This window comes from Micropterus salmoides, unplaced genomic scaffold (assembly GCF_014851395.1).
Source record: "Micropterus salmoides isolate LMB-PRFRI ecotype aquatic unplaced genomic scaffold, ASM1485139v1 Ms_hic_scaffold_1, whole genome shotgun sequence".
NCBI classification, from domain to species: domain Eukaryota; kingdom Metazoa; phylum Chordata; class Actinopteri; order Centrarchiformes; family Centrarchidae; genus Micropterus; species Micropterus salmoides.
Window position 1 is genome coordinate 35,754,648 of NW_024040040.1, and position 72,089 is coordinate 35,826,736.

At 39.0% G+C, this 72,089-nt stretch overlaps 2 protein-coding genes across 3 annotated transcripts; both read right to left on the reverse strand.

Moving 5' to 3' along the window:
• Positions 1–4,046: 4,046 nt before the first annotated feature.
• On the reverse strand, positions 4,047–32,472 carry LOC119907855 (vascular cell adhesion protein 1-like). The gene is made up of 8 exons (XM_038725539.1): positions 32,325–32,472; positions 31,920–31,978; positions 31,341–31,751; positions 20,060–20,365; positions 19,693–19,962; positions 19,347–19,440; positions 19,166–19,224; positions 4,047–4,564 (listed from the first exon to the last, which is right to left on the reverse strand). The coding sequence occupies exons 2-8, from the start codon at positions 31,960–31,962 to the stop codon at positions 4,527–4,529; spliced, it is 1,221 nt and encodes a 406-aa protein (XP_038581467.1). The 5' UTR covers positions 31,963–31,978; positions 32,325–32,472; the 3' UTR covers positions 4,047–4,526.
• Positions 32,473–65,708: 33,236 nt separating this feature from the next.
• LOC119907801 (sialic acid-binding Ig-like lectin 7) lies at positions 65,709–69,651 on the reverse strand. 2 transcript variants are annotated; one of them, XM_038725496.1, is made up of 8 exons: positions 69,538–69,651; positions 68,603–68,678; positions 68,002–68,370; positions 67,570–67,875; positions 67,206–67,472; positions 66,849–66,924; positions 66,592–66,649; positions 65,709–66,308 (listed from the first exon to the last, which is right to left on the reverse strand). In XM_038725496.1, exons 2-8 carry the CDS (start codon positions 68,673–68,675, stop codon positions 66,060–66,062), a joined length of 1,398 nt encoding a protein of 465 aa, XP_038581424.1. In that variant the 5' UTR covers positions 68,676–68,678; positions 69,538–69,651; the 3' UTR covers positions 65,709–66,059. The 2 variants fall into 2 exon arrangements, with proteins under 2 accessions (XP_038581424.1, XP_038581414.1); XM_038725486.1 differs by lacking the exon at positions 69,538–69,651 and adding an exon at positions 69,007–69,383.
• Between the last annotated feature and the right edge of the window lie 2,438 nt (positions 69,652–72,089).

The window sequence follows — 72,089 nt, forward strand, 5'->3', positions numbered from 1 at the left end:
TTTATCTTATTGCAACCTATGGTCAATTCAGAAGTCAGTCACCCTCTATTTTTCTGAATGTGCTAATCCAATTAACATCTATATCTCCATAAGTCTTTCTTTAAACACTACCAAAATCAACACAGACTGTCTGTAGATGGCCAATATCAAGTGTATGAAAGGGTTTTTCAATTGGTCAAACCGTTAGACAACATTTTCTTTTTTGCTCAGTGTTGGATCAAATGATGCAGCAGAATGATGTGTGATTTTTTTCCTGAATTTTCTCACCAGCATTTTGACTGTTATAAGCATTTTAAGTTTAAACTATTCAGGTTTGGCACATGTGTCACTACCTCAAGTTGTGAGAAGGTGTGTAGAAACAGCCTTACACCAGTAGCTCTGTCAGTAAATCACTTGGTCTGTAGCGAGGGTTCAAATCCCCAGCTGAACAAATCCGACCTGCTGACAATGGGACTGTTTAGATCATAGTGAGTCAAAGTTTTCCCGAGACACTTTCTTCTTATTAATCTCTGTCATAAAGAGTTTGTGCATCTTATACTTGGAAACACAAAATGTTGCAGGTGGGTTGAACATTTCATCCAGTAGGTAAGAAGTAAAATCAGTAAATAAATTCCAACCAGAGAAGACCACATCAAAGAGAGATCCTTTTGCTGGTGATTTTAAAGTGAAACTGGCTCAATTTATTAAATTGTGGTCAGGCGCGTTGTTGGCTCATCGCTATAACGCACGGGGGCACTTAAATAATGAATTGAAAAAGTTGATCTCTCCATAATGGATATCTTCTTCTTTTTCTTCGGTTTTACTTGCTGGGTTTTCAACAGCCAGCTCTTCACCTGTTTGACTCTGTAAAAACATGAAATGGCATGATGAACTGGAGGTAGACCTTCCTCTGGACTTGAAGTCATGATCCAGCTTTTACTGGACAAACGGCAGTTGTGTCACAAAAGGATATTTGTCTCTTTTGTCCATTTAGTGTTCAGTCCAAGTGCTTTCATGTTTGTTACAGTACACTCACTGTGAACAGATGCAAAACATTCACAGTGCTGTACAGAAAAGTTTAGTATTTTCCCACCTGACTCAGTTGTTGAGTTGTGTCGACTTTAACTGCCTCCCACACACAACAGCGCAGTAAAATAAATAATCAATGAAACATTGACATCTGCAGTTGAATGCAGGAAATGTGCTCTTTGAGCAGGGGCGTTTCCAGGCTCTTGAAACATTGGGGGCTTTGCCAGAATCATGTTTTCACCTGGTTTCAGATATGTTTCTCCTGTAGATCAACTTTTCTCATTTATTTTCATCCCTGCTGAGTCAACACACATGCAGGCATGACTGAAGTAACCTCTTTAAATGTCCACATGGCACTTTTTCACCTCAATGATAAATTAATTAATTTCAATTCAGTTATAAACTGCTGGACGTTAATAACTCTGTGTTTCAGCAGGTTTTCTGCTCAGGTTCAAAACTTTCTGCACATTGACAATCTTTCCCACATATCTGTGTTCTCTGATTGCAGAATAATATTTTGAGCCCCTCTGCTGTGCATTACCACGCGTTATTGCTCTTATGTGGCTTATGTGGTAGTAGGCTACCCCCTTTAGACCGTCTGACAGACACAGAGCCCGTCTGGGACTGTATGAGGCGAGGGCACTAATCTTCATCAGAGATGGAAAATCATATCATCATCATATTAATACAGAAAACATTTTTGTTGTTGTTGTTGTTGAGTTACATTCAGGGCTACAGTCAAAACATCCAGGGCTTTAGCCAACGCACAACACATTGAACCTTGAAGTAGATGGGCTAAAGCAGCAGAAGACCACACTCCTGTCAGCTAAGAACAGGAAACTGAGGCTACAATTTGTACAGGCTTTGTAAAGTCTCTGAGGAATGTTTCCAACACCTTGATGAAAGTATGCCAGGAAGAACTCAGGAAGTTTCGAAGGCAAAAAGAGGAGCCAACCCGGTATTAGGAAGGTGTTCCCTTACAAAGTGGCCAGTTAGTATAAATAGCTACTTATGTAAATACTTAAAGTACAGTAACAGAACAAATGCCCCCCTCGTCTATTTCACACACAGGTTAGCCATGTATAGAATTTTAGCTATTAAACAAACGCTACATGTGTAAAACACTTTACACACCTCAGTCATTAAATAAGAAAACATGGCACTGAACAGTTTCAATATAAAATAATAATATAAAATAACAATAAAAAAATAACAATTAACATTAGCTGCTGTGGGATCTATTACCTCTCAACTAACAGCTTTCAGTTTCTGACCACAAATCCACATCGTCAGCTTGTTTGAGGAAGACGGTAGCTTGCCAGCTTCGTGCTTCTGACTGGCTTCTTCTACTCCAGATGATACTGTGTTATAAGGAGTGATTAATATCTGCAGGGCTGCACAGTTTCAATATAAAATCAAAATGATCCAGCGAGAGTTTATCATATTAAAGTTCAAATAAAATGTTGCTGAAGCAACTTCTCATTTCTGCTGAACCAAAACTCAACTAATGAAATATATCATGTCTTTTTCAGCTGAGTTCATAAAAATTAGCTAAATAAGTATAAACATAAAAAGCAATAACATTTTACCTTATACCAAACGAGCCTGCAGCTGAAACAGAGAAACAATTAGTTTTAAAATCAGGGAAATTCAGCAGAACTGCGACAGACCAGTAACTGACTTCCCTGCTAATATAAAAACAAGCTGCGTGGTTGTTTCTAACACGATATCACACAATGGACGATATGCGTCGCTGTCACTTCCCCTTCCAGAACACGCTGAACTGAGTGGCAAAACAACTGTCACCATGGCTACGTTTAGAAAAACGGGAGTAAAAGAAGTGAATATTTGGTCATATTAAAGGCAATCGGACTCAACAGTGATCCTAACTGCTTACCAAAGAACCAGTGGTCCAGCTCTTTCCCATTTTAGATGTGTTGTTTGTGTTTTAGCTTATTCAGGCTAACACTGCTGCTCGTCTTTCTGCCACTCAGTGACCGTAACTGCGTTCTGTGACATCATGCGCATACCCTCTATACCGCAGAAATACAAGTTATCATTTTTACTTACTTACATTTTTACTCGCACCGTCAGTGAAGAAGTCGGCTGTTGTTGCATCTTAAACTCATCACGGTGCAAATGATTTAATTATTTAGTTTAATAATTTTCTAGCTTTAGTATAAACTAGTTAAGTTTACACACTAATATAGTATTGTATTGACTGCAATCATATATTCCCTATGTTTTCTGTAGCTGATATTACATATTAATAGTGACAATTAAAAACAAAATGAACTTAATGTATTGTATGTAGGACAGTTCCAGGGGATAAAGGTTCAGATGATCCTCTCCTGCTGAGTTTCTGTTTAGTACATTCAGGCCAGTTTACAGACCCAAAAGAAAACGGCTGATTGTGGCAACAAATAGAGTTGGTAAGGCTCCTTCTGCTGGATCAGGTGAGGACTCTGTTGTGGTTTTATCAACATGCACCAAACAAACAAGTGCACATCATAAAGGAGATTTGAAAAAAAGGAAGATTTGTGCATTTTTTGCAGAACACAGCTGTAAAAGTGTTCATGTCCAATCATAAAGAAGGTAAGTAGAAACATTATATGTCTTAATAGTCTTTTTTACTTACTTTAATCAATGTCCTTATTGACATATTTAAAAAAAATATTTGGGAACTTGACCATCTTCCTCTGTAAGCTCTTAAGCACTCTTAACCGACATCCTCAGTTTACCCTCAACCACTTCTCTTTTACACAGAGATATACATTCGATGTGTCTTGTAATGAATGTTTTGTTCTCTTGGAGGACTTGCTATAATGTTTATAATGTCTGCCACTGTCAGTACATGTATGGATCATTCAGCAGCTGAGTTATGAAATGCTTTCAAGGGAAAGTAGGAAACATGTTGCAGGCTACTTTCTTTGCCCTGCATACTCACAAGCTTTTCACATGATTGAAATAACTATTTACTTATAACAGATAAGTTATCAATTAACCCCACAAAAGGAAACAGTCAAAAGGCAAATAAACTGCTTCACAAAAACACTATTTTTTTATTACATAATGGAAAACAGACTTTGAAGCCTTAAACACATTGAAATACTTTATTTCTCTTTATATTTCTAAAGACAAAGAAAACACAGTTCAGTCAAATTACAATAATTACCAGAAGAATCTTATACAAACTAATGATCAATCAATCAAAATTTATTTATAGAGCACTTTACAATCCAAGTGGACACAACGTGCTGTACAGTAAAACAATAAATGAATACATAAAAGATACTAAAGATAAAGCTCACATGAAGCACTAAATACAAATAAAAACAATACAATAAAAATGATAAATGATGACTATACAGTATATTGTTTTTTTATTATAAATTTAAAAACTCAGTCATGTTTACACTCATCCATCCATTATTTAAGAATTAGACGATTAAGAAAGAGACATTTTGCATTTATGGAGAACATGACATCTCCCTCTTCTCCTTCATGATGCTTGAATCTCAATCACTCTGTTTACATAGTCTGGTTCTACTGCGTCCTGTAGAAATTAAACAGCACAAAGAGAGAGGTGTTAGTGCTCTGCAGTGAGTTTAATGCAGCTGAAAGACAAATGTCAGCAGCACCTTGAGCTTGTCTTGGTGATATAAAATGAGGTTAGCTACTGTTTATGCTGTGGTGGCCATTTGCACTCTTGTATGTCTAAACAACCAATAAACAATAAATAAGTTTTGATTCCATAATTTAAATGATTAAAGTTATGTGAGAAAATATCTTTTGATATCTGGAAAGTTAACTGTATTGGAAAGTGACATTGATTTAACCTTAGAGTAAACATTTCAGCTGTTTGTAACTGTAAAACTAAAAGCACAATTGTTCAGTTGACTGAGAAAACTGGCAGAATGCAGCTGTTTGGCAAAAGAACAGACCACAGTAAAAAACACATAGGGGAAAAGCCTGGGTCAATGTGACTGAATGAACGTTCCAGATTCTATGAGTATAAAAGTCTAAGGCTATCGCTAGTGGGTTTATGCCTCACGCACATGTGCAGCACTGAAGAGCTTTGTCATCATCCACCATTGGGATGGGCCACAACCACAGCCTCACCCTGTGTATAAGGGCGCTTTGACAACTGAAAATCTGCACCAAGGTCCGAACTTAAATTTATGTTTTGATACATTTTAATACATTTGGTTAAATGCACTGTAACCGCTGTAGACAGTGTAGGGTTAACACAAGCACCCCCGCGCTATCCAACAAGGGGGATGCGCACTACACGAACACTCACTACAGAGTAAGTCGTGACCCGGGAGACAGATAAAAGTGGACAAAAGAGCACAGGGACTATGGAGGGATTATTGGGTCAGAATTAAAACTAAAAGTCAAAAAACAGTGGGTGCACCGGACAGAGGAGATGAAACGCAGCTTCCTCCTCTGACCTGTAAGGAGGCCATGCGCACGCCCTCCAGGAAACGCTTCAACAACAGTTGAGCTAACACTGTCCTGTCACTGAAACCTTAGTGGCAGGAGGAAATGGCAGCAGCATAGGTTTTAACATATTGAAAAACAACTCTCTGTGCATTAGAAGATGGAGGAACAAAAGCACACAGGGCAGGAGGCAGGCCACAGTGTCCAGACCTGGAACGCAGTCCAATTTGGGGTATACGAAAGCCGAGTGGACGCAGCGCTCGCTCACTTGATGGTGCATACCACATCCTGCTAGAGACCTGTCTTCTAAGTACTGCCCCTCTTCAGATAGCACCTGATCACCCCTCCGGCTTGGGAGACCCAGATCGTCAACAGACCTGCTACACACGGTCTAGCAATGGGGAATCAACCCCCTTGACATGATGGCCACCCCTCTGTTTTGTATGCCAGGAATGTGCTCCGCTCTGATGGAAAATAGTGTGTGCGCCCATCTGGCCAAAACCAGCAGCTGTGTAATTTATGCAGTCCATAAACCAGCATGTCGGGTGCATGGACTGCAAAGTGACCTGCATGTACTTGTTTTATTATTAGCCTATTTGTTTAGATTGTAGGCTGCAAAAATATGGCAAATATAAGAGCAGCCTGCCTCCGCCTGTCAAAAATGCCTTCTTACTAGCTATAATAAACACTTAAACTGACAATGTAATATGTTTGAAGTGTTTTATATCTATGGATTATATTGTAGGCAAGTCCTTTACCTTTTGTTCTCTGCTGTTTCTTCCACCCTATTGTGCCTCTCTGTCTGTTTTTGCCTGTGAGTCTGCTTGGTTTGCAGGTGGGCATGGCTTTCTTCCCTGGCTCCTGCACTCTGGGTCTCTACACACCTGCATCTCATTTCTAATCAACCGCCTCAAATCAATCCAGTTCAGCATGCTAGTATTTGCCAGATCATCTGTGTATCTCCAGTAGTACACACCTTGGCTTGTTAACTTGTGTTTTGTGACTTTTCCTTGTGTCAACTAACCTTTGTGTATTCTCCCTCGTCTCAGAGACTACCTGGACCAGCCTGCCTCCTTGCCCACCTGCTCCCCAATCACTGCTTCAGCCAAACCACATCGCTCTGTTTTCCCTGTCTGGACCTGGATCATCTCCCTCGCCCCTTGTGAACTGAATTTGTTTATTTTCTACAATAAACGGTTATCTGGCTGTGTTGTGCTTTTGGGTCCAGTTTAAATGTACACTTTAATTTAAAACATTTAATTCCATTAAAAACATAACAGAACAGTTTTATTGGCTGCAACAGTAAGCTGTGTAATGGTTAGGAGGGCTAGGGCCTAGATTTGAGGCCCACGCAGGGCTCTATGACAGCAGTTTTTTGTGTCAACAGAGACCGTCTGGTGGACCGCCATCTTGGTGAGGTCGGCTGAGCTAATAAGTTTCCTTTCGTCATCAGATTGAAGTAGAGAAGAGTTTGCTTTGGCGGAGGCAGTCTTTATCTACCTCTGCTGGCGACCCATAGGAGCTACAGACATGCAGGATATCAATCTACAGCCCTGTAGGATCTTTTGTTCTCAAGCTGTGGCCTGTAAACCATGGGAGTGCTTTTGGTCATAGGAACATTGACTGTTGGTAGTAAATAAAGGCCAGCAAACAACAGTTGTGCACGTGAATAAATTTGGATTAATCAAAAAATTTATTAAAAATTATTTTTAAAAATTTATTTAAAAAATGTAATTTAATTAAAAAATAAATGTATTAATAAAAAAAAAGAAAAAAAAAGATTGGGGTCATAGCAAGGTTGAACAATAAAGACATGGGGTGTGTGAAAATGGGTGTGTGTATTAGGGCATGTCTGGCCATTCTCTATTAGCGGTGGTGGGGGTCGATCACCAAAAGGGGAAGACGGGTGTGAAAAGGGGGGTTTGTGTATATGGGATGTCCAGTGATATCCTCTAAAAGCGAATGTTTGGGAGTGACTTTAGCAATCGGTTGTATATATATAGCGGGCTAGTTTTTTGACTTACATCTGACCAAGAGCGTGGAGCAGTGTGACTGAACGATTTTTTGGGTAAATCTGTATCGGAAAGAGCTATGTTCGTGCAGAACAACAGCGCCATCTTTGCAGCATCACAATCATGGACGTCGCAGGTAATCAATTAAGAGTAATGACTCCAAAATGACGTATAATTATAGATCCTGTTGTGTATGGCTCCCAGAAAGAAGACTCCCCCAACAACATTGGCTGATTTTCTGGACCGAAAGGCTTGGGCGTCTCGTTTGAATGGGCGGTGGAAGATTTTACAATGTCAGTATTCTTGTTTGAGCATGGAACAGTTCATCTTTATACAAGAGAGCTTGATGAAATTTTTCTTTATGAAAGAACACCGCACATTAGTTTTTCAGCCAAAGACTGGAATTACTTCAGAAACAAAGTCTGTAAAGATATGAGTGCTTCAAAAGGAGTCAATACCACACAATGGTGCGGGTCTGTGCCTGGAGAGACCTTGAAGTCTACGACCCAGAATCCTTTTTTAGATCGTGAATGAAATAGAACCCTTGAAATCTTCTCACACATTGATAAATTATTCAGATGGTATAAACTTTATGTTAGGGATCAAAAGAAAACTTTTTGGTCCTCAGGACAAGCAAGATGAACAACAAACAACACCACAGACAACCTCAAAGACCTCCACGACGGGGCTGACGGTGACATTGTTCTAAAATGTTTTGTGCAGGTACGAGGACATGTGCAGCGGGTGAGGATCTATCGAGCAGCCCTAAATATTTTCCATTACTCCAGGATGATGATAACTCATGGGTGGGTGACTATGGCAAAGAACTGGGGAAAAGAAATTTAACATTTCTCGTTCCTGAAGAAAAAGCAGAAGAGGACAAGAGCAGGGCCAAGCATTTTAAGGGTGCCTGTTTGGACACTCTGGATTGTTGCGACAAGGACACATCTCCTAACACTACTGCTAGCGGTATTATACAGGTAACCGTAGCTTACTACGTATACTGCAGCAAAAAGCTTTACAAACATGTGTGTATTGTGCATATACAGATGAATGGTGCAGAAAACAACCTCTCACATGCATTGACACGCTACCCTTCTTTTATATTAAAGGACATAAGAGAGAAATTACGTAGAAACTTTTTAACAAAAATTTCGCTGATGCTCAAAAGTACATCCTACGTGGTCTTGGGTTGGTGCCAATATGTGAATGCAGTATTCGAGACATTGCAGCAGCTGCTCTACAGATTTGGCTGATGAACCCTTTTCTCATTGCTTCGCTTAAACGGGTAGTTAGAGTGGAGGACAGTGTGAACACAGTAGTTAAGGAATCTCTGGACATCTGGAAGGGGGAACAACACTAAAAAACAATGGGGAATGTGTCTAGTCTACTAAACCATGTCAAAAAGAGATACATCGTGTATAAGATGAGAACACTGTTGTGTGAAGCTGCTAACAATGCGATATGTGACACAGATAGGACACTATGTTGTTCTAGATTTGACAAACAGACAGAATGTGTTAGACGAATGACCTCTGGATGGCGTACCACGGTGCAAATGACAGCGGATAAATATGCAGATGTGAAATCTACTCTACTCGATATAGCAAATGTTTTTCCTATGAACAATAATGATTTTCATACAGGTCATGTGTTTTGTTTTTGTACTTTTAGCATTGATTTGTGTGTTTTAATGCTAACCAGAAAACAACTTGTCGATGTTGCTGATGTGATGTATTGCTTAACTGAATCTTTGGTTTGTAAAAACATAGGTGCTTGTACTGATTTTTGAAAAGTGTATACTTGTATTCATTGCTGACGGATATGTTGCATATGTTGTTGGAAATAAAACACAGACGTTGAAGCGTCAATCTTGGTAACAAAGATCATGGAGGAGGTGATGAGGAATATACTGTATACTATGCGACAGAAAATGCAGGGGGTTACGGAGGCAAGCAAAACTTAAAAAGGCCCTATTTGACACTACTGGAGTTTGGTACGCAGATTCAGACGTAGAAAACTGGCTCATGAAGCAAGATGCCTATACTCTACACAAGACGGCTCCGGTGCATTTTAAGAGAAACAAGGTTTTAGTGAATTCAATAAATTGGCAATTCCAGCTAGATCTAGTTGACATGTCCGCTTATTCTACTGAAAACAATGGGGTACGCTATTTATTAACGTGTATAGATTTGTTTTCAAAATACGTATGGGTGCGTTGTTTAAAAAATAAGAGTAAGGTAAATGCGTCACAATGTCCTTTAAAGATATCTTAGCTGAAGATAGAATACTGCTTAAAATTCAAACAGACGAGGGAAAAGAGTTCCTAAACAAAGATTTTGAGGCGTTAATGAAAATTAATTGTATCGTACACTTTACTACATCAAATGAGACTAAGGCATCTGTAGTAGAGCGCTTTAACAGGACTCTGAAATCTAAAATGTGGCGTTATTTAACAGCCAATAATTCTAAACGATACGTAGATATATTGCAGGATTTAGTCACCTCCTACAATCATAGTTATCGTCGTAGTATTAAAATGAAACCGATTGATGTAACAAAAAATATGAAGATATTGTATTTAACAACTTGTATAAAACAAAAGATAAAAGAGTAATTCATTTTAAATATGAGGTGGGCGATATTGTAAGAATTTCAAAACTACGTGGCCCTTTTAAAAAAGGATATGAGCAAAATTATACTGAATATTTCACTGTAAAGGAATACGTGTCAAGGGACCCTCCTGTTTACAGGTTAAAAGACTATGACGGCGAAATATTACAGGGGACATTTTATGAGCAAGAGATGTAAAAAAAGTTATTATAGATAAAAACAAAACATTTAAAATAGAAAAGATTTTATCTAGAAAGAAAAGACAAGGCCGGGACATGGTGTTAGTCAAATGGGTCGGATGGCCAGATAAATTTAACTCGTGGATTTTGGAAAAACAGGTCATTCAGCTACCTTAGCAGATTACAAACACACGTATAAATGGATACAGAGGATTTTGTTGTCACCCTGCCCAGCAACTCGTCTGCATTATTTTACCCGAGCAATACAATAGCAAACTTTAGAACGAAACTATCCAAGCCTTTACACTTTAAATCAGCATACGAGGTGGGTTTGAAAGAAATACAATATCCAAAAACATGGAAATTGTTTTCATCAGAAGACTCAAAATTTGTTGTGTTTGATAAAAAATCCAACAAAGGGATAGTTCTATCAGCGACACAGGGGTTCTATACAACAATGTCACAGATGATAGCTGAACTAGACAGTTGTTTATCTGAAAACGACATGGGTCACATTGAGCTTGATTACAACAACATTACCAACAGAGTAAGCATTAACGTTTCAAGGAAAACTTGCACAAATGTTGTTATTAATCCCCGAAGCGGCTTTTAAAACTCACGAGGGAATTGCAATGTTTAGATCTCAGCCACGAACTAACACAGTGTTGACACAGATGCCATTTTTTGCGCCACATCCTGCTGATGTTAACGTAGGGATGTATAATATATTTGTTTATACCGATATTGTTGATCATCAAACAGTAGAGGATAGTTACATCCCTCTTTTAAGAATAGTACATATATTAGCCGAACAACCGTATGATCACAAATACTTATGACAGACCCCACTACCTGAGGCTCTGCAAAACACATATTGATAGTATTGAGATTTCTCTCAAGACAGATCAGAATCAACATATCCTTTTTACGTACGGCAAAGTGATATTAAAGCTACACTTTCGACCCGTAAAATATCAGTATTAGAGAAGGAGCAAACATGTACCATCCATATGCTCACAATATGGACAAGTACATTGCATATTATACAGCCCAAGTGGGAGGTGATTTACCAGGATACATCGGGCTCGGTGCTCAGTATGGTGCAGGGTTAGGGGGTATCTTTAGGGGTTTGTTTAGATTAGCATTCCCCTTATTCAAGAAAGGATCAACATTTGTTGCCCCTCATTTAAAGACAGCTGCTAAAAACATAGCTACGGATGTTATTAATAACGTCATGAACAGACGTCAAGAGGGGTCAGGTATAGAAGCCGTGGCCCCCCGACCAATAAAACGACCTCCTGGGAAACGAGGGAGTTCCCCACCCAAGAGGCGTAGCCGAACAACAAATAAGAAGGCCCATACTAAGACTAGAAAAAATAAGCAAGCAAGGAGAAGCAAGTCGACAAAACGTCAGAAGTCAAGAGATATTTTCTAACAAGAATGTCGTTGGTACATAGCCTGTCACAAGAGTGCGTCAAGTCGGAGCTAGACCTGTTTATGGTGCCGTTAACACAAACAAGTATTGAGAAATGCATCTATGTCGAATTCCCTCCTCTAGCAGCAATATCAGACTCTGCACCCCTTGAATTTTTCATTCCAGCTAGTACAGAGGACTACCTGGATCTAAACAATATGTTTCTGTACATGTGCGTAAAAATCACCAAAGCTAATGGCGGAAACCTGGATCAAGCAGACGAAGTGGGCTTTATCAACTACCCTGGATGTACAATATTTTCACAGGTCGACGATATCGTTGGGGGAGCGACTCATAACGCACGTAGACCTCAAGATAAAATTCATAAGATGTAAAAATGAATTTTGTTTAATGCGCAACACTGTAGATGACTTTCGGGTTAACATTATGTCAGCAAGCCTGTTTGTAAAGAAAGTCACCGTATCTCCAGCTGTTAAGCTAGCACACACTAAGGCATTAATGCTTGGCAACGTTAAATATCCCATAGACAGAGTCTGTCTTAAAAATTTTAGCGTACCAATGGGCACTACTGTTTGTAATCAAGAAAATGTATTCTTGGGACAAATACCTAAATTTATTGTAGTAGGATTTGTAGATCATGAGGCATTTACAGGTAGTTATGTGCGTAATCCATTTACATTTAACCATTATGATATAGAGTTTTTATGTTTATATGTTGACGGCCAACAATATCCTTCAAAACCCTGGAACTGGAACGTATCTTAAAAACAATGCTATGGCCATAACCCGCGACGAGTTTTGTAATGGATATAGTCTGTTCTGTTTTAACCTGAGCCCTGATGAAGGATGCGGAGACCATATGTCACTCATTAAAAACTGTAGCGTTAGATTAGAGGCTCGTTTTAGAAATCCGCTTCAACGCACAATAAATGCAGTTATTTACGCCACATATGATTCTATAAGTGAGATATCATCAAGAAGACATCTATGAAGATTCTCAGTCATCCAGGTCATAGTTATCCAACGAAGGTTAAAATGAAGGGCAACTGGACTTGGTTGAAGCTACTGGAAGATGTTTCGTCCCTTATCGAAGAAGTCCTTTGGATAAGGGACGAAACGTCTTCCAGTAGCTTCAACCAAGTCCAGTTGCCCTTCATTTTAACCTTCGTTGGACATCAAGAAGACAGGTTCTCATTGACTTTTTCTAACTTTGACAAACGTGTGTGAATACGATAGAACTGTCAAAAGTACTTGATAAGGTAGTGAAGCAAGGCGTCTTTCTTGGAGTATTTGCTAGTGACCAGCTTCCTAAAACAGTTATTAAGATACAGATACAACACTGGGTCGCTATCTATATTGACAAGCAGGGTGTGGGATCATTCTTTGACAGTTTTGGGAACTCTCCGGTATACTCACATTTTCCTGAATCCTTTTCTGTCTTTCTCAACAGTAATTGTAAGTCCATGCAACATTCTGTTAGACAAGTGCAAGATGTTGGTTCTGTAGTGTGCGGTCAGCATTGTGAGTGACTAAATATAGTAATACGGTCATGCAATGATTTTAGGGTGTGCAAATTTGTGAAAAAAATACGACCCTCGGTTGTATGTGGTCAAAATAATTATGCAGAATGTAACCAGTGTGTCCAAGTATCAGATTCTTTTAAATGTGTATAATAATATTAAAGTTGTGTGCCATTCATCATCAAAATGATTTGAAATGTGTACAACAATGTTTTTTGTTATTATTATTATGGTGATATAAATAAAAACACTTTGAAATGATAAAGTTATGTCTCTATGTATTTATTTAAAACCGATAACGATATACAATTAAAATGTTATCCAATCACTCAATCGCATTTTAGGAGATATAAATGGACTTGTTTCATTGTTTACTAATCGATGTCCTCTGGTAATAAGAGGTGTAGATGATGATCCAGTAATAAGAGGAGAAGATTTTCCAAAAGTCTTTCTCTTAATCTCGTCAATTTTTCTTTTGACCTGTTGACGGCATTGACAAAGTTAATGTGTGTTCTGGTCTTTTTCTCCTTGTTTTACCATAGTGAGAAATCTCTGCAATGGGATGGAATATGTTTTTGCTTTTTCATGAAGATCTTCAGTCTTTTGATCCAGAATGTCTTTTATAGTACGATCCAGGTCATGTTCAACAGTTTCTCAAATAGACTTGTGTGCCGGAGGTCTTCTTAAAACATCAAGCTGTTTTTTAGGTACGAGAAACATTTTTTGTGCATGCTCCATAGTCATCTAAGTTTGTCTTGAACCAATAAGACTCGTTATAAAAGGCACAGCGTTACTCAGGAGGGGAGAAGAAAACCGCCAGACTGTTTAAGCAACGTCTTCTTTTTCTTTGAAGCGCAAACCTTTTTATTGGCGAGCAGTCTAATCCCCGCCTTCTTCTTTTTTAATTTTTGATACTGTGTCTTATTTAAAGGAATTTTACCATTTAAAATATTGTAAGCTATTTCGCATAACGCTACCAAGAGGTCTGGTGATGCAGATTTAATAATATTCACTCTCTGAGATGGAGATGCTCCATGCATAGTATGCAGTAAAGACAGGTTTCTTTTAATGCGATCAGACATGTTTATTTACTTTCTCTTAGGCACATACACAACAGGCAGGTCTGAAAGAATGTCAGTTCTGAGTCTGAACACGAAAAAATATTTACAACATTTTCAATCTGTTCTGAAATGAGCTTATTGGGATTTTCAATAAACATTTTCACAAAATATGTTTTACCATTGTTATAAGGACCTGACACAATTAGACTAAAAGGATATTGTAGCCTAAAATCAAAACCATCAGTCTCCCTAACAGCCATGGTATGGTAAAGTTCTCAGATCAGGAAAAACTCTGCCTATCGTGTACACAACCTGAAGTCTTGCGGCTAATGTTTTATTTTTTAGTTCGAAAGCCTTTTTATTTCTCAGATACTTAAATTGTCTCCTATTGTTAGGATAGTAGATAGGGTGATATCTATCTCAGCTTAAATCCCATAATATCCCACATTCTGTGATGCAGTATAAAACCGGAAAATGGTATGTATGTGATGCGCTGTTTGTCATGGAAAATAACACTATTTCAATGTTGTTTACAACAAGTCACAAGCTATTTCTTTTAACTCATCGCCATCGTTGTGAGTGGACTGTTTTGCTCAACCTAAATACATGCTTAAACACAGGTGGAATGCATTTGGTTTACTCTCTTTTCAACCGGGTCATCCCATCTTGCGTATGTTTGTCCCCATTCGGTCAGTGAAGTCACTACGCAGGAGGAATGCGAACAATAAACACTTGCACACGCACTTGTAAACATCTTGTGAGCCATCTGTTTTGCGTTCTCACGCATAAATCCATCACATCACTAAATACTAACTATTTCAATGTCGTTTACAATAAGTCACAGGCTATTTCTTTTAACTCATCGCCATCGTTGTTAAGTGAGTGGATTGTTTGTGTAACCTAAATACATGTTTAAACACAGATGTAATGCATTTGGTTTACTCTCTTTTTGTGTGTGTGTGAGTGTGTATGAGTGTCCCCCTTCGGTCAGTGACGTCACTACGCAGGAGGAATGCCCCGTTCTTGGAGATCGGTTATAAAGGGAGGGGAGCCACAGAGCCTCTTTTCCTGTGGTGCAAGAGTGCATGCATTTGAAATATTTGTTACTGAGAGTTTTAAAACAAGAACGATAAATAAACACTTGCGCACGCATTTGTAAACATCTTGTGAGAGACATCTGTTTTGTGTTCTCATGCTGAGTTAAATCTGGTTTTGTAGCTCCTCTGTCAGAGTTTGACTCCTTTTCTCCCCGCACTCAGTACGTATTAATATTAATTCTACTAACCATTTATAGAAAAAAAACATGCATGCATTTGAAACTATTGTTACTGAGAGTTTAAATCAAGAAGGAAAAATAACCACGCATGCATTTGAAACATTTGTTACTGAGAGTTTAAATCAAGAACGAAAGATAACCACACATGCATTTGAAACTTTTGTTACTCATTTTGTTGCTGAGAAAGTTTAATTGTCCGCTATAAGACAGTTTAGTCACAGTTAAGAGAAAGCGTACATAAATCCACACTGAATCTCAGTAGACCCTCCCTCCTCTACATCACAATCTTGCAACTAGAAGTTACTGCATGTAATGTAGTAACGCAATGTAGTACAGCCTATCAGCTTTAAAGGCCGTCCCTCAGACATCCCGTGATGCATTTCGACTACAGGAGCTTTGTTAAAAATTACTGAAAAAAACTCCTATTTGTATGAAATACAGAAGATGCTTTGTAATTTATGTTTTCTTAAATGTTTCTGGTTATAATATAATGTTTTTTGTTGGTAATTATCATTCCTATGACAGTTTACTATTGAAACCATGAATGAAGGGACTGTTTCATTTGATGGGGATGGTGACCGGACAAAGCACTGACAAGTTACTGTATACAACTCTTTAACGGCTGATTGTTAAGCTGGTCTGTTAAAGCATAATCGTTACATTGCAAGCAAGAAAGTGCTGTGGACAAGGTCTCACATTTGATGAGAGATGTTATGTTGGCTCAGACCAATTGGGGCAGTAGTATAACCTGCTATGACAGGCGATGTTAAATGAAAAACCCCAGAAAATAACAGTAGTCAAACTCTGAAACTTATAATGGGTTGCATAAGGTGTTTTGTTGAGCTAGACATGTGATTGTGCCACTGTGGCCGAAGGTGGGCGATGTCGAAAGATAAACCCCAGAAAACACTTCAATTCTCACACAAATAACAACTCACCAGCAAGAAAGCAATACTCTCTGCACTATCTGCTTTCAAGTCTATAAGGCGTAAGGATTATGATACGCTAAACTTTAATTAATTTATTTGTATATAGATAATATCATGAATTTCTCGGGAGCGCGCAAAGCTGCCCTTTATTTACTACTACTGTTTTTAATCAATATTTCAATGTTTTAGAAGCTTTTATTTTGTTATTTGGAACGTGGTTGTATGGAGAGAAAACATGTTTTGAAGATAACTCCCAATAAAAGTGAACATAGAAACAGTAAATATGCCCAAAACATGGACATTCGACTGGTATATTTTTGAAAGATTGTGTAATAACTGTTGTATATCAGTTTCTTCAATTTCATCAAATTTACAGTTACAGTTGTATTCCAGGTGTATTAGAAGATATTAAAAATTATAATCTACCTTATGATGGTTTATTGCATTAAAATATAGTTTTTTTACCAGGCAAGGTTGAAAATCTCCTATTTTTTCTGTATTGCATCTCCATGTAGTCTGTAATGGTAAAATAAATATGTTAATGTACAAAGGATTTATATTCCTTAGCTTCTGACCTGAATTATGTATCTAGGCCTAATGGTTGAGGAGATTTTACTGATTTATTTTGGGTATGTTATTTTAGGTTTTTCCTGGAAATAGGTAGCTGGTACCATGTGGTTAACATTGAAATGTGTATGTGTATGACTGTGAATGTTTTTCTTTATTCCTTTCTCTGTGGAGATAACACAGCTTATTTTCCTGTGGCATTGTACGTAGCTGCTACAGGAAAATAAAAGCCCCCAAAACACTTCAGGGAACTGAGAAATAAAATCTCACAAAGAGAATGATTTGTTTTTTGTCCTTATAAGGAATTAGAAGAAAGGACCTAACTTTCAATAAGTGATGTAGTTACCAAATGTGTTTGTGTCTATGTGGAACTTTCTGTTTTCACCAGGCCATATTAGCTAAAGAGTGTTGACTTTTCATACATTATTCCTGACGGCGGAGCGAAAAAGTCGTCAGTTATCTCTCCAAGATTTGGAATATTAACTACATACTTTATATATACACTCCTAAAATTCACAACTGTTATGGCAGAAAATTGTGTCCTCTTGCATTTAATCTATTATGTCTGTTATTTTACTATTATTATTATTATTACTTTTATTATTACTATTATTGTTATGTCTTATAGATATGTATTTCCCTCTTCTATACTCCTTATGTTAGTCTGTCCACATTTACTAGGGTTTAGCTCAGAGCTGTGAGATTGTTTTGGTGTTTTCTCCCTCTCGTTGTTCCTCTCTCAACCTTGAATGTTCATTCACCTCTGTTCCCCAAAACATAGAAACCTAGACTGTGTAAATGATTATGCATCCCTTTGTTCGGAGCCAGATGGCCAAAGCAGCCCTAGGCAGCAGGTCTCTGGACCAGCTGTATATGTGTTTTAATACTTCTGTTTTTACTCTTTTATTAATAAATTATTCAAAGACAACGATGGGTTGTTACTCAATTATTTGCTTAATCCCTCACTAGCAAAATACAATTTCCACGACATTGACCAAGGCTAATTATCTTTGATCAGTCCTGGGGAGATCCAGGGGTCAGACCAAAGGAGGAAAAATCACTCCTTTAATCATTTTAACATATTAACTTATCTCCACTTCTCATTTTCACTCTATTATTTTCCTTAATATATGTAATCACTATATTGATTTTGTCACATTTTTGATATATTGCACTTATTGTTTCTTTAAAGAGGTAGTATTATTCTTATTTTCAGGTTCAAAATCCTATTTAGGGGTTGAACCAGAACAGGTTTACATTGTTTAATTTTCAAAAAGCACCATATTTTTTCTCATAGTGCACATTGCTGCAGCTCCTCTTTTCACCCTGTGTTGAAGGCTTCGTTTTTGCTATGGAGTGATACATCTTGTCTCTAAACTATATTTGTAGGGAGTTACACATGCGCAGTTCCTAGTTAAGGGCTACTAGCCAATCAGAAACAGAAGGGTGAGTCAGTGAGAAGCAAACAAGGCTTTGTTTCAGCTGTACATGTTGCCGACCAGCATGGCTGGAGCAAGAGTTTCAGAGTGGTGAGTTATTAATCGGCAACAAATGTATCTTTCATCCATAAAGTTTTAACTGAGCTCTGTCTCTAAATCACAGTAACAACTTTATGTCCATTGACTGCTTGGAGGGTAGCTAATATTTGGAAAGGAGAGGAGGTGTGTGCTGCAGCTCAGTGTTTTTGAGGGCATGTCGGAGTAGCCGCTTGGCGAGTGTTATATGAGGCGCATTTAGCTTTCTTCCCTGTGTCATCACAAGGATGAAAGGGAAGCGTCTGGACTACAAACGAGCTGTTTTCAGGCAGTTCAGAGCAGTGTTTTCTGTGGGAGATGTGACCTCCTTTTGGGCTGGACTTTGGGCTTTTTCACTTTGCAAACCTATTATGTGCACAAAAAAGATATATAACTCAATAAAGGAGAGGGAAAAAGCCAAAAAGCATAATACCACCTCTTTAATAAAATCTTTGAAATTTAGAAAGTAGACTATTGAGTCTTTGCCGCTTATTGTTGCAAGAGTGTATGATTATTGAAAGATGCCTACAAAGAAACATTTGATCTTTCTTAACAAGAGTGCTTCTTTTTTTTCGTCTGAGACGATTCTTGTTGAAAGAATAATGTACCTGTCCTTGTCCAGCAGCTTACCTTCACTGGTTTGTTGCAGCATCTTGATCTAAACCACCTGAAAGAAAATGAGATGGAATGAATTAACATGAATAAAACTTCAACATGAACTTTAAACATGACACAACACACAAGTATTTAGCAGCAAATGAACAGATCATAACAGAAAGTTTGTCTCACCACTCAAAGATGATGATTGTACTGTAGAGCATTACAATTCCCAGGATCTTCACTGTAATGTAGACATCAATCCCAAACTCTGGATAATCTGTAACTAGACAGCTTCAACTTAATGGGAAATGTCATGGCTCTAAAACACCTTCAAATTAATTTCCGTCTGTTGATTTCAAATGTAAACCGATGTATTAATATTATTTGTATGGCATCATTTCACACAAATGGAACTGAAAGTAATTTTCAGGTTAATGAAACAAAACAACAGCAGAAAATAAAATAAATAAAAAAACAACAGGAAAGAAAGCAGATTAGATTAAAATAAGCAGGTCCAGCACAGTTCAGTATTTACCTGCATTATTCAAACGAATCTGTAATGAAGTTTGTTCACCAAGAATATTTGTGGCCACACAGTAATAAACTCCTTCATCAGTGACATTGGTCACCTTGAAGCTGTAAACCTCTCCTTCAGATACAGTCATGGGTCCATCTGTGCTGCTCTTGAACCAGGTGAAGCGGCTGACGGGAGGCTTGGCTCTGCTGGAGCAGGTCAGGGTCACCCAGCTACCTGCTGACACCAAACCTGATGGACTGATGGACACTGAGGTGTCTTTAGGAGCATCTGAGGAAAATGTGAGATTCACTTTATTCAAATCAGCTGACATCCCATCAATCATCATGTGCTGACAGGATCCAATAACAAACTCTGCTTGTCTTACATGAAACACTGAGAGTCTTTCTCTCCTCTGCTGTCTTGACATCTTTTCCCTTATTCACAGGATATCTGGCAGAACAGGTGATGTTGTATCCATCATGTTGGTCTGACAGAGTGATGGTCTCCTGGATTTTAGTTGTAAGGGTTCGATCTGTGTTTTCCTCTGTGTTGCTGTGAGAGTCTTGTTGGAGGTTCCAGGTGAGTTTAGGAGGGGAGTGTGGACAGGGAGTGGAAGCTGAGCAGGTTATAGTGACAGACTGCTTCTCCTTCAGATCAGCTGGGATCTCAATTCTGGGGCTCGGAGGAGAATCTGTGGTTTCAGATCAAACACAGATTAAACCCCCAAAATAATACAAAATGACTAAACACTTTGGTGTTAAGATGGTACAGTTTGTACCAGTTATCAACATAATTTTATTGTAAAACTGAAAATTAAGTCAGCTTCATCAGTGTGTGTGGAAAAACTCATCATGATACACTGGGACCTTTTTAAAATTGAGGCGTATATTTATTAGTGTTGTCAAGACCACCTGAACTCAGACCAAGTCAAGACCAGAGTTTATTGATACCGAGACAAGACCAAGACTTTTAGGGGCTAAAACCAAGTCAAGACCAAGACCAGTTCCTCACATTAAATGACACACAATAAAATGTGGAGCGAGATCATAGGTGCGCTCTCAGAAAATAAAGTACATAATTGTAGGGGTACAATGGCTTGTCAATGACTTGTTGTACCCTTGGCACAAACTTATATGTTCCTTTTTGACCCTCAAAAACGTTAGTGTAGATTGTACCTTGGGGGACAGAAATGGACTCCTACTGTAGCCCTATTTCTAACAGTGTACTTCTCAAATTTATCTGAAAGATCAACATTCCCATTCCCACTTAAGCATCTTTATTCAACAGTCCTTTTCCATGTTTACCATCCACTTAACACTAGATTTGGGCGATATGGCCAAAATGTTATTTAAACGCAGATGATATTTGTGGTTTTAAACGATTCTTTACGGTCAGAACAAATACGTGACGCAAAACAGTGGATCACTTCTCAAACCTGAGGTAGAACATTCAAAACTATTATGAGAAAATAACTAAATTAGGTAGCTTGTGCACCTGGCTAGTTGGCAAATAACTGGCAAGCAACCATGGAAAGCAACTGAAATTAGTTGTTGTTAATAAATAAATCACACAATGTGAAAGCAATTTATTGATATTCCCAAAGTTATGGTCTTGACTTGTCCTGAAATAAAATCCAGAGTCCTCTATGTTCGAGACTGAGACAAGACTGAGAACAAATGTGGTCAAGTCCAAGATGAGATTGAGACCATCAGAAAGTGGTCTTAAGACCGGTCTTGAGTACTAAAACACTAATGTTTATAAATGTATGTCGATTTAATCTTCCACTGATGATATTTGAAGTAGTAACAGAAGACACACAACAGTAAAGCAAAAAATATAATATGTAATACAATACGTACTTTCCAATACGTAATAAGGAAACATTTCTTAAAGGGGTTATATGTTGTTTATTAATAAGTGATTTCATGGAAAAATTACTTTTTTACTTAATTTTTGCCAAAGGGCTGTAACCTCACTTAGAAATGAAGCATACACCTGTTTTCTCTGTTGCTTGTAATCATAGCAAAGGTTCCGACGAATTTTTGGGGTTGCTTTAACATAAATTATTTGTTTATTTAACTGTTTTTAAAAAGGGGCCATAAAGCACAGTGGCCCATTGGGTAATTTTCTATACTGACACTGGGCCGGCCTTATCACATCTCTTACTAGCCCCCACCCTTCCCCCTCTACCCTGTCTGTTTCTATGGTTGTGTTGCAAAAAAACATCTTCAGATGGAGGCCACCAAATAAGATAATCAATATGTTTGCTTTCGGGGCTTCAGTAGCTTCAACATCAGCTGCAGTACCCGACGTAGAGCAAGCACATGAACTAGAATGAGTAAAGGAAAGCCGTGGCCGCTGCCAGGCAGAGGAGACTGCGTGTGTTAGCGAAGCAGAGGTACAGAGTCACGGTTACAGGGCCGAGGGACACAGAGAGCAAGAGTGGAGGGGAAGCAGAAACCATGGAGTAGCTCAACCTGTAGGGAGGGAGCAGGGAGGTAGGGTCAAAGGTGTTATGTACACTGGGAACGCCGGAGACATGTCCCCACCACTTTTTTACATCGCAGATGTTGTCCCCATGAAGTATTTGTTAAAAATGTTCTAAAAACAAAAATTGCAACAAGAAATGTTAATTTCATGAATGCTATAGGAAATGTTTACTGTCACAATAAGAAAAGCTGCAATGCAATGTAAATATAGAAGAAACATCTGCGTTGTCCAAAAAAAGTAACTTAACCTAAAAAAAAAAACAGGCTATTGATTACTGCATTATCTACTATATTTTTATATTCTATATTGTCACCTGTCACCTGAATTTCTTCCCTTTATATAAAAAGACATTTCCACTATAAATTGGTGCAGGAAATTAAGTGTTTGATGCTCAAAATCAATTTCATCAATAAATATTTTTTTAAAATAGTATTCCAATATAATCTTGTCTTGTACTCATGATCCCAATCTTGCTCACTCGCTGTCATACAGCGCTACATAAGCTGTGTGACATTGTTTTTGTAGCTAGTATATCCATGGCACATACCACTCAGCTGGTTTCGACATTACAGTATGTACAGTAGGTACACATGTGGAAGGATGGTGTCAGGTGAAAACAGTCAACATCTGAAAGGCTTATTGTTATCTCACCAGCTAACTCTGACCAGATGCTAATGTTATCTTGATGATTTAACCTAAAATTAAGCCTAATTGAACATTTTGCCTAGATCACGATTAATGAACAATTATTTTGATTTTTGTTGTTGTTTTTTTGCCCTCATAGTTCACTGACAAGGTTTTTACTGTAAATATGTTCCACTATTAAAGCTGGGTTTATTTATAAAGGTAAGTACATGAACACACATAACCGAAATAACCAACATGATAACATTTCATCAGTTAGAAGCTCTGAATTTCGGATTCGATTACTTTTCAAATTATCATCAAGCCCTTCCCATAGGAAAGCAAAATCCAAGATGAGATCTCATAGTTGTCCTTGTTTTCTCCTAGTCACAAATGAGCGGCTTTCAATACCAAGGTGAGACCAAAGGCCTTTTCTCCCATTTCTGAAATTCATCTCAGGAGAAACAACCGCATAAAATATCATTTATGTCTGACTCTGATCAAAACAAGAGATCTCTAACTGATCTTAAATAAGTCTAATTTAAGTCTCCTGAACATTGGACCATGAGCTCAGAGAAAGAGCTCAAAGAAAACTCAGCTATGACTCCTTGGAGTTTGGAAGTCACAGATGAGATCTCATCATTGTATCTTTTTGAGATCACTCCAATCTGAATTGTTGCTCCTAAAACCCCTTAGGAGAAAAGGATGAGATGAAGAGAGATAGAGGTTTTGAGACTTTGGTAAGACAAGTGGATACTGAATTGAGATTACAATAGGATAAATGGAAGTAACAGATGAGATCTCATCATTGTATCTTTCTGAGTTCATTAATGCTTATTGCTCTGAAAAAACAGTTGGGAGCTCTGGGGAGATGCGTTGGCGTCTGTAGCTACCTGTCGGAAGCTCTGTCTTAAACTCTTATCCAGTTTTAATCCACACTTTTTCGTTACATTTTTTATATCCTTTTTATTTAACTGAAGTTTTACGTGGGTTAAGGATTTGTTGTCATCCAACATGGATTTTAAGCTAGATGACCATAAAAACGCTATCAACGCTACTGACCACAACAACGCTCCGGCGACTAACGTTATGCTAGCCGAGATAACTCTGCCCCCTGAGGACTGCACGCTCCTTAAGAAAGCAAACAAAAACATTACTGACCTTATGGAAGACATCCGATGACTTTCAGAGGAACTCAAAGAGAAAGATTCCCTGCTGACTGGCTTTATGGATGTGGCTTCAATAACAGAAAAACAGATTGTTTCTCTTAGCGCAACCGCTAACACCCAGGACACCGTGCTATGGGACCCCTCTACCCTTCCAAGGCTTTCCTCCTGCTCGACTCCGAAGCATCAGTCAACCTGGGCTGAAGTGGTGGTCCGTGGCTGCAAGAGAGGCTCAGACGGGGCTGCCTCTCCTCCGCACATCTGCCTCTCCAACCGCTATGCAGCCCTGTCTAACGACACTCCGGTCCATCCATCGGATGCACCTGCGGCTTCGAGTCTCCCTGATACGGATCCCTTTCGGCGGACAGTGCCGGCCGACACTGTTGCATCTCCTCCACCGGCTACATCTCCTGCACTGGCGGCAAACGGTGATCGGCTGCCGGTCTGCCGCTGGGCCTGATCGGCGGCAGTCATCCCAGTCAAAAATCTCCGCTTCCCGACGTAGGATCCTGAAGGAGGCTGTGCTCAGACGCTCCGGAGTCCATCTCTACCCTGCACCGTCGGGTAGCCCTTCTCTCAGGTCCGTTACTGCTACTCCAACACAACACTCGGCAGTTCACACACTCCATCCTCAGTCCGCACGCAGTGTTGAAGCAGATTCTGCTCAGTCCTGCTCTGTAACCCCACAACCGGCATCTCCTCGTCCCCTTTTCTCCCCAACCACACTAATATTTGGTGACTCTATAACCAGAAACATCCGTTTCTTTAACGCTACCACTCACTGCTTCCCCGGTGCCACCACGGCTGATATTTTAAAAAAACTCCAAGACCTGATGCCATCGCTCCCGTCCTCATCACAAGAGTGATGTGGGAACAAATGACACAGCTCTTCAGCAGTCTGAGCTGACAAAATCAGATTTTAACTGTCTTTTTAACTTTTTAAAGCAGTGTGGAAAGTCTGTTTTTATCTCTGGTCTCATTCCCACAGTTGTGTGTATTATGTCAAAAACTTTAATATTTTCTGGCAAAAAATGTCTCTTATTAAGACAGACGGACTTCACCCAAACAAACGGGGCTCAGAAATGTTAGCTGCTCACATACAGCACGTGGTGTGGTCCACATATGACTTACGTGAATGACTAATCATTCATGCAGCACACCTGGACATCATCACCATAGACCAGTAAACCGAAATGTGCACATCCCACACAGCAATCATAGTAATCTTATAAGAATTAGGACAACTGCACCAACTCCAGCACCCAAAACAAACTCATTTAAAATGGCTTTCTTCAATGTGAGATCACTTTCAAGTAAGATTTTTATCTTCAATGTTTTTATCTTGTCTGCAAATCTAGATTTTATGTTTTTAACTTAATCATGGTTGCAAATGAATGACTATAGCCAGCTAGCTGAACTGTGTCCACCTCAATATGTTTGTTTTAGTCAACCGAGGGTCAGTGGTCGTGGTGGCAGAAAAAATTTTAAAGCATCAAGTACACTGTGATCAATTTAACTCCTTTTGAAGCTCTCTTTTAAAGTTGGTGGCCTGCAACCTATCATATTTGTCATAATTTATCGCCCCCAACTCTGGTTTTAAATCATGACAGAATTGTTCTTTGTGGCGATTTTAATATTCATGTTGATGACCCCACCAATGTTAATGCAACTGACTTTTTAAATATGACTACTTCTTTTAACTTCAAACAACATGTCAAAGGGCAAACACATAACCGTGGTCATACACTGGACTTGGTTTTTACCCTGGGTGTCAGCATTTCCTCTGTGGAATTAGTGGACATGACCATATCTGAGCACAGATGTATTGTTTTTAGCTGCAGTTCGCCTGTTACTCATGCCGCCTCACCAAGCTCCGTGTGTTCTCTTTAATGAACAAAGTGTTTCAAAGTTTTGCACATTGTTTCAGAGCCAAAGCCAACACCTGACTGATTCCAGCACCAACAATCTGGTCGATCACTTCAATCATATCTGCTTGTCGTCACTAAATATTACTGCTCCTCTAAAGGTTAGGCCTACGTCTAAAGCTGGATAAATGACAGCATTCGCAGCCTAAAAAGGGAATGCAGGAAAGCAGAGCGCAGATGAAAAAAAAACAGTCTCCAAGTCCATTACCTCAGTCTGAAGGATTTATTAATTAACTACAATAACATGGTTAAGGATGCGAGAACACACTATTTTCCTGAACTCATTACTACACATCAACACAATCCCAGGTTTCTGTTTAAGACTGTGGATCAGCTGGTAAACCCAACCCCTCCTTGTGCCTCAGCTGGAAGTAATGATGACTGTGAATTGTTTTTATCTTATTTTACCAATAAGGTGGTGTCAATCAGAGCCTCTATTACCCCCGTGGCCTCTTACTCAGAGGTCCCTCACCAGCAACAAGAGAGTTTTAACCAGTTTTATCCCATCGACTTGTCTGAGCTTTTAAAAACAGTATCACAAATGAGAGTGTCCTCCAGCCCACTTGATGTAATACCTACAAAGTTTTTACTGAAATTAATAGATTCTGTTGGGCCCCATTTAATCTCTGTTTTCAACAGCTCCCTATCTACTGGTTGTGTCCCTGATTATTTTAAAACGGCTTGCGTGAACCCATTTTTAAAGAAACCTGGTTTAGATCCCTCCCTCCCACATAATTTTAGACCAATTTCAAAACTGCCTTTTATTGCAAAGATTCTAGAAAGAATTGTGTCCAAACAGCTGCTCACTGTACTGGAAAATAACAAATTATTTGAAAAGTTTCAATCTGGTTTCAGGAAGTACCACAGCACCGAGACTGCCCTGCTTAAAGTCACCAATGACCTTTTAATGTCTGCTGATGAAGGTATGTGCTCAGTCCCGGTACTCCTGGACCTTAGCGCTGCTTTTGACACCATTGATCACAACATCATGTTAGACAGACTGAGGCACTGGGTGGGGATCTCTGGTACTGCCCTAGAATAGTTTTCATCCTACCTGTCAAATAGGAAGTTTTGCGTGTCTGTTGTTGAGTAAGAATGTATCATTTATCCAACTTAATACATTTCATTTATCCAGAATGTATCATTTATCCAACTTAATACATTTCATTTATCCAGAATGTATCATTTATCCAACTTAATACATTTCATTTATCCAGAATGTATCATTTATCAGTATGTTATGCCTTGTGTTTTTCAGACAGAGTGTTAAACTGAACTTTGAGGTGCCGCTCTACTCTCTGCATAAGACCAAAGTTGACAGGCCAAGAGATATGACCCTCTCATAAGTGTTCAGTGGAATGTGTGTAATAGGGATGTGTCAAAAAAGGGCATGCAACTAAAAGCATATGCATCTGAGATTTACTGTAGGACTTAGATGCTACTCGGTGGGAGAGGAGAATAGATCGTGTACCCAGATATTATATCATTTCGGGGCCTCATATCTATGACAGAAGGTATGCGGATGGAGACATAGATCTCCATACCTGTGAATATACAGTTACGGAGATATAGATCGTTTATTAAAAAACAGGGCCTATAAATTTGGAAGCTACTGGTATATGACCAGAGACGCTCTTAAGGGGGCCCAAACTCTGGGAAGTGCCTGACCCGAGAGTTTACTGGTGTCTTATAACACATATGTCTTAAAATTTTTATAACTACGAAATAGTACCCTCAGATAATGTGTTTTTACAGTTAACTGACAATAAAGATGAATTAATGTTTTTAAGAAGAACAGAAGAATTAGGATTTTAAGGGAGTATAATATTACAGGAATGGGGTTTTTAAGATGGTAGTAAAAGAAAACATCAAAGAAGAGATTTACACCAGTAGAACTAATTAATGGCCACATTAAATTGAAAAATAGGCAGGTATCTCGCAGGGGCCCCACTTCCCTGGGGAGAGCCCAGGGCTATATAATGAGAAGCTCCACACCATGTTTTCAGTGTGCCTTACCGGTCTGCTAAGGCATGCTCGGGTTTTGTCTTCCTTTGACAATAAACTCTATTGTATTGATCTCTGACCGTCTCCAGTAACTTCTTTCGAACTCCAAGTGTTCTCTACCAGCAATACTTGTTAAGTATTGAGGACAGATCTGGACTTCCAGCGGGCCTGAGTCTAGCATTTTGTCCCTCTACACTGTAAACCCTATGTCTCTTTGTTCTGTCCAGTTAAAAATGTTGTGCCTCAGGGGTCGGTCCCATTTTGTTTTCCTTGTATCTGCTTCCCCTTGGACATATTATCCATAAACATGGTATTTCTTTTCATATTTATGCTGATGTACTTGCCCGTCAGATCCACAGACCCTGGAATGCTGAGTCACTTAACAACTGCCTTTGTGAAGTTAAAAAACGGATGTCAAATAATTTCCTCCAGCTGAACTCAGACAAAACAGAAATCCTGGTCATCGGGTCCCAGCAGATGGCAAATCAAATACTGCCATCTGCTGGTTCCCTAGTAAATCACATTAAGCCTGTTGCAAAGAACCTTGGTGTTTGGTTTGATAGTAATTTAAATTTCGAGCAGCACACCACAAAGCTTGTTCAATCATATTTTTATCAACTTAGAAATATAGCAAAAAATCGATCTATGTTAACTTTTAAGGACACCGAGACCATTTTACACGCCTTCATCTCATCACGCCTGGATTATTGCAACAGCCTTTTCACCTTTTTAACCCAAAAATCTATTGATCGACTCCAGACTGTCCAGAACTCAGCTGCCAGGCTTTTAACCAGAACAAAGAACCACATCACCCCTATCTTAGCTTCATTACACTGGCTCCCAGTATGTTTTAGAATTGACTTGAACTGAAATTTTATTGATCACTTTTAAAGCTCTTCATGGTCTCTCGCCTTGTTATATTCTTGACCTTTTAGTCCCATATGCACCAGCACGTACCTTGAGATCCTCGGGCAGAGGTCTGTTGTCTGTTCCAGAGTCTCGACTGAAAACTAAAGGGGACAGAGCGTTTGCTGTCAGGCCCCCGAGGCTCTGGAACAGCCTGCCCGAGGAAATCAGGTCAGCTGAGTCAGTGAACTCTTTTAAGTCCCTTCTTAAAACATACTTTTATAGGAGAGCCTTTCCCGATCTTATTTGACTTTATTTTATCCCTTTTATTCTATTTTACTTATTTTATATTTATCTTAAACATGTATTTTAGTCTTTTAAATGTTTTCTTGTATTGCTTTTGTATTATTGTATTTTGGGTATTATTGTCTTTACACTTGTTAAAGCACTTTGTAACTTGTTTTTGAAAAGTGCTCTACAAATAAAGATTATTATTATTATTATTTGTGAGCTTGATTGTATTACATTGCTGTCTATGCTTGGAGAACCATGCTGGAGGCTTGCCTGAGCTGGATTTGGACCCCACTACAGCTGGTCAATGGGCAACAACACTGCTGCTGCGCCATCCAGCTAAAATTAACAGTGCCGGACTGATTGTCTTTAAATAGAGTACAATTTTCCTTTATTTAAAAGAGGAGAAATACCATATCCACAATTAAAGTCCTCAAAAGTCTTTTCAAGTAAAAGGTATAAAAGTATTCCAAAGTGAATGTACTTATTAGTGCTTATTCTGTATAACAGATACATGTCAGTTCTTGCGTGCATTCGGTCCTTAATAAATTCATCTCTATACATCATGTCAAAGTATTGGGTGTTCCAGTTATGCTGGCTGTGACTACATTAACAAATTGGAAAACATGACATTTGAAAGTGCATTATTTTCAATGTCAAAATGTATTGTATTTTTCTCAGTAACTTGTAACTGATAATTAACAATAAATACAATAAGGATTTGAAATTAAGGGGAGTAAAAGTACAAACACCCATAAAAAGAAAATACTCAACCTCAACATTTGACGTAAGTAAAGTACTTGAGTAAAATAACCCCTAAGTGGGGTCACTAAAACAAAACTGAGAAATATCTTGGAGCTTTTTTTCTGATCCACATTCTGGACTGAAATTACACTAATTTAAGATTCTGTAGAGATCTCATCTTTTGATCAGAGTAAGACAGAGATGAGTTTTTTGCTCCTGAGGCCAATATGAGAAAACCAAGACATATTTGAGAAGAATCATGAGATCCTAGGAGACATAGCTGAGTTTTCTTTGAGCTCTTTCTCTGATCTCATGGTCCAATGTTCAGGAGACTTAAACAAGACTTATTTAAGATCAGTTAGAGATCTCTTGTTTTGATCAGAGTCAGACAGAGATGAGTTTTTATATGGTTGTTTCTCCTGAGATGAATTTGAGAAGTGGGAGAAAAGGCCTTTGGTCTCTTGGTACTAAACCTTGGTATTAAAAGCAGCTCATCTGTGTATAGGAGAAAAGAAGGAAACAACTATGAGATCTCATCTTGGATTTTGCTTTCCTATGGGATATTACTGTGGGTGTTGTGGTAAGTGTTGATTTTAGCCTGCAAGAAATGTTGTAATGGTACAAAGCAAATGTGGAGCGATTTGTTTATACTAGCCTTGATGCAAGGCAGGAGAAGCCAGCTAGGTTAGCACGATCTGCCACTGATACTCAAGTATACAGCTTTTCCACTGTCTCAGTCACTGTAACTTATGTGATCCACATTATATACAATAATGCAACATAACAGCGCAGGAAAACAAGAGTGGAAGACCCATTCACTACAGCAGTGTTACTTACTGCGGTCTAACTGTTATGAAGTATGGCAACAATCTCATTATACATATACTCTATGCTAGCTCACTAACGGTTTCGTTATCATCCTATACATTTAGCTGTGCTCACATTGCTGAGCCTCTAGTGAAAGATACACAAATAGTTATGTTAGTTAGCCTTCTGAAAATCAGCAGGCGAGCTAACGTCGATGTATCATGTTGGCTAAATGCAGCAAATGTAACATTATCATGTAACGAGCATGAATTATTTCAACTCAAGCTGATAAAATTATTACTATAACGTTGCAGTGGGAGTTTACCTGAGTTTACAGCATGTTGTGTGAGGCTGTCTCTCTATATGTCTGTATATCGCTGCTTTCACAATGCCTTATTTTCCGGCTGTCTGAAAGGGAACATTATGGAGCCGAAAATGGGTTTGATTTGATCTGCCTCTGAGCCAGGAATGTTGGTAGTAACAGAGCAGAGAGGAACATGCCTGTGTGAAAAGCCAAAGCCCAGCATGTCGGTGTTTCCGTGTTTATTGTGGGAATTGGACCACTAGTGGCCGCTGAAAACTACATATTAAAGTATAAACATCCCAGCAGTTTTTTTCAATTGATCACAGACTGGTTTCTGAAACCTTTGCCACAACTGATACTGTTGATCATCCTACAGTAGATGTTTAGATTCACAATGAAGGTGAAGGTCATGTTGGCTGCTGCAATACATCATTATAAACTAACTAATTAAAACAAAACTCTTACCTTTAACTGTTATTTGAAGAGGATCACAAGATGCTGTTGCCACAAATGGTTTGTTCTCTATTCTGAAGAAGTATGTGTTTGTATAACTTGTGTTTAAACTGGAAAACAGAGTGGTGCAGTTTTTCTCACTCAGGTTTCCAGTAATGCTCATTGGATAGGTGTTAACTTTCCCACGACTGTTGAAAATCACATTGTTTGAATTGATGCCAAACCTGTAGTCACTTTTAATCCACACTCCGAAGGTTTCTCTTCTGCTGTCAAAGTCTTGTTCTGATTTAGCTCTAAAGTTACATGGGATTTGCAAACAAGATCCACTCAGTGCTTCCATCTTCTGTGGTGCAGTGATGAAGAGGGCTACTGGCTCAGAACAAGCAGCCCAAACCAGATGATTAACAAAATGTGAAGCAAAATCTGCACAAAGAGAACGTTCATGATAAACAAAGCAGCAGTATGTTGCCTGCTGTTTTTCCCTGACCTGTTAACATTTTCTTTATAAAACATCAACCTCAACAGGACATAAACAGTCAAAGTAACGAAATGATTCAAGTATCATCTCCAAAAACAGAACTAAGAGCTCACCTGAAACAAAGAGGACACTCAGTAACATGCTGCTTGTCACCATATTTACAGACAGAAACCTGGATTTGCAAACACAATAACACTGTTACTTCTTAGTTATATTAATCATACCACTTATTAAGTTTTTACAAATCATTCATTGTCTTTAAAAGCAACTTCCCTACTTCCCTAAATTTACACCGGTAACCAGCCCTGTACGATTCTGATTCAGAGTTCATAGTTCAGTGTATTTATAAGTAGTGATTAACCAGAGCTTTGCTTTAAAATCCATTCCCTTTTTTTTTCAGTTAAAGTAAAAGAAAAAGTTATGTACTGTCAGGGCAGTGCATGACGAATATAAACGAAAACAAAATTAATATTTTAGTTTAGGAAGTGGAGAAAAAAAGGAGTAAAATGTTTCCTTACCAAACGAGCCCAGAGCTAGAAAATAAATAAGAAATTGTTGGTTGTTGATGAGTGTGATGGGTTTGGAGTGAAATAAGATTATTTGTCAGCAGAACTGCAACAAACCAGATAAACTCGCTGTTGTAATATGGGAGAAAGAGGATTTTCAGTTCACTTTTTGTGTTGCAAAGCTGCCAGATATCACATGACAGTTTTGTCCTTGCTCACTCATATCCTGTGAGAAAAAAAGTCAGATATTACATCATCTTTAAATCTAAAAATGACTTGTTCATCTTCTTAGATTTTTATTTTTACTGTAACTCACAATAATAATGACCTATGACTTCTCACTCCTGCACTTCACAAGTCACATTATGTCAGCAGTCATTGACACAGTTACACATGTAGCATGTACAGCTACGTATGATTTTTAATAAATTTATGAGAATACCCAGTTATGAAGTCTCGGGACCTCTGGGTAGCATTGTTAATTATTCAATTATTCCTAGTGATCAGTTAGTTAATAATCGCTCAATTATCTTAAATCAGCCAGTCAGTCTCATATCCAAAGGGTCAATTCTCTTGGCAGGGACGTGGAGATAGTCAACACACACAGTTCCTTGATTACAGTGAATTTATTAACTAACTAAGGTGATATAAAAATGCGGGTAAATACATCAGAGAAATAAACAATGGCTAAACAATGAGAATGAAGGTCTATTGTGGGAGAATTTGACTCATACGGCAGCTAATGATTGCAATTAGATGATAACTCTGTTAAATTTGTCTAGGAGTTTCAAGGATTACATACAGTGGGTACGGAAAGTATTCAGACCCCTTTAAATTTTTCACTCTTTGTTTCATTGCAGCCATTTTCCAAAAATCAAAAAAGTTCATTTTATTTCTCAGTAATGTACACTCAGCACCCCATCTTGACAAAAAAAATTTTTTGCAAATGTATTAAAAAAGAAAAACTGAAATATCACATGGTCATAAGTATTCAGACCCTTTGCTCAGTATTTAGTAGAAGCACCCTTTTGATCTAATACAGCCATGAGTCGTTTTGGGAAAGATGCAACAAGTTTTTCACATCTGGATTTGGGTATCCTCTGCCATTCCTCCTTGCAGATCCTCTCCAGTTCTGTCAGGTTGGATGGTAAACGTTGGTGGACAGCCATTTTCAGGTCTCTCCAGAGATGCACAATTGGGTTTAAGTCAGGGCTCTGGCTGGGCCATTCAAGAACAGCCACGGAGTTGTTGTGAAGCCACTCCTTCGTTATTTTAGCGGTGTGCTTAGGGTCATTGTCTTGTTGGAAGGTAAACCTTCGGCCCAGTCTGAGGTCCAGAGCACTCTGGAAAAGGTTTTCGTCCAGGATATCCCTGTACTTGGCCGCATTCATCTTTCCCTCGATTGCAACCAGTCGTCCTGTCCCTGCAGCTGAAAAACACCCCCACAGCATGATGCTGCCACCACCATGCTTTACTGTTGAGACTGTATTGGACAGGTGATGAGCAGTGCCTGGTTTTCTCCACACATACCGCTTAGAATTAAGGCCAAAAAGTTCTATCTTGGTCTCATCAGACCAGAGGATCTTATTTATCACCATCTTGGAGTCCTTCAGGTGTTTTTTAGCAAACTCCATGTGGGCTTTCATGTGTCTTGCACTGAGGAGAGGCTTCCGTCAGGCCACTCTGCCATAAAGCCCCGACTGGTGGATTGCTGCAGTGATGGTTGACTTACTACAACTTTCTCCCATCTCCCGACTGCATCTCTGGAGCTCAGCCACAGTGACCTTTGGGTTATTCTTTACCTCTCTCACCAAGGCTCTTCTCCCCCGATAGCTCAGTTTGGCCGGACGGCCAGCTCTAGGAAGGGTTCTGGTCGCCCCCAAACGTCTTCCATTTGAGGATTATGGAGGCCACTGTGCTCTTAGGAACCTTAAGTGCAGCAGAAATTTTTTTGTAACCTTGGCCAGATCTGTGCCTTGCCACAATTCTGTCTCTGAGCTCTTCAGGCAGTTCCTTTGACCTCATGATTCTCATTTGCTCTGACATGCACTGTGAGCTGTAAGGTCTTATATAGACAGGTGTGTGGCTTTCCTAATCAAGTCCAATCAGTATAATCAAACACAGCTGTACTCAAATGAAGGTGTAGAACCATCTCAAGGATGATCAGAAGAAATAGACAGCACCTGAGTTAAATATGAGTGTCACGGCAAAGGGTCTGAATACTTATGACCATGTGATATTTCAGTTTTTCTTTTTTAATACATTTGCAAAAATTTCTACATTTCTGTATTTTTCTGTCAAGATGGGGTGCTGAGTGTACATTACTGAGAAATAAAATGAACTTTTTTGATTTTTGGAAAATGGCTGCAATGAAACAAAGAGTGAAAAATTTAAAGGGGTCTGAATACTTTCCGTACCCACTGTATGCTGGACTAACCAACTATTGGACATCACTGACCACAGAATGTAGGGTTTTGGTCTTACTGCTTGTGTTTCTCCCCGCCGATTGTTGGTAAAACGGCCCCACACTGGCAGAGTCCGTGCATTCTCAGTTAGGACAGCTTAAACCTGTCGGCCAGTCGGTTTCTTTGCCAGGGAATTGCTCCGGGGGTCTGTCTCTTGTCGGCTTTAATGGAGAAACTTGCAGTGTGGCCTTCCCAACCCTGTCTCGAGTCAGAGGTGTTAGTCGTCCTTTGTTACTGCTGGCGGGCCACATGGGGACGTCCGACCTCCGTGGGCTTAGCTCAACACATAAAGCTTAAAAAGAACTTGGTCGTTCTTGAATTAACTAGTGTAACTTAACGGACTGATAACTTTTAACCAACAAAAAGAAAGAAAATAAAAACAAGTAAAGTTGCTGTTAAATGAGGGAAAAATCGATGTTGCGGCACTTTGCGTGTGTAGCTTCAAACGAAACAAAGCTTTTGTTGCACCGGGCCGAACTCTTAGGGCGTTGCCGGGAGAGGGGCATGTCGGGCGCGTGCCAAAGCGCCGTTGAAGAGCCCGGAACAAGCCGGCAGACAAGAGGGAAGCGTCAAGAGAGAGTGAACAACAGCGTGTGTCGCTGTTTTGTCTGTTGGGGCGTGGTTCCCAGAGGGCAATCCTTCGTTTCCCGGAGGGGCGGGCTGTTTCCGGTTTCCCGAGGGACTGTCTTTCTAAAGTTTTAATATTTCTCTAGAAAAGAAAGAAAGAAAGAAAATCTATTTGCGCGTATTATAATCAAATATCTTCCCACAATCAAACCTCAATTGTCAAACGTTTGTACCGTTCTTAGTTTTAAGCACTTGATAAGGGAAACAATTGTCAAATTATTGGTCATGATAAATACCGAGTGACATTTATACACGAGGATAGCTCTGATTAATCCTAAAACAATCTTTGCTCAGGAACTGGGAAATTTGCTTACTTAACCTTAAATTCAAGCTGGCAATTAATAGAGTATAGGATGACATTTCTTTATCATCATTTCTAAAGGAAGTGTCAGAAAGTATTGTGAACAAGCATTGGTTACACGTAAAATGAAGGAATGTCATTAACATTGCTGAAAATTAAAACACTGCAAAGGTAACTTATTTAGATTCTTTTCAGCAATAATATCAACAACAGATAGCAACATATTGGGGGGCAATCAGGGGGGCAGTTTAGGGTTTCCTGTCCCCTCTTAAGGAGAGTTTTGATAGGCTGTTTGTAATCTCTGGTTAGTTTCTTTGTCATTTTAACAATTCTTGGCGCCGAGAGGCTTATCTCGGCTGTTGCCAAAGTTGGCCAGTTTTACGATCAACTATCCTGGAATAGCACTTAGGGAAAGCGACCTTTCAACCCCCCCTCTTGTGGGGTCTCTTCAGCCGTCTGTAGAGGGTTGATAATCAAATCCCCTCCTCCTTCTCTCTGGGAGAGAAAACAGGAGTTGAGTCTCCAAATTATTTAATATAAAATGCACAAAGCCACACTGTTGGTTCACAACACACAGCTATCGTGAATCTGCTGCATGTGTATGTTCCCTAATCCAATGGAAACATCAGGTAATCACAGAAAATGAATTACATAGACTCAATATCTGTTTGATATCTTAAGAACAATTCGCTTAACATAACATCACATAAGAAATTATTATAGAAGATGTTTTTATTGTTATGCTCACTTTAAGCAAAGAAAGACTTACATAAAAATATTATTCACCCAAGTCTGGGGTCATCTTTAAAAATAATACTATTTAGTTTTTGCTGGCTTAGAGAAAATGTCACACTTTATCGTAAGTGGTACTAAGACTAAGACATGAATCCACAACAGACAATACAGTTTGTCGTTCCATTTATAGTGGACATGACATCTTCCTCCTCTCTTTGTGACTCATGATGACCCAGTCACTGTGTTGACATAGTATGCTTCTACTGTGTCCTGTTGAAATGAAACAAGAGAAAGGGCTATTAGTACTCTGCAGTGAAGTTAATGCAGCTCAAAGTTTCATCGATCAGACTGATAGCCCTGTTTATAGCACTGGGACTTTTCCCTCCCCTGCAGCTTTACTCATCTTCCCCGAAACATGTGAATCACAATAATCTAATAACCACCCCAATCACTGGCAGCGATGAAACCTCCCAGAAAGCACCTGGTAACTTCTCACGAAACAAAATCACTACTGTATCCCTCCAGGGTCACATCCGCTGGCCTTTTAGTAATATTAAAAAGGTATCTGGTTCCAGTCACATTATCTACTTGTAGCACCACTGGTTTGCCAAGTATTGAAAACTGCAGCCCTAACAAGACCAAGACATATTGATTTTCACCCTTCCTCTGGAAGGTTATCACATAGTGCAGCGATTACTGTAACTGAAGTGTCTAATCTATTAGACCTGTATGGAGGTCACTTAGTAAAAATATTCGAGCTTGAGCTCACTAGATCCAGAGTCACTGAACAATTCAAGCAAAGTTTGTGTCATAACTCTGACAGAGCTTTAGATTTGAAAAGTTTTTATTAACTTTTAAAGCACTGTTATACAAGCAGGAACATTGTTGCTGTCTCAAGCAATGAGTGAAAGACTGAGGGTGACAGAGGCTTTGCTTTCAAATCTTCTAAGCTGTGAAAGGACTTTATTAATTAATTAATTAATATTATTAATTGTTTTCTTTTCATTTTATTGATTACTATCAAATTGTAAAGCACTTTGATAAGCAAGATTTATACTATTATTATCACAAAAACAATTAAGCTGACAGCCCTCTATTCCAGGTGGTTAAAGTTAAAACATCCAACTTCACAACAGACACAGGTGGGAAAATACTTTAATTTGTGTGTTTTGAATGTTTCTAACTATTCATATCGAGATACAGACTGAAGTAAACAGGATCCTCATTAGTGAGTAAGTGTGGAGAAATACAGGAAAAGTTATGAAACATTCCTGTTAGAAATCCACATTACTGTAACATCCTGTGTACTTACAAATGCATAAGATTAGTCTCAGTGCTGTGGTACTTCCTGAAACCAGATTGAAACTTTTCAAAAAAAATTTTATTTTCCAGTACAGTGAGCAGCTGTTTGGATGCAATTCTTTCTAAAATCTTTGCAATAAAAGGCAGTTTTGAAATTGGTCTAAAATTTTGTGGGAGGGAGGGATCTAAACCAGGTTTCTTTAAAAGTGGGTTCACGCAAGCCGTTTTAAAATAATCAGGGACACAACCAGTAGATAGGGAGCTGTTAAAAAACAGAGTTCAAATGGGGCTCAACAGAATCCATTAATTTCAGTAAAAACTTGTAGGTATTACATCAAGTGGGCTGGAGGACACTCTCATTTGTGATACTGTTTTTAAAAGCTCAGACAAGTCGATGGGATAAAACTGGTTAAAACTCTCTTGTTGCTGGTGAGGAACCTTCGAGTAAGAGGCCGCGGGGGTAATAGAGGCTCTGATTGACACCACCTTATTGGTAAAATAAGATTTACAACAATTCACAGTCATCATTACTTCCAGCTGAGGCACAAGGAGGGGTTGGGTTTACCAGCTGATCCACAGTCTTAAACAGAAACCTGGGATTGTGTTGATGTGTAGTAATGAGTTCAGGAAAATAGTGTGTTCTTGCATCCTTAACCATGTTATTGTATTTAATTAATAAATCCTTCAGACTGAGGTAATGGACTTGGAGACTGGATTTTTTCCATCTGCGCTCTGCTTTCCTGCATTACCTTTTTAGGCTGCGAATGCTGTCATTTATCCAGGGTTGCTTACTAGCTTTAGACGTAGGCCTAACCTTTAGAGGAGCAGTAATATTTAGTGACGACAAGCAGATATGATTGAAGTGATCGACCAGATTGTTGGTGTTGGAATCAGACAGGTGTTGGCTTTGGCTCTGAAACAATGTGCAAAACTTTGAAACACTTTTTCCATTAAAGATGCGAGAACACACAGAGCTTGGTGAGCTAAAAACAATACACCCAGGGTAAAAACCAAGTCCAGTGTATGACCACGGTTATGTGTTTGCCCTTTGACATGTTGTTTGAAGTTAAAAGAAGTGGCCATATTTAAAAAGTTAGTTGCATTAACATTGGTGGGGTCATCAACATGAATATTAAATCGCCACAAAAGTAGATAATAATTCAGGAAGTTCTGGTACAAATCCTCCAGTCGGTTTTGGGGGGTGATAAATTATAACAAATATGATAGGTTGCAGGCCACCAAGTTTAAGAGTGAGAACTTCAAAGGAGTTAAATTCATCACAGCGTACTTGATGACATTTTAAATTTTCCCTATATATAATATTCCCTATATCCCTTTTTTCTGTACACGCTCACTAGCCCACCACCACGACCACTGACCCTCGGTTGATTAAAACAATCATATTGAGGTGGACACAGTTCAGCTAGCTGGCTATAGTCATTCATTTGCAACCATGATTCAGTTAAAAACATAAAATCTAGATTTGCAGACAAGATAAAAACATTGAAGATAAGTCTTACTTGAAAGTGATCTCACAAATGAGTTTGTTTTGGGTGCTGGAGTTGGTGCAGTTGTCCTAATTCTTATAAGATTACTATGATTGCTGTGTGGGATGTGCACATTTCGGTTTACTGGTCTATGTGTGATGATGACAGGAATAGAAGTCTTTGGAACAGCGCTGGGAGCAGACGGCTTTACATGCCAGCAGGTGGAGACAGTTGTTTATGGCAGTGAGGCGGAGTTCTGTTCAGTGACAGGTGGTGTGTCCAGGTGTGCTGCATGAATGATTACTCATTCACGTTATTTTATGACAATCAACTAGTTATTCTTGAAATATCCCACTTTTTAACCCTTAAAATGACGGAATATGTCATTCTATTGCAGATGACAAATCTTTATACTGATTTCTTGAACCAAATAAAAATGTAAGTCAGGCAATGACCAGCATAAGGGGTACTAAATGAAGAGCCGTTTGTGAGCTGAAAGAGCAGGCTCTCAGAAAGGAAGGGAGCCATAGGACCTGGCTCCTTCAAAGAGCCGTAATCCCCAGCACTACTGACAACATATTTACTCAATCAATTTCTTTCTACAGTGTGAGTTATGAGGCCATACATGAAAACACAATCATAAATACATATATCTGAACTGTTTTTGTTACATGAGATATCTCAATTTCCTTTTCTCTGTGTTGGTTCTCACTGGTATGACGTGGGCGAGGCTCAGTTGGGAAAAAGTGATTAGGCCACTTAGGCCACTTCTGTGCACCAATCAGGATTGAGCAACATTTGACTCACAATCTGACAACAGTTGTTTTTTTGTCACTAGTCAACCAAAACTGATCAAAACTACACCCATGAAGCAGAGTAGTTAAGTTTTCAGTGTTAAACTCTTGGTAAGTAATAGCTAAATAGTTATAGATGTTAATTGTTAAATACTTGATGCCAAGCTTTCTGGGGCTTTAAGTTTAGTTTACTAAATGTTTACTGTTTACTGAAAAATAAACTTAAAATAAAAACACTAAAAAGTATAGCAGTACATTTAAAAAGTAATCTTCACTTTAAATTAAATCCCTATCGATTTCAATAATAGACACAAACATATACAACAAAACTGTATTGTTTAATAAAACAATAAACTCATATATAAAACTACAACCTACACAACTTAAAAAAAAATACTTGCTAAACTGTACTGAACTATAATACTGCCTAAATGAAGTAGTGTGTGGTATTTGTATTAATTTTTCTTCATATGAAAGACAGTTCTGCTACTTCAAGTGAGCAGTCAGCACAGTGTGCTGCATGTTCTGCTTTGTATTTTGATTTCCTTATGGGCATTTTACTTGGTTATGTCCTCCGCAGTCATTGAATACAACAGAAGCACACACAACGTTCAACTTCTTGTCAAAAAAAACCTTGACCAGTCTCATGGTTGATGTTGGACATGACATGGGTTGATGTCCAGCTAGACCAACCTGTTACACAACATTTGACCACCAGGCTGCATTGTTTGTCACATAGAGACAGAATTTATGGTTCTGGCATCACAACTATATCAAGTCAGGTTCACCCAGCTACCTGCTGACACCAAACCTGATGGACTGATGGACACTGAGGGGTTTTTAGGAGCATCTGAGGAAAATGTGAGATTCACTTTATTCAAATCAGCTGACATCCCATCAATCATCATGTGCTGACAGGATCCAATAACAAACTCTGCTTGTCTTACATGAAACACTGAGAGTCTTTCTCTCCTCTGCTGTTTTGATGTGTCTTGAGCCATTGTTTGAGATGGTTCTTAAAACCGGGGTAAGTCGGACATTCCCTAATCGCAGCCGGTAACTTGTTCCAGATCTCTGTTCCCTTAACTGACAATCCAAATGTTGTATGCCTGAACAGCACCATACAGTCACCTCTCGTGGAGGCCCTGGTTACAGTTCTTCCACCACCAATTGTTTTCAATTGAATGTATTCACTTAGTGGGGGTGGAGCAACTCAAGTAGGATCTTATATATAGCGCAGGCAAATTTAAAATTTAAAAAAGCAAGTTATGTTTCTATCTAAGATTAAGCAGTGATGAAAAGAAAAAGGTTTTCTATCGAAGATTTTGAAGGCTCGTTTGAAAAGTGACTTTATTGGTTTGAGTGTTGTGGTATTTGTAAGTGACCAGTTTGTAAAAGTATTCAATATCAGAAAAGATCATTGAATCTTTTAACATATTGAAGTTGGAAAGATTGAATTTAACAGTTTTTATATTATATATTATATAATATCTATATTCTTTTGACATGATTTTTAAAGGACAGTGTGGGATCCAGTAAAACACCAAGGTACTTGAATTCATTTACAATGTTTAGTTCTTCTTCTTTCAGGAATACATTTTAGTCCTTTCAGTCGGCCTTTTTGAAAACATCCTGCAAACAGTTTTTTTAGAGTTCAATAACTGACATGATTTTGTGAGCCATTCCTGTACACAGGTCAGTGCAGATGTAAGAGATTATGATGCTTCTTGATCAGTTTTTGCATGTGTAAAGATTACTGCGTCGTCTGCATACATTAAAATATTTATGTTTTGGCATACTGTAGGTAGATCATTGATATATAAAGAGAACAGAATTGGTCCAAGTATGGAGCATTGGGGGGCACCAACTGGACATTGGAGGTGATGAGATTTAATATTGTCGACAGAGACAAAGTGCGTTCTATTTGTTTAGTTCATCCAGCAGATGACTTGTTGTTGAAGTTGAAGTTTGTTAATTTTGACAGTAGTACTTGATGATCGGTTGTATCAAAACCCCTTTTCAGATCCAGACATCACCAACAACAGCATAAGTGTCTAATGAATGTTTGGCCTTGATAGCTCTTTCATTTGAATGGTGGGCACAAAAGCCAAATTGCATGGGATGCAGAGGGGAACAACATTTATTCAGATGATTTATTAGTTGTTTTGCTATCCATTTTTCAAGAATTTTAGACATCACTGGAAGAATGTTGATTGGTCTGTAGTTATTAATATCTGATCTGCTCCCTGATTTAAAAATTGGTGTAATCGTGGCCACCTTTCAAGCTGGTGCAACAACAGACTGTTTAATTGATAAGTTAATTATTTTGTGTAATTGGTCATAGCAGGGACTCGTAGTAAATTTGTGTCCAATCCAAACTCATCCTTAGCTTTGGAATTATTTAATTCATAAATGATAGATGCCACATCTGGTTTCAGATGGAGTAAATAACTGGCATATTTCTTGGACAGAATTTTTTTTAAATGATTCTTACTCAGACGCCAGGATGAGAGGATCTCTCACCAATACATTATTAAATTTAAGATCATTTCATTTATCCTGTTTTTTCTGTTTATCAGTTAATTTGTTAATGTTTTGCCATTAGATTTTTTTCCAGTTCATTTTTTCACTTTCAATAATAGTCATAAAAAAGTGTGCTTTGGCCTTCCGCATTGTTTGTATTACTTAATTTTTTACTGATGTCAATTGATGCCTGTCTGAGGTGAGGCCAGTTTTAAGTGACTTTTTAAGTACTTGATCTCTTACCTTCATTAGCATCCTGCATTCATTATGAAGCCATGGTAGGACATTTTCATTAGTTCTCCTAAGCCTCACCTTTTTAATAAACGATGCCATAACCTTTTTAACCGTACTGTGGAATGTGACAATTGTTTTCGAGTCAAACTTTAATAAGAATTTAACGTTTCACCCACAATTTTGTCATTGTAGAAAATGAAGCTGATCACAAGCTGGTTTCTGTAACATCTGAACACCATCGACACAGCTGACAATCCTACAACAGCTTTTACGTTTTATTCCAAACAATAATTCACACAGATCTTCAACAGATCACTGGAGCTGTGGGAAGTTCCCTCCTGCTTCAAACGCTCCACAATCATCCCAGTCCCCAAAAAAACCTCCATCTTTGGATTAAATAACTACAGGTCTGTCACCCTGACATCTGTAGTCATGAAGTCCTTTGAAAGACTGGTGGTGGCCCACCTGAAGATCCCTTGTTGGACCCCCTGCAATTTGCCTTCAGGGCTAACAGGTCAGTGGATGATGCAGTCAACTTGGGACTGCATTACATCCTGCAACACCTCGACGATGGAGTGATACATCTTGTCTCTAAATGATCTTTGTTGGGAGTTGCACATGTGCAGTTCCTAGTTAAGGACTACTAGCCAATCAGAAGCAGAGAAGGGCAGGTCAGCGAAAGGCCGGTAATAGCCAATCAGAAGCAGAGAAAGGCGGGTCAGCGAAAAGACGGTAAACAGCTTCGATTCAGCTGTAGGCTACATGTTGCAGACCAGCTTGGCAATTTGGAGTTTAAACTGAGCAATGTCTCTACATCACAGTAACAACTTCATGTCCACTGACTGCCTGGAGGGTAGCTAGTGTTTGGAAGGGAGAGGAGAGGTGTGTGCTGCAGCTCAGTGTTTTTCCACCGGTGTTTTTGAGGGCGTGTCGGAGTAGTCGCTCAGCGAGCTTTATGACACGTATTTTCATTGTGATGTCACAAGAAAGGGAAGTAAAGCCTGGTCTACAAACAAGCTGTTTTCAGGCAGTTCAGAGCAGTGTTTTCTGTGGGAGATGGGAACTCCCTTTGGGGTGGACTAGGGGCTTTTTCACTTTGCAAAACTATAACATGCACAAAAAAGATATATAACTCAATAAAGGAGAGGGAAAAAGCCAAAAACCATAATACCACCTCTTTAACTGTTGTTTGAAGAGGATCACAAGATACGGTTCCCCTAAATGGTTTGTTCTCAATTCTGAAGAAGTATGTGTCTGCTGTCAAACTCTTGTTCTGATTTAGCTGTATTACATGATATTTCACTAGCAATAACCACACAATCAACAGGTATGATTAAATGATTTATTGATGATCGAAACAGAATATGTACGAGACTTGCGGTTGCCGAAGAGACGTTCAAAAGCGTTGTGGGGAAGCTACGATAGGGAAATCCGCCGTAGCACCCGGGCACGACGGACCCCCTTATAACCCTGTGGAGAGGAAGAAGATCAGGTGGCGGGACAGAGAAAGGGGTGGGGGGGAGGGATGCAGGATACGAGAGCGAAGGGGAGGAGTTAGGATGTGTGGGTATTTATGGAAATGCTGGCGATGACGTGGTTGATGTGTGGTCCCGCTCCTGAAACTCTGCTAATTAGCACAACTTGCAAACAGAATCCACTCAGTGCGTCCATCTTCTGTGGTGCAGAGGGGTGACTGAAACTTAAAGTTCTTATATTGTTGCAACACAGCCATCTTTCCTTTGTTTCTCCCTAAGAAGGTGGGGTTGAGTTAGTTTGAATTTACTGACTTTAATTAACATGTTTTCCGAATGAACTACGCTGCGCATCGCGTGACAGACAGGATGACTGCACTTCTCCACCATCAGCCACTATGGTGCGCAATAGCCTACTGTTTTGACCGCAACCCGCAAACTTGCTTGAAGTAACTAACTAAAGAGAAGAAGAACTAAATTATTTTCCATTATATTTTTATATTTTGAATTGTCACCTGCCACCTTAATTTTGTTTCCCTTCATATAAATAAAAACATTTCCACCATAAATTGGTGCCGAAAATGTCTTCAGAATGCAGGAAATTCTTTAATGCTCGAAGTCTTCTGGGGGAGGACCTCCAGACCCCCACACTGATATATTTCAGCATTGAATGTATTTAAAAATACTGTTAAAATATCTTCTGCCAGTATCGTTATTTAACAGGCTATATTGGAGACCCCCACAAAGCTCAGATTAAAACTCAAACCCTGCCTGCCACATCGAGAACTTTGTTTCCACCCTGAGTGCTGGTTGTAAAGTAAATGACCAGGCAAACCACCATCTCCTGTGGAGTTAAGATAACTGACTCTACTCATGACTGTTAAAATGACAAGATATGTCCAGATATGTAACCTCTCCTTAAACTAGGGCGGTCAGGACATCTGAGTGGACAGAGACCAGAAATAAGGCCCCAAACTGGATCTTCAACACACACACAGTCTCAGATCAAAGAAAGGGTCCTTTTAGTTTACTTTTTACATGTATGTGTGGAACTGAGATGACCACAAACGCGGTCATAAAATACAACAGCACTTAGTGATTTTGAAGAGACACCCAATCTCATTTTCCTTTTTACAGACTTAAACAAAATCTATGTACCAAAAGTACAAATGTGAAAATGGTTGAATAATATGGTATATGCTATCACCCTGTTTTATGGAGTCCATTTTGCCAGCTCCAGGGCCAAGGATTGAATTAACTAAAAAGTTAAGAAATCAGAGTTATTTCCAGGTTACCTTCATGAAACCAGTGTCCCCAAAGGAGAAAAGAGGTATAACATACCATTGAACCTGACTGATGTCTCTTTTATGCTCATTTACCTATTACTGTCCATGTCTATTGCTTTACTCGATGTCATGTTTCACCTACTTTGTTATATTTTTCTTATTAAGAATATTTAAGCATCAGTATTATCTAGGAAATCATTTAGTTAGGCAGTTCAGTCATCTGCTATGATTATTGTTAACTGTGTTGTTTAACTGTAATGGTTCTGATCATTAACGGGACGATTAACCTTTATAGCTTTCCTTTTCTTTTGTATAAATGCTTAGAAATTAATAACTGTATAACTATTTATTGGCATTTAAAGAAAGTGTTGATATTGTGGAAAGATGTGATTAAAACACACATAACAATGCAATTAATCGTGATTAATCGCATTATGTGCAAAAGTGAATAATGAATTCTAAAGTAGTGTATTATCCATCCATCCATCGTCAACCGCCTATCCTGCATACAGGGTCGCAGGGGGCTGGAGTCAATCCCAGCTTACATCAGGCGAAAGGCGGGGTACACCCTGGACAGGTCACCAGTCCATCGCAGGGCAAGTAGTGTATTACTCACTTTTAATTTAAATGTACTGCTACATACGCAAAAGTCCAATGACATGTGGTTAGCAAACACTGTAAACAAATAAGGTGCTTTCACCAGCAGTATTCCCTTTACACAGTAGCAATGAAATATTTCTTGTAAATCAACTTAAACATTAATGAAATCAAATCAAATATAAAAACAAAGCTATTTGCCACTGGCAGGGCATTACCTTTTATCTAGCTTGTTAAAACAAGTTAGAGTCCAGAGCCGCAATCATAACGTCATAACAGGCACCTTCTGAGAAACAGGTTAACATCTATAAATCTGTTGTCTTGTCTTTTCTGATCAGGTATCAGAAACATTTTTCTTTTATCAGGGAGCAGCATAAACAGTCTATGTTCAGTAGCAAGTGTCCCTGTTAGAGTGAAGTGAAGTGGTCGAGCACAAGGCGTAGCGACAAGGAGCGTTCCCGTGAAACTGGCACAGTTGTGCTCGCTTCACACACATGCCCGTCACAAATTTTCTTGAACTTTTGGAAGAATATTATTGTGTAAAAATTTAAGACTTAGGCCCGATAAAAAATCTTGAACTTTTACCAACACGTTTATTTTCAACAAAAATAGATACTAATTAGAATACAAAGGTTTCACCAGAGAGGGTCAGAGATCGATGCAAAGTAGAGCCCCGGTCTGTTACCAGAGACCCAAGTTGACATGTAACAACTGACTTTTAACTTCTTCTGGACCTACTTTTATAGCTCTGTTTCTAAGCGTTATATAATTTCTTGGCTCTCTTTCCTGCTGCACCTGAATCTGGGGAAATTCCCAGATATTTGGGATATTTGCCTCTCTTCTCTCGTCATTTTCTGACCTTTCATCATTTGGTGGATTGTCATTTTTATTTCACCATGGTTGTTGCACTCTTGGCCTGGCTACACTGCTCCAACGGCGTCCCCTGGTCATTTTTCCGGGGCTTTAGCCCTGGATGTTTTTACTGTAGCCCCGAATATAACTCAACAACAGCAACAAAAATATTTATAATTGATACATTTTGTTTGAAGTTTACGTAATGTGACCCCCCACCACCATTACTCAGAATGCCTGCATTTAGAGAGAGAGCGAGAGCGCATTGCTTACAGCTTCAGGGCTTGTCCGCGACTTCTGAATTGCAAAATTGTAATTAGTACATTTAAATATAAATGTTGTCGGTCAGTGTGTTAACACAAACAGTTAACAGTCGGCACACAGTAGTGAGAGAATATCATGACACCTGTCACGACACAGACACCTGATGCTCTGTGTCCTGCTGTCTCTGTCCCCCTTGCTGTGAGACACTACTGTTTTACTGTTTCCAGGATGCTTCATTCCCTCTAAAGAGGCTGTGAGCTGTACTTTATCAGAGGTGCTGAAGTGAACATTTGTGTGGAATTGTGGTGATATTGCTGTCTGATCACAAGTGTTTTCAGTTTCGGTTTTCTTCCTCTGATGAAGATCAGTGCACTCGTCACATTGAGTAGGCTCTGTGGTGGTTTTTGGGGGGGGGCAACAGGGGCCAGTGCCCCTGTAACACAGACCTTGGACCCCCCTGTGGCCCCCCCTCTGAACGAAAGGTCTACAATAATCATAGTAATATATCTTCTGTGCGACGATATGGCACTGATGCGAAAGGCGGAACAAATGTGTCTCAACTAGTCGGATCCTTTTGGATGTTAAATCGGCACTGTCCGGATGCACGGCTGTGTGCTCTGACGTAAATGGAATGCACCACTAAAAAGCGCGAAAGAAAGCAGGCTACAAACAACCCCGTCAGCTCTGCTCAGAAGCAAGCAAGGAAGACTATTGTTGCGAGACTACCACGAAGAATTGACAATGAGCAAAGCTATTTTATTTGTATAATTGTTACAAGGTAGCGTACACAGATAATGCTAACCGTTTGCTTGCGTTAATAATGTTAACTTACTTGCTGTTTGTTACTTAAGCTTTATGATAACGTTAGTGTTTGCAAGAAAATATCTCTCCATGAATGGTTAGCATGAGTCAATACTATAAGTGTAAGCTCAAAGGCTCTCATAACACAAATTAATATAACGTTAAGCAAGCCAGCAACAGTAACGTTAATATAATCGTTGTTCTGGGTTGCATTCCTCTCCACTGTTTTTTCTCTATACTTAGTTATCATCAAAATGAAGAGAAAACGGGACATTATGTCGTATTTCTCCACCACAACTAAAGTCCACAATGATGAGGCAGACAGTGAGGCAGAACCAGGTGGGCCAGGTGTTGAGAGTGCTGTAGAGAAACAGCAGCATGTGGAGAGTGCCACAGAGAGAAAGCCAGAGGACTTAGATGGAGAGACTCGTTTCCAAAGTGAGGGCACAGAGCAGGAAGGAGAGACAGATGAGGAGCCAGAAAGTGAGGCTGAAGGTGACATACAAGCAGAGTGTGAGACACAGACAGATGATCATGTGCACCCACAAGCACTGGACCACCAGCTTTGTGATGTTGAATACTTATTTGAATGCTTCTAAAGCACAATTACAGTTCATATGGTGTGTCAATGTAGAAATGTGTTGTGGCATAGATATTTCAATATAGATACCCTATTGGTGTTTCATGATTGCTAAAGTATGTGCATTTTTATAAATATTATTTATAATTTCTCCTCTACCTCTACCCAACAGCACATACTTGCTTACACACACACACACACACACACACACACACACACACATAGGTTCTTCTGTTGAGCCCAGGCAATCAGATACAGAGAGGAGCACACACATGCAGCTATAGCGTTTCAACACTGTGATCTTAACTTCAGCTGTCTTTAAAGAATATATTGGTGTATGTTTTGTAACACAGTTTTCACACAAATCTGCTTCAACATTCCTTCTACATTCCTGTAGAGGGAATGATTCTACCTTACATCAATAACATCATCATTTAAGGCAATAACAATCAAACTATAACATAACTATGATCAAAAATTTAATCTAATAATTAATAATAACAATTTAGACTATAATGCTCTAAGAATTTACACATCAGAAGAGAGACTGATCCTCGCTGTCTGTGAGTTTCCAGAATCCATTCCTGTTTACTAAATAGGACATCAACAGGAGTGAATTCGCACGGCACAGCATCCCCGCAAAACTAGATGAAGGCCTATCAGGTAAAGTTAAGTAGCCTATAAATTTAACTTAATAGTAATAATTGATTCTTTATTAATGTATATTGTCTGCTATGTAGCAGAAAGGAGTTACAAAACTCAATTTCACTCTATAACTTATATTGTGACAATAAAACTCCCTACCTACCTAAATAGGCTATAGCTGTGTAGCGCACAGAAGTTGTTGTCGTGGTTGCTATCCATAGATCGCCTGCCGTTTACTCGCGGATCGTTTGTCTCCCTGTCTGAAATCACCTGAGGAGCAAAGAGTGACCCCGTGGGGCCAGGAGACTACGTTGCACTTTTAAGAACATTCCTAAGAACGACATCTTCCCCATTACTAATCAGCATGCAGTGTGTAGCTGTACACTTCGTTATGGCATTTGATCGCTTGTCTTGCTTTCATTTATCAACTTCTCCACACACTGCATCCAGCGTAGTCTGCTGAAGCCTCCCTACACTGCTGTCTGAGTGTGTGATTTGCAGGCTGATCAACATCCCACCCCTCCTGTGACCCATGGTTTGACTGTATGTGTATTCAGAGCCAGTGAGCAGCCGACTTTCAAAATTATAATAATTTTTTTTTAAACTGCGTTAATGTGAGATAAAATAATTGTCTGCATTAATTAATTAATGTGTTAATGCGATAATAACAAAGATTGAAAGATCCTGAATTCTGCCTGTCTCAACCACACACAGTCACCCATAATTGTTTAAACACCCACATTTGCATTTGCATCACATTTAGAGCGGCATCGTCAGCATCAAAACACCTTCCTCTGTGAGAATCAGTGTCAACACAAGTGTTTGCCACAACAGGCACACAATATTTAATCTTTATTTTTTTATCTTTATTTATAGAGCGCTTTTCAAAACAATGTTACAAAGTGCTTTCACAAGAGCAAACAAAATAAAACACAGCAAACAAAATAAGATAAACGGTAAAAGCAGGAAGAAAGTTATGAAATTGAAATACAGTTAAAAGAAAAATAGATAATTAAAATCATCTAAAAGGCGAGTTCACTAACTCTGCCGCCCTGATTTCCTCAGGCAGGCTGTTCCAGAGCCTCGGGGCCCTGACTGCAAACGCTCTGTCCCCTTTAGTTTTCAGTCAAGACTCTGGAACAGACAGCAGACCTCTGCCCGAGGATCTCAATGTACGTGCTAGTGCGTATGGGACTAAAAGTGTATGACCACGGTGTTTGCCCATAGACATGTTATTTAAAGTTAAAAGAAGTGGTTATATTTAAAAAGCCAGTTGCATGAACATTGGCTGGGTCGTCAACATGAATATTAAAATCACCACAAAGAACAACTCTGCCACAGTTTAAAACAAGAGTAAATAGAAGTTCAGGAAGTTTTACTAAAAATCCTCCAGGCTGTTTTGGGGGGCGATAAATTATAGCAAATATGGTTGGTTGCAGGCCACCAAGGTTAAAAGTGAGAACTTCAAAGGAGGCAAATTCATCGCATTGTTGATGACATTTAAAGTTTTTCCTGTGCACACTCACTAGGCCACCACCACAACCAGAGAAATGCCTTAGGTGTACTTTAGACTTTAGTTCCCTATTTAGACCTTTGGGACTTTTTGTATGTGCAGATATCTACCATGTAAATGTCACATAACAGAGGCTGTTTGAGGTCGACATGCACATATGAGCATAACAAACGTGAGAAAGCTGCAGGATGTGGAGGTATCTTAGTTTCCCTTCATTGAACTGTAGTCAGCGAGGGCACCATTTTCCTGTCCAGGCTCAAGTGTTTGTTTTTTTAATCAAAAAAAAAAGTAGCAATTAGAATAAAAACAAAGGTACATTTAATATGAATTCTACAAAAATGTAATCCATGTGTTTATACAAACAAAAAAAATCTTCATTTTTTCTTCACTTGAGTGTAGAGATCCTCTGGGCCGTCAGCAGTCTGTGTTAAGCTGTTTGCTGGCTGGGACACTTTGACTTGTGCAACAACTGCTGCTGTCCTCTGTCCTGCACTGAGTCAGTGGACGGATCAGGTCTCTGCTTGGAGAAGTCGATCTCTCCATAATGGATGTCTTCATTTTCTTTAGTTTTACTCGCTGGGTTTTCAATAGCCAGCTCTTCACCTGTTTGACTCTAGAAAAACATGAAATGTTGTGAGTAGCTGAATGTAGATTTTCCTCTGGACCTGAAGTCGTGATTCAGCTTTTACGGGACAAACAGCAGCAAAACATCTTATACTGAGTCACAAAGAGCTAAAGAAAAACATTGTCTACTCATTTAGCTGATGCTTTTATCCAAAGCGACTTACAATTGCTATACATGTCAGAGGTTGCACGCCTCTGGAGCAACTAGGGGTTAAGTATCTTGCTTAGGGACAAGTGTATGTCTCACAGTGGGAATTGAACGCAGGTTTCCCCCACCAAAGGCAAACATCTTAGCTATGCGCCACCACCACACTCAATCTTCAAAGTATTGCTATGAGGATATTTTGTCATATTTCCTGTGTCTCTTTTGTCCATTTAGTGTTCAGTTAAAAGTGCTTTCATGTATCTTACAGTACAGACACTGTAAACAACAAAAAACATTTGAAGTGCTGTACAGAAAAGTTTAGTATTTTCCCACCTGACTCAGTTATTGAGTTGAATGTGTCGACTTTAACCGCCTCCCACACAGGACAGCGCTGTAAAATAAATAATAAATGAAAAATCTGGATTAGTACGTAAATTGAATGCAGCATATGTGCTCTTTGAGACGTTGGTGCAGAGATTTTAAAACTGACAGATCACATAATCATGTGTGCCTTCCTCTTGAATGTGGCTGTAGCTGAAAGTGAAGTCACATTAGCTGCTTTAATTTTAAACACAACCAGGCAGACGAGTAAGATGACCCCAATAATTCCTCCAAGAACTGCCCCCCAGTTTGGAGATCCATCATTCAGTCCTGCTCATGAACTCCAAATATAAGTCAAATGTTCAAATATGACCATTAAAGATGATAAAACTGATGCAGCCGTTGCAGAAGATCCACTTTTTTCAAATACCAAAGTAAGTGGATTCAGTCCAGTTCAGTATTTACCTTTAATAGTCAGCTGGATATTTCATTACCGAGATCATTTGTAGCCACACAGTAATAAACTCCTCCATCAGTGACACTGGTCACCTTGAAGCTGTAAACCTCTCCTTCAGATACAGTCATGGGTCCATCTGTGCTGCTCTTGAACCAGGTGAAGCGACTGACGTGTATATGTATATGTCTTAACATAAATAGGAAGAAATTATTTCTGCAGCATGAAAAGCTTAATTTTCATTTAATTTAACACACTTAACATGGCATCCAATGGAAACACCAGTTATTCAAAGAAAAATAATTACATTGTCTCAACATCTGTTTGATATCTTAAGAACAAAACCAGCTATATGTTGAATAATATTCTTTTTGTTGCTTTTTTTATTTTTGAAGTTATAGCTATAGTCTATTAATGAATAAATGTAAAAACACACTCAGTGTAATATTTAAATAGGTAAACCCCACAATTACTTGAGTTTTTGCAGCCTAATAAAAGACAAGGTCCAATGCTAATAAAGTAAGGAAAGGCTATTGCAGATTTCATCCACTAGATGGTGCCATTGCCTTTGTACAAATGTGTCTAGTGCTACAAATACACTAGAATAGAAGCAGAAATTTTGAACTAACTTGAAGTGCTGTTAAATTGCACAAACTTTTACTTTGCAGATTATATAGACTATTAACTGAACAAAACGTAATACAACCTTGGTCATAACATTTTGACATCGTATTTATTTTTTATGTGAGTTTTACAGGCCCTTGTTTTGTCAGAATAGGCCTTGTGCTGAGTGTTTAAGCATTTGATGTGTATATGGGTATGGCGGTATGTTTGGTTTGTGAGATTGAGTGTGATGTAGTTTTAGTGTATAAACAAGTTCAAAGCAGACCAATGGAAACAGTAATAGCTACCGTTAAGTTGTCACTAAACTTTCCTTGAAGCATCTAGTTTCGGATTCCTTGAACTTTGGCTGAACAACTGCTGCAACTGATGTTCATGAAAAGTTTTTGTATAAGCAACATTTTTGAGGTTGTACATAATGATGTGCTCCTCCAAGGAAACTGCGACATCCACAATTTCTGTTGCCAGCAACTCTTGCTTGCTTCCAACTTCCTCTGTATCAATGAGAAGGCCAATGTTCACTCCTTTTATAGCCTTATGAGCCTTTTGTAGAAATTTGATGATTATTATACTTTATAGGAGAAAGGTTAAAATTAAATAAAACTGTTTTGCCTCAAGGAGTTCATTGAACACTGCCAAACCCATTCAAAGATCCTTTTTATTTCACAACCGTAAACATTTTGTGATTGGAAGGGGGAATATATTGAACATATTTCTAGATATTTTTCACGTTTCCTTTTGGTTTGAATTACAAAAGACATCATACTAACAAAGCTAAAGTACTGTTGTTGTTTTTTTAAGTACAAACATCTCAGCTGACATAACTTACTTTATATCTTGGATAAATATTATATCCATATTTTGCTTAAAAGATTACCTTCCTTTTAGATTTTTGTGTAAAATTTATTTTTGTACTTTCAAGTATTTTTACAGCAACACTTTTAATGATAAAAAGGCTGGAACATGTACTCCTTGTATTGAAAATAATCTCTGGTTCCACACTCCAGTCCAGTTGGTGGCTGTAATGCACCTCTCGGCTAATTTGCCAACTGCCAATTTAAAAAAACAAGAAGAAGTTTGAGCGAAAAATTCAAGCCTGATGGCGACAAGCTTATCAACGACGCTGTGCACTGGCGACGGATTAGCCTATCCACACGTAGCTGTCACACGATGGTCTCCTTTGGTAGGTTATCCGTGGCACTATCCACACCCCATAATCTGCAATGGAAAACGGAGCACGGCCAAACCGAGTATGAGTAGAGTCGAGGCGAGGCGAGTTGAGCTGGTACTGCTAATGGAAAAGCACCAGTAGTTACTTAATGAACAATTTCCTGCAGTCTTGGCTCCTTTCTGGACAACAACAGAGTCTGCTGGAAATTGTCCTAGTGACCATGGGCGCCATATAGGGGAGAAAAGTTAGGACAACTCCAAGGGCCCCTGACTGAATAATTATAAACTAATATCAAATTATACATTATATTAACCATCATCATTAAGTATAAATATATTTCAGGTATAATAATAAAATGAATGATGTCTTTGTTTGTACTTGTTTTTGGCAGTAAAAGTTAAAAATCTCCATTGACAAAAAAGTAAACCTCCATATTGACCGACCACCCCCCTGTATCTGCATGAAATGGTTTAGTCCAGCCTTAGCGCACTGATCAGTGATCAGTGGCTGTGTCCAAAATTCCCTCTCATTCATTACTCCCTACACCCTATGTAGGGAGTTGTATGTAGAGCACTATATAGGGAGCTCACTCGCATTATTATAACAACACTTTCGGACACTACTCCGATCGTTATTTCAGCGCCGTTAATTATGTCATTGCCGTCGGACAATCATTTTTTTCTATCAGCGCATTGCATGATGGTATATACGGCTTGGTTAGTGACCATCGGTTGTACACTAATTTTCAAAATGCATTCTGGGATATATTGAGTGGACTATATAGGGTATAATAATTATCACTATACATTCGGACAGCACTACAAAATGGCGAGCTCACTATATAGTCCACTATATAGTGAGTAGTGGGTGATTTCAGACACAGCTATAGTTTAGATGCAGTCAGTAGATGCGCCAGAAACACAGTGTTAACAATGTTGCCTAGTAAACCAAAATCTGGTTTTCAAAAAAGTCAAGAGAGAAAAGAGTGAGAGAAAGACAAAGGAAAGGATGTCAATCTGGAACCCAGTTTTTCCCCAAGAAAGCCTTTAGTCTGTGAGTGGTGTTAACCTGTTGGTTTAATTTCCACAGTGAAATAAGCTAGCTAGCTACAGACTAGTGTTAGCCTAAATTTCATCAACATTTAATCAGTGCAAGGAAACGCAAGACATTCATATTAAATAATTGTCCCTGCCCCTTTTAGCAGACTAACAACAGATGAGTCAGCAGCAGCCCAGTCTCCCCATAACTGTAGCCTCCCTGTCCCAGTGAAGAAGGTGAGCAGCACTGTGTTAATGACAGGCCATTTAGCATCATTCCAGGGAGGCTGTGTGGAGTTATCTGTCTGTCTTGCTCTTTTTACCAATACAAAAAAAGACAATGAAATATTTAATGACAGAAATTCAAACACAAATTATTTTCTCACATAATGATCAGTGTCTGTACTGGAAGCTGGACAGCAGCTTACCTCAGCCGGCATGTAAGTTAAAGACTATATTAAAATAATCCAGTTTGATACATTCATTTAGAATGAATTATGGCCGTTAAATGACATCTATAGATACAGACTTTATTATTCCCATCATGATGGGCAATTTATTTTAGAAGCAAATAGTGACCTACATCCTATATGCAGACTTGCATGTACAAATCACCAGCAGTAAATATTGTGCTAGTACTAATATTGAACTACAAGAAGCCAGACACTTGCAATCCTTTAATTAGAGTTATGTAAAGCTTTTGATGGGACAGTTAAGTCTTAGAGAAGTGGTGACAACACCTGTGCAGAGGGGCTCCAATTTGATTCTTTTGTCATGTGGCCCAAAATTCCTGGCGACCCCTCTGCTAGTGACTAATGCTGCATTCAGACCAAACGCGACTTGACGCCTCGCAATGCTTTCCTTGCATGAGTACTTGCTGCAAGTGTTCACACACAACGTGAGAAGGCGATTTTAACGTGATGACGTTAATAAACACAACTTGCCATTACTACAGCTGTATGAACCCAAAGTAAACATTTTGCTGTGATTAAATAGCAATAAACGGATCAAACTGATGCCGAAATAACTACAATATGATGCAGTTTTGTTAAATATATGAATTTATGCTTTGTCAGGTCTGTCAGCAAGACAGCAGGACAACAACTTCTAAAATGTTTGTTTTCTGAATGGAGATCGATCAGGGCTATGCTATGCTAACTTGGTCACAGTAAAGTACAGTAAAGCCCGACAGGTAGTCGCGGCTCTATGCGTCTTTGCATTGACTTTGTATGTAAACTCACTGCTCCGAACGCTCGCTTTGCTTTTGGTCTGAAAGCACCATTAAACACAGCCCTTTTCTACACTTCTATTGCACCCCTTTCTATCAAAATTAGACAGTCAAAGAGGTCTACATCCTGGTTTAGATGAAACACATAGCGTGCTGGAAACTGGAAGGTCAAAACTGGAAGTTTTCTACATTGCATGACATGAGAATGTATTTAACTACAGATGTGCTCTTACTGCTGCAAAAATAACCTATTTCTCCTGCTTAATCAGTAGCAGTAAGACTCAGAAGAACAATACTCATGTGCTGAATCCCAGTTAGTCTCAGTTGTTTCTCTTTCAGCCAAACTCTTTAAAGATCTCTGTGATCTACAATGCTGAATATTGTTAATCTATCACTTACAACTGGCACTACAACTAAAACTAAAAGTCTAAAACTATAAGTAGAAATCAAAAACTAAAAGTCAAAGTCGAAAGTGAATTTGGTATTTAGGATTGGGCATTTAGTCATTTAGCCATTTAGAATTGGGGATTTGGGGATTTAGGATTGGGGTTTTGGGGATTTGGGGATTGGGCATTTAGTCATTTAGCCATTTAGAATTGGGGATTTGGGGATTTGGGGATTGAGGATTGAGTCGTGTATGCAAATGAGGAGGCGTGACCCAAAGGCTACAGGGAGGGTTTGGAAGGGCTGAGCCGCAGAGGCACTTTTATGGACTGCAGGGGGAGCTCTGAGTGCCAGCACACTGGCATGAAAGCAAGGTCAAGGTCAAGGTCAAAGTTTATTTATATAGCACGTTTACAAACAGTCACTACTGCCCCAAAGTGCTGTACAGATACAGAGAACAGAATAAGATAAAAAGCATAATAAATAGCCGAATAAAACCCTTCTAAAACAGAATATGCCAAAAACAATACAAACAGACAACTGATAAAAAACTATACTTAAAGCAATAACAACAATAAAATATCATGGCTCAGCATGTGTTAAAAGCCAGTGCAAAAACATGTGTTTTTAAAAGTGATTTAAAGCTCTCAATAGAGGTCGCTGCTCTAATGTTGAGAGGAAGAGAGTTCCAGAGCTTAGGACCTGCTACTGAAAAAACTCTGTCGCTTCTGGTTTTCAGTCTGGACCTTGGACAGTCTAAAAGCAGCTGGTCAGTGGACCTGAGTGCTCTGACTGGAGTGTGCAAAATCAGCATATCAGATAAATATGCAAGCAGAGGAAGTGAGCAGGGCTGGAGGGAGGACTATTATTTATAATACCATAACTAAAAGTGTACAGCATTTCTGTCCATGTGGCCTCACACACAAAGTCAACAGTGAAAGGAATGCAATCCATCTGACGAGAAAACAGCGGACAGTACAGCAGGTTAGATATGACTGTTGCTGACATGCAAGAGTTACGTTACTGTCTGTACAGGCAGGTTTTAAATGCAATTAACCGCAAGGGCTTTGTGTATAAACTGTAAAGATAAGGTGTAGAAGCTGTGTTTCTGGGTAATAGCACCATGCTGGGTATGTGACAGGTGTGTGTTTACAGTGTTTGTGTGCTCTGAAAAACATAACAGCACAGCTATAAAGTCTCAGCCGGCAGACCTAGTATGGTATTATTACTACACACATGGATGGATGGATGTAACGTTGAGGCCTGATAGACATCTGCTAATCAGTAACAGAGGACACTACCTGCATCACTGCAGATGTCATTTGACCAGGGAGTGAATGGTGATTAATGCGATTGTCATCAGTGTTCTCCTGTTCTTTCACTTCACTGTGTTTCAAGTTTTCCCATCTGTCCCTGTGTTTGTTATTGCCCTATGCTCAGTCTCCTGGCTCCCGCTCAGCTGCCTATTAGGGCCTAAAGTCTACACTAGAGATGTTTGAGGTTAATGCAAGCTCCACTGTTTTTCCCCACTAACTTGTCCTCCCCCCTGCAGACAAAGATGTTTCACCTGGACATGAAGGACCACTTGGTGTCACAGCTTTGGATCAGCCATCTGCAGCAGAGTCCCAGTCCACTGGGTCACACCACAAGTTAGAAATTACAGCTACAGCTGATTCAGTAACCTCTGGATCCACTCAGGACTTTTTCTCTCACTTAGACATAATTTACTCTTCATTGAAAGGCTTGTATTTTATCTTGAAAAGTTTCTATGTGATCTATAATTACCGTGTTTTATTTTGCTCATTATATTATGCATTAAATAGCACAGAGGTGCAGTCTGATGGGAGAAGCTGCTTGTCTTTTATTTTCACCATATATAATTGCTGCTGTTGCACCTTATTTGCTTCTAGTGGTGGGTGCTGCTGAAATTAGAAAGATATTAGGGCTAATTTGGCTTTTAGTTATGATTATGTAGTTTGTCATTTGTTCTGCTGTCTTTGGAAGAATTTGCTAATTTGTAGAGGCAGCGAAATAAAAGTGGAAATAGACATAACATTTCATTATACTTCCAATTTTATGATAATTAAATGTTAAAATCAGTGTTCTTCAATTATGTACAGAAGCTTCCTACACCAGGTAATGACAGATAGACACAGCGACGTCACCTCACAAGGCCTGATCTGCACACGTTTATTTAACATCATTTTTTCATCCTGAAAACAAGTCTTTTAAAAACTATTTGTAAGAAATAAATATTTACCTTCTGAGCCATGACCCTCTAATTTAAAGTTTTGCTGTTTAAGAAGCAACATTATATATTTAACAAAGCCCTGTTCTTCCCCCATTTACATTGATCTGAACTCGTCACATGGAGACAAAACTTACATAATGGTAATATGGTTTTCTCCAACAGGATCTCAGCCTTTTTTTTACTGCAAAAAGTTTTTAATCATCCAGTACTTGATGTCACTGATACAGCCGTCAAGGTCATTAATAGGGCTGAGGATATCATGTGAAAGTGAAATACACAACTGAGCCTTGTGGGACCTCAAATAAAATGTCATAATTGCCAGTTTAAAAGTTGGCAGGAGACACAGAGAATGTCCTGCCAGTTAGATAGGAAGAGAGCCACTTTAAGACACGGCCACATTGCCCAAATTAATTTTATAGTTTACTGATTAAAATGCTGTGGTTGACAGTATCTAAGGCTGCAGTCCATTCTAGAAATACTAGGATAGTAGGTTTGTTTGCAGCATTGTTGATCTTTCGATCACTGAATGCTTCAAAGCTGTTTCAGTGCTGCGGTTAGTCCTGAAGCCAGGTTGATACACATCGTATAGATTGTGGAGGGACAGGTAATTATGCAGTTGTTTGTAGACATCCTTTTCAAATATTTTACTAGGAAAAGGGATATTGGAGATTGGTCTGTAGTTGCTTATCACAGATGGGTCTAAGGGGTTCTTTGAAAAAAAATTGTGGCTCAAAGAAGCAGGTGGAGGAGTTTAACTGCTTTATCACCTCTTTGGGATCATAGAGGTAGTAGGTGAAAAATGATGCATTGTGCCCACAGTGTTGTGATGGTGTAGGGGCAGTAGATGAACGAAAGATGACTAGGGTTGGAGATCTGAAGGCATCTGAAGGAAGTTTGTGAATAATGTCAGACGAGATGACGTGGGGAATGGCGAATGGGGGACGCATGTCTGGCAGGTGGTGATCCTGAGGTACAAGAAACAAAAGGTTAGTCACAAAGAAATCACTAGGAAGCAAAGGAGAGATGATGAGGCAGGAGCTCTGAGTTGATTGAGCCTGAGATGTGAAACTGAGTTTTCAGTTCTTAAACAGCTGATCAAAACTAGTTCAACCCTGAGTGTGTTCACTGAGTTAGTAAGTGGGGAATGAAAAGAAAACTACAATTCCCCATGGCAATGAGTAAATAAAGTCTCGATTTTAATCCAGTGGCACTAGAAATATGAATTCATGCTAACACAGACCATTTCATTTATCTTAAAAAACTGTAGTGGAGGAAGGACTAATGATTCAACATTATTACATTTGATTCAGTGAATCCATCCATTGTTTAATAAAGTGCTGATATCCTTCTGTATGTTGCATTGGATTTATTTAGCTGATGGGGACAAAATGCAGGTGGCAATAACTGAAGATGAAAAAATACCTGTGAATGTAAAGTCACAGTCCAACCCATTAATAAAGATTGTGGTGATTTGCAGTTGAAAATTCGTCTAGGTTCAAATTGACTCTATTTTACATGCATTTTCTGTAGATGTTCAAAGACTTTGGAACTCCATTTAGTCCATACCCAATGTTAACCATGGTGCATCCAATTTTGGTTACTGTTTTTGTTCAAATCTAACTAGCAGTTACTAAGCCTCTAGTGTCGAGTTTATGCCCTAACTTAGGAGAGAAGTAATTGTTGCGCATCTGAATAAAAACTCAGTGTGGCTTTGAATATCTTTACTAAAATCCGCAGCATACATAAACAGATCGAAACATTGTTATCAGCATGGTCAGTTCAGACTCACGTTAAGTTACAGAAATGCACTGCCATGTTGAGGCTTCTCACATAACTCACTAACAGTATACCAATAAAGGAAAACATTTGGCACAACTCCTACATTATACAGATTAGTATTGTGCCTCCTGTTTATTACAGCTGAATGTACAGTCATGTTACAGGCTTTACAGACACAATTTCTTATATGTACCACCACAAGGTCTTAAGTGGATGATACATGGACTATTTACGTCTATTTACTTGTGTATGTTCCGTTCATATATTATGTCTAAATGACTAAATGCCCTATCCTAAATACCAAATGCCCAATCCTAAATACCAAATCCCTAATCCTACATACAAAATGCCCTATCCTAAATACCAAATCCCCAATCCTAAATGACTAAATGCCCTATCCTAAATACCAAATGCCCAATCCTAAATACCAAATCCCCAATCCTACATACAAAATGCCCAATCCTAAATACCAAATCCCCAATCCTAAATGACTAAATGCCCTATCCTAAATACCAAATGCCCAATCCTAAATACCAAATCCCCAATCCTACATACAAAATGCCCTATCCTAAATACCAAATCCCCAATCCTAAATGGCTAAATGACTAAATGCCCTATCCTAAATACCAAATTAATTTTCGACTTCGACTTTTAGTTTTTGATTTCGACTTTTAGTTTTAGTTCTGACCAAATAATCCCTCCATACCTGTAAACTTTTATCTGACATACTGTAAGTAACAGCAATCTTTTTTATTTAAATTCCACTACAGTACTTCTATTACTGGACCTGTCTACTCCTAGATCATTTCAGAAGCATGGCTCTTGCATGGTAAAAATCTTATCTTTCTAGAAGAACACGGTGTGTTCCTTTATAATAACATGATGTGAAACATGGAACACCTCAGGGCTCTTTGTTGACCCTCTGCTTTTCTCTTTATATATTATTTCTCATGGCCACATTATGAACAGTTTTGGAATTAATTTCCACTGCTGCCCTGATGATGCTCAGCTGTCTGTGCCTGTAAAGGCAGATAATGATGGTCACAGTAGGAACCTAGAGGCCTGTATATCTGCTGTGAAATCCTGGATGTTGTAGCATACCTACTTTACTTTTAATGCAAATTGTGAATAATAATATTCCAAATATTAATTCATAAATCCTCGTTAAGGGAACAACCGGAAATTCAGTTCGCCCAGGGTCTCTGGACTCCCTAGGTAACGTTATGGCTTTAATAATTACACAATTATTCCTAGTGATCAGTTACTAGTAAATGCTTAATCATTTCTATAAAATCAATCAGTCAATCTCATATCGAAGGCGTTCCTGTGATTATGGTGAAATTTATTAATTAACTAAATGTGGCAGGATGAGGTTTTCTTTCCCTCCCTCTTACCTGTGCACGGGAAGGTGCACCAGCACACCTGGGGCTCTTCCCTTTTGATTGGGAGAGGTGGGGAGCTTTTTAAGCCTGTGTGGTAGACTCTTTTGGGTTTCTGTCTTCTCCTATTGGGTGTGAGACTTGTATGGGCTTGCGTGCTGCACGTTTGTTGCTGTTGCCAGAGGTTGTTAGTTTACTGCGGAGTGGTAAGGAAGTCTTTTTATCTTTGTGCCTTTCAGTGTTTGCATTGTTGTGCGGGTGGCACTAATGAGCGTTCTCTCATAGAGCCGACTTTGTTTTGGCCGTGGATATTCCCCGTGTGGCTAGATGAATACCTGGGCTGCTGGCGTTGGGTGCCTCGGTAAGCTACATGCCTCCCTCTTCGTCCTATTTGGTGTTTATCAAGATCTGATAGTCTTATTTGTTATAGTTGGGTGCTGTGTGGTTGCGCGGATTGCTTGCCCCCCTGCCGGGGTCTGAGGGTGGCGTGTCCCGTAAAGTGGTAAATACCTTGTTTGCCTGTTTGCTACAATTTATCGTGGCCCTGTTTTAATGGTGTGTTTTCACATCACAGCGGGACCGAGCTACATCCGTGTGCATGCTGCTGTCGAGGCTGCTGGGTGCCACAGTTATCTAAGAGGTTAACACTCCCCGGCGCGTTTCTCCTCCCACTCTTGCTGTTCTGGATATCGGTATAAAACTTTGCTGTATATTGATACAAACAGTGTCTGGATATATGACTGTCCTGGATGCACAGAACTGGTTTGGAGCGATACGTTTTAAGTGTTTGAATATCCAGACATTGGCTCTGTAAATATTGGTATTAACTGGATGTATATTGCATGTGGGTTTGTCTGTGTTTTTTTTCTTTGTGTTTGATTTTGATCCTTTAATTACGCATGCGGGTTTGTTGAATTGAATGGTATTTGTTTTTTTTTCTCTAATACGCATTATATATCTTTTCTTAATAGAGCAGGTGTTGCTATTTTAATATATGACAAAAGAAAATTGTATATTTTTTAGAATTACTTGATTGTCTCTGCCCCCTAATTTTGATAAAACGATCTGTGCTTTAAAGGTCTTGGGCCTATCCCAAGTGGCGTTGTCGGACATTTTCAGCTTCTCGAGTGTCATAGGCCGGTCGTTTCTGCCACATAAAGGTGGATATAAAGTGCTGCTATGGACTGGCGACCTGTCCAGGGTGTACCCCGCCTTTCGCCCGATGCCAGCTGGGATTGAATCCAGCCCCCCCGCGACCCTGTAAGCAGGATAAGCGGTTGACGATGGATGGATATAAAGTGAGTTTAAATATATCAAATACAACAATAATGATTAAACAAACAGGATGCGATCAATGAAAATGATGGCTTTAAATGTGGATTTAGTGGTCTGTGCTTCTAAGGAGGCAAGAGAACCAATAAACGCAAGTTATGGTAATAACGCAGTTAAATTTGGCTAGGATTAAACTAACAGATTAAAAGACTATTGGACATCAACTCAACCACAGAATGCCGTTGGTTCCTTATTGCTTGTTGTTTCTCCAGCCGGTTGGTGTTCGGCCGGTCTCACGCTGGCTGAGTTGCATGCGTTCTCGGTTGAGACGGCCTTCGGCCAGTTGCTTTCTCTGCCAGGGAATTGCTCCGGAGATCCGCCCTTTGGCTTGGTTTGAAGAAAACTTGCAGTGGTAGGCTGTTAACTGGCTTTAGTTGTGGGTTTTGATGTCCTTTCCGTTACTGCTGGTGTAACGGACACACGTGGCTGGGGTATAAATTCACTCGACTACAATAAAGCTTAAAAGAACTTGGTCGTTCTTGAATTCAAAGCTGCGCGACTGTCTGATAAATTTTAACAAACAAAACTAAAGAAAATATAAGCAAGAAAGTTGCTGGAAACAAGGGAAAAGTCAAAGTCGCGACGCTTCGTGTGTGTGGCTTGAAGAACAAAAATCTTCACGGCAAGCCGTGCCGGACTTCTTAGGGCGTTGGCTGATTCAGGAGAGGTTAGTCTCTGGTCAGTGTTGATATTGTCATTTTAACAGTCAGGGCATTGAGTCTTATCTCAGCTTCACCAGAGGTGGTAAGTTTTTACGATCTAACTGCCCAAAACAGCACTTAGGGGAAAGCAAACCTTTCATTTGGGTCAGGCTGTCTGTTCAGGGGGGAGACATAAAAATAATTAAAAACACACTGGTAGTACACTACAATGCCATTTAATTTCCTGTTCCTAAATTGTGATAAAACTGAGATGCTGGTCAGTGGCCATTCTCAACATAGACACCAGTTTGATCAGTAACAGTAACTCTTCACAACTGTGTGAAGTTTGACAGCCAAGAATATTGTTGAGCTGCTTCTCTTCCTGAATTGTCTTCCATTTCCCCTCTTAAAAGGGTTCTTTGGGGAGTTTTCCCATTCAAATCGAGGTTGTAAGGACAGAGGGTGTTGTGTGCTATAGAGATTGTAAAGCCCCTTGAGGCAAATTGTGATACTGGGCTATATCAATGGAATGGGCTGGATAAACGAAAGTTGACTTCACCTGACTTTACATAGTGCCCTCTACGGTGGCCCAATGTGCAAGAAAATCTAATGGTTTTAGTAGCTGTAAAGCTCCAAGAGGATTTTACAGAATAGTTGCATATCACATTACATGTCATCTGTGTAGCACTTGTGCGTGTCACACGGTGTCACAACACCCACATTATGAAACAGCAGGTGGAGCAATCAACCACCAAATTTAGACCCAAAGTTTACACACACACAATCAGAATGAAATGTTACTAACTGGACTTCTTCCCTCTCCTGTAGTTTTGTGCTCTCTCATCCTTCTCCTCTCTCCATCTATTGCTTTTTGCATGTGTCTCTAGCTCCAAAACTGTGGAGTCTGGATCTGTGCCTGATACTATTTTTGTTGTGTTAGTTTCTTCATTTATTGGTATTTAATTTAAATCTTTTAAGCAGTAATCCGTTTTTTTATGGATGAATAAATTTGAACCTTGAACCACTTTATAAAGCAAAGAACTGCCTATTTACACACCGGCATATATGGAGCAACATTAGCATTCATTTGAAGTCATGTTTCTGGCCACCTGTAAGTCCAGTATTTACTTTTGACCTTTTAGCTGCTATGTTCACCAGCTGCTTGCTAGATTCACCAGTCTGCGATGTCAAGTGTCACAATATTCGATCTTTTAATTCCCTCAACCTATCTTCCTGTCAAAATCAATAGTGAACATTCCTGAACGACTGCATTCAGCTCTGAATTCTTAAGAAAAGAGGCTGCTGTTACTTGAATGTGCTGCATTGCATGGTCTGGTCACAAACTAGTCCAGACTGTTGACTGGACACAACAGTATGTTCACCTTATGCCTGAAATGGATACCTGCCCCCCCTTTTGTGTCAGAGCATATGAGTTTTTGATTGCTGGCTCAGTTTCTGAAATTGCCCAAAAAAAGTCCAACAAACCAACTTCCCTGTTTAGCTGCTGTTATTTCAAACCAAGTCGACTTCCTCTGATAAAAGCCACATAACCACAGAGCAACTCATGCTCAATTTAATATTAGAGAAATGCAAGTTCCCGCTTTTACTGCTAACTTTATCATTAAATACACGACATGAGTTTTTGCAACATATCTTTACAAAGCAAACAGTGTGCTGGATGAACACATACTGTGTGTATATATACACATGTATGTATTGCAATTGCAAAGACAATAAGCAAAACTGATAAGCAGATAAAGGAAAATAATTACTATTACTAAGATGTCCAGGCTCCAGTGTCTTTTTCTAAATTAACCAACATAAAAATAGCTTCTGAATAAAAAAAAAGGTACATTTAATATGAATTCTACACAAATGTAATCACTTTCCACAAAAAAACAATCATTTTTTCTTCACTTGAGCGTAGAGATCCTCTGGGCCGTCAGCAGTCTGTGTTAAGCTGTTCGCTGGCTGGGACACTTTGACCTGTGCATACAGAGTATCCTGCTGCTGTCCACTGTCCTGCGCTGAGTCAGAGGACGGTTCAGGTCTCTGGTTGGAGAAGTCGATCTCACCATATTGGATGTCTTCTTCTTTTTCTTCAGTTTTAAATGCTGGGTTTTCAACAGCCAGCTCTTCACGTGTATGACTCTGTAAAAACATGAAATTTTGCGAGTAGCTTAATGTAGATTTTCCTCTGGACCTGAAGTCCAGATTCAGCTTTTACTGGACAAACAGCAGCAAAACATCTTATATTGAGTCACAAAGAGCTAAACAAACACTGTCTACTCAATCTTCAGTGTATTGCTAAGAGGATATTTTATCACATTTCCTGTGTCTCTTTTGTCCATTTAGTGTTCAGTTAAAAGTGCTTTCATGTATGTTACAGTACAGTCACTGTGAAGAGATGCAGAAAAGTTTAGTATTTTCCCACCTGACTCAGTTGTTGAGTTGAATGTGTCGACTTTAACCGCCTCCCACACAGGACAGCGCTGTAAAATAAATAATAAATAAAACATCTGGATTAGTACGTAAATTGAATGCACCATGTTTGCTCTTTGAGATGTTGGTGCAAAGATGTTCAAACAAACAGAACACATAATCATCTGTTCCTTCCTCTTGAATGTGGCTGTAGCTGAAAGTTAAGTCGCAGAAACTGAGTCACATTAGCTGCTTTAATTTGATTCTTACCAAACACTGACAACCAGGCAGACAAGTAAAATGACTCCAAGGATTCCTCCAAGAACTGCCCCCCAGTTTAGAGATCCTGCTCATAAACACATCAAATATAAGTGACCACTAAAAGATGACAAAACTTTTTCATATGGATTCAAACCAGTTCAATATTTACCTTCACTATTAAGATTGATTATTAATGATGTTTCATTACCAACATAATTTTTCCTGCTAACGTCAGACACAATTTCTAACCAACATGCCTTATGTCCAGCATGCATCATGTTAAGTCAGTGCTGCGCAGTGTCGCATGAAGTCAAACGCACCTAATTCTGACGTAGCCATTGCTGAAGTTCAGCATTTCATATTTACCTTCAAGAGTCAGATGGAACTCTGACGTCTGATTACCGAGATCATTTGTGGCCACACAGTAATAAACTCCTTCATCAGTGACATTGGTCACCTTGAAGCTGTAAACCTCTCCTTCAGATACAGTCTTGGGTCCATCTGTGCTGCTCTTGAACCAGGTGAAGCGGCTGACGGGAGGCTTGGCTCTGCTGGAGCAGGTCAGGTTCACCCAGCTACCTGCTGACACCAAACCTGATGGACTGATGGACACTGAGGTGTTTTTAGGAGCATCTGAGGAAAATGTGAGATTCACTTTATTCAAATCAGCTGACATCCCATCAATCATCATGTGATGACAGGATCCAATAACAAACTCTGCTTGTCTTACATGAAACACTGAGAGTCTTTCTCTCCTCTGCTGTCTTGACATCTTTTCCTTCATTCACAGGATATCTGGCAGAACAGGTGATGTTGTATCCATCATGTTGGTCTGACAGAGTGATGGTCTCCTGGATTTTAGTTGTAAAGGTTCGATCTGTGTTTTCCTCTGTGTTGCTGTGAGAGTCTTGTTGGAGGTTCCAGGTGAGTTTAGGAGGGGAGTGTGGACAGGGAGTGGAAGCTGAGCAGGTTATAGTGACAGATTGCTTCTCCTTCAGATCAGCTGGGATCTCAATTTTGGGGCTCGGAGGAGAATCTGTCATTTAGAAACAGACTAAGAATCAGCTTTATTGGCCAAGTGATATAGTTTTTGTTTTTTAAGTCAAAATTGCACCTAATGGTTTATGTATTTTTACTCTAACATTTTTTTTAACTTTCTTACCTGTAACATTTACTTGAAGAGGATCATTACATGCTGTTGCTTTGGATCCACTGATCGCAAAGTTCTGAATTCTTAAGAAGTATGTGTTTGTAAGATTTGTGAGTGAATTAGAAACCAGAGTGGTGCAGTTTTTTTGACACAGATTTCCAATAATATTCATTGGATCATTTTTGTCAATAGTTATGTTAGTTGGATATAAATTGTTGTTTTGTTTAATCCACACTCCAAAGATACTCATGCCAGTAAAATCTCCTTTTTTAACACTAAAGTTACATGGGATTTGCAAACAAGATCCACTCAGTGCTTCCATCTTCTGTGGTGCAGTAATGATGATGGCTGGTGGTTGATTAGGACATTGAGCCAAAGCACCTGTAAAACCAGACTCATTTTTAACAAAATGTTAAACAAATCTCTTATAATAATAAGACAGGATATGCTTCAGCAGCAGGATGTTGCCTGTTGTTTTTTTCAATTGCTGCTAAAAAACTCCTGTATAAATTACCAGAATGTAAATTCCACTCTGTCTGCACTGCTTTCTGGCTGTAAATGATGCTCAAACTGCAAATGATTCAAGTGTCCAAATAATGAACAAACAGCTTACCTGAAATAAAGAAGACACTCAGTAACATGTTGGCTGTCACCATATTCACAGACAGGACTGCCATGTAACCCATCGTCTGGATTTGCAAACACAATAATGTGGTTACTTAACAAACATGTTTTTTAAGCTATTACAAAGAATGTAAGTAAATCTCTAGTAAGGGCTCACATTCACACCAGAAATGTTCACAATACAATCAGGATTCACTTTGTTATAATAAGTATTTAACATTTTTAAAACTTCACACTGAAACAAAATATTTGAGGTAAATTATAAATAATACCACACTAGTGAAATGCTCTTACCTATATAAATATTCAATCATATATTTGTTTTGTGGACTTCAGGAGGAGTAACAAAATTTTAGTTTTGGCTAAAAAGTCAAATCAGTAACAAAAACTTACAAGACAAGCCCACATCAGAGGAGAGCGCAGCAATGAGATCTTAGATGGGTGATTTTTAAATAGGAAATCCTTTAGTTTACAAGTTTGAGCTGAAGCGCAACACATAACCAACTTCCCTGTTTTGTAACTTAAACCAAGTTGACTTCCCCAGTTTCGAGACTACAGGGCAAAGCAGTCCACTTTGGTTTTGTTGTGCAGCTGCTAAATATAATCTGACTTGAGTGACTAGCGGTGAATATTAGAGAAATACAAGAAGTTCTTACATTTACTGCTCATATGTGAGTATTTTTAATCACATGACTCACTGTAACATAGGAACACAGTGCAACCGTAGTTGCTCTCCGGGCAGAAAGCAGCATTGAAAACATTGAATTATATCTACAAAAAAAATATTAGATTAAACTATAATTCACCGTTTTTCATGTAAAACCTGTGATTGCTTTTATTCCATAACAGTGAAAACACCTTGAAAACCCTTCAAATGCTCTGAGTTTGTTCACGTACAACACAAAAGTAATTATTTCACATAACCTCCCACTGTTGCAGCTTCCTCCTTCACCACCTGGAGCCCTGTGTTCAGTATTTGCTTTCCCTAAATCTTTCATTTCAAGCTTCTGCTTCTTCTTTGCTGATTCTTTAAGCTGTGGTTCAAAAGAACAGCAAATGAGTCAGAAAAGTCAGAAAGAGAAAAAGTCAGAAAATACAGACATTACTGAATATTGAACAAATATAAGGAGTATTTGCTTTAAGTAAAAAATATTGTATCAAAAACAGCCACTAGTACTGGTGGTATTTAAAAAGTTGTGCAGTTGTGATGCCAAAACCATAAATTATATCTCAGTGCAGCCTGGTGACCAAATACTGTGTAACAGGTTGGTCTTACTGTACAACAACCAATGTCATGTCCAACATCACCTGTTAGTACAGTCAAGGTGTTTTTTGACAAGAAGCTGAACACTGTGTGTGCTTCTGTTGTATTCATTAGCACAAGATGCCACGTAAAATGCAAACATAAGGAAATCAAAATGCAAAGCAGAACATGCAGCACACTGTGCTGACTGTTCACATGAAGTAGCTGGACCTTCTTTCATATTAAGAAAAATTAATAAATACACCATACACTAGTGCATTTAGGCTAATGTTTATTTGTCCAGTCCAGTTCAAATCCAAATACTTTTAAAAATAAGTTTTTATAGTGTAATTATATATACAGTATGACTTAGTTATGTTAGTCAACAGTATGTTTTGGATTAAATTTCATGTGAACATTTTTAGGGGTGGGTGAAATAACAAAAACTGTTCAAACTTTTGCCGAAAATTGTCACACTGTAAAAGAAATTGATTGAGAAAATACATTTTCATGGCCTTTTAGGGGTCCTCATCAAAACATTGTATATTGTGGTACAAATATCAGCCCATATATTATTAGTGACAATTTGATGGCCAATACTTCAAACTTTTTTTTAGAATAAAAAACCTTGTTAGCTGAGGCAACCCAACTGTCTAATCAGGTTGATGGCTCTCTTGGTTCCTCTGAATCCTTTGTTAAATCTAAAAGAATAAGCTGATGTTCCCCCCCTGGCCTGGTGGGTGTCAGGGGGTGTGTGTGTGTCCTTAAATTCTGTATGCAGAAACAATGAGGCAGAAACTTTAGCTTGCGTTCAGCTCGACTGCAGTATTTATTCTGCTTCAACAAAAGGAGGAGTTAACGTTCGACTTGCTGTAGTAATAAAACAAAATGCTTGTTGTAGCATCAGGTATTTCACAGTACTTTCAAATATGTAAGACATCACCATATCTTCAGAAAATACTAAAGTAATGATAACATATAGCACAGCTAACTAAATAATATAAATGTCTGTACTTTTCATTGTGCTTCAGTTGACATGAATTACATATTAACCAGTAGAACAACAAAAAACGAACTTGTACTCATTTGGTTCTTTTAACTAACATTTTCCTAAGTTCGACACTTTCATCACGTTGCACCTCAAACACTAATGTACAAGCTTACAGTGAGTAACTAATACATTTGCCGCTCATTGTAGTACTACTCTTCTGTCACACATTCAGAAATTACTGTATTTCCATCACTTTTCAAGTCGAGTACAATGCTTACATACACAGGGAAACTGTTTAACATAATGTGTTATACACACATTAGCACTGAATGTATTTTCAGATCAGTTAACAACACAAAACTAGACCATTAGCGTTTCTATTGTACTGTGGGTTACTCATTAGCAAAAGGTCCGCTAGCCTAGCATGGCAGTGTATAGCTAAACATCACTATTTCACACATTACGGCAAAACTATTCAACTCTAAACATTGCATGTTCTCACTAAGGATTCAAAACACACTTATCCCTTATACTAGGGTACATGCATGCAAATTTGAGGAACATTAACCCACCTGTATGCAGAAACAATGAGGCAGAAAATTTAGCTTGCGTTCAGCTCGACTGCAGTATTTATTCTGCAGCGCTTGCCTCCTAAGGGTTTTAAGTTCCTCCCACGCGCTATGCACCACCTAGTGACCTCTTTAAGCATCGCCCCACCAAAGTACAATACAATGAAATTGGCCTTTTAGTAACTATTTAATACATGGGTACAATAAATGATAGTATAATGAACTGAACTAATTAAATTACTTTTTATCTTTTATGCCTAACTGAACACATTTTTTAACCCTTTAACAGTTAAGGTTAAATCTGGAAAGATTACAATCGCTTCCCTTAATTTATTAGATGCTCCTCATTGAACAGGCTTTTAGCCAGTGGTGTGGAGGACAATGACAAAGTGTGATATTTATTTTTGGATTTCTTCTATTGCTGACAACAGCCTCCTATAACAAAATGTCTCCATGAAGAAAAAGTATGCACACCATACCTACTTGATACTACTTCTGTTAGGTTGGAATTAGTAGCAGGACTCAAATGCTAGACTCAGTACACAGAGACGCAAATGGTAAGATGTAACAAGGTTTATTGGGGGAGATACTTAAATGTGCAATGGGCTGGCAGAGTCTGGGGTAACAGGGGAAAGTGGTCCCTGAGTGCAGAGGGTTCGGAGTGACAGAGCTC

Excerpts from the sequence above, each read along its gene's own strand:
- LOC119907855 (XM_038725539.1), bottom strand. The coding sequence starts at position 31,962 with ATGGTGACAAGCAGCATGTTACTGAGTGTCCTCTTTGTTTCAG. Across the intron at positions 20,366-31,340 it reads TCTTCAAATAACAGTTAAAG|ATTCTCCTCCGAGCCCCAGA; the intron begins GTAAGAGTTTTG and ends CTGAAACCACAG. Across the intron at positions 19,441-19,692 it reads GATTCGTTTGAATAATGCAG|TTACAGATTATCCAGAGTTT; the intron begins GTAAATACTGAA and ends GAAGCTGTCTAG.
- LOC119907801 (XM_038725486.1), bottom strand. The coding sequence starts at position 69,111 with ATGTGTTGCGCTTCAGCTCAAACTTGTAAACTAAAGGATTTCCTATTT. Across the intron at positions 68,371-68,602 it reads GAGTGTCTTCTTTATTTCAG|GTGCTTTGGCTCAATGTCCT; the intron begins GTAAGCTGTTTG and ends CTGGTTTTACAG. Across the intron at positions 67,876-68,001 it reads TCTTCAAGTAAATGTTACAG|ATTCTCCTCCGAGCCCCAAA; the intron begins GTAAGAAAGTTA and ends TCTAAATGACAG.